Source organism: Danio aesculapii, chromosome 11, assembly GCF_903798145.1.
Source record: "Danio aesculapii chromosome 11, fDanAes4.1, whole genome shotgun sequence".
Taxonomy (NCBI): Eukaryota; Metazoa; Chordata; class Actinopteri; order Cypriniformes; family Danionidae; genus Danio; species Danio aesculapii.
Genome location: NC_079445.1, coordinates 44666331 through 44738419, shown reverse-complemented (window position 1 = coordinate 44738419; position 72089 = coordinate 44666331). Strand labels below are relative to the sequence as shown.

The window sequence follows — 72089 nt, the reverse complement described above, 5'->3', positions numbered from 1 at the left end:
GCTGTACTGCGTACGTGCGTTGTGTGCATCCGTTCCCTAAGCAACAAGAACAAATGCCCGGCATCGCCTATCTGTATTCCTCAAAGTTGTTTAGAATTATGGTGTGACACAAGGCGTACCAATGTGTGCCTTTGATGCACTCCTTGATGCTTCTTTAGGCACCGAAATTCATATGCTGATTTGATCCGGTACATACCGGTTACAAAAGTAGCGGTGCTATAATGGCACCAGGTTTCGGTACCCAACCCTAGTTCCAACACAGGCTCATTGTGGATACGTACCCCGTCTACATATCTGGAGAGTGCGAATTATGTAGCCAGAGGTACGTTTGGCTGCATTTTGTCTTTAAAACGAACGTTCGGGGTGGCATAAAAGATTCTGTCTCTTTTAACACTACCAGCTGGCCGCTTACCTCCATGTGGACGGCTTTTCCACTGTTACCAGTTTGTCCAGTGGCTCTCCATGTCGGCGGATTTGAAACGAAGAGAATAGTTGACCGTAATGACTTCAGTGACTTCAAATGATTTTAATTGTTCTAGTCCAGTGAAGAACGGTTCCAGAAAGCAGGTAAAACAAAAAAAGGCAAAAAATAAAATGAACAAGTAAATAACAGGATGAGAATGTGGTCAAATCTGAAAACTCTGGTAAAATCTGGTAAAAATAAGATGGCAGTGAGGGCTTTTCTTTTTCTGGATTGCTTTTGAAAACACTTTCGGTTGGGTTTAGGGAATTAGGTGGGTGGGTGGATCGGTTGGTCATTTAATCAGTTAGTCGACAGCGGCCTCTGGTGGATTTACACGAGATCAGCAGATGCGAATGGCACTCGTGAGAGAAATTTGAGATGTTAAAAAGCATACACAGCGGCCTCTGGTGGTTTCACAAAAACTGTAAAAAATAGAATGTACCTCCTGGGATGTATTTGCTGCTCTCCAGAAATGTAGATAGGGGTACGTATCAATTATGAGGCGGAGTTGGTTTGTTCAGACAATCTGGAAAAAAATATTGCTAATAATCTTGACCTTGAAATGATGTTAAAAAATTAAAAACTGCTTTTATTCTAGCCAAAATAAAACAAATAAGACTTTCTCCAGAAGAAAAAAATATTATCAGGCATACTGTGAACATTTCCTGAATCTGTTCAACATCATTTGTGAAATATTTGAAAAAGAAAATAAAAGTTCACAGAGGAGGGCAAAAACATTTAACTGTGTACATATAGTACAGATTACTTTGAAGCTTTTTATTAAGATTGAAAGTCTAGGTAGAGGGCCAGGTTAAAATGGGGGAAAAAAGTATTTAAAATTTCACCTTTAATTAAAAGAGAAATTAAACGTCTATAATCTAACCTAAAGGTAACATTTTAATTGTGTATAAATAAAAAGTACTTATATATTTAAAAAATGTTTTGTTAATTAATTAGAAAATGACATTTTCATGGGGCTGCACGGTGGTGCAGTGGGTAGCACAATCGCCTCACAGCAAGAAGGTCGCTGGTTCGCGCCTTTTGCTTTAACTAAGCGTTATAAAACATTATTATGTTGTATATGTACATATGTAAATGTATTTATGTATATATAATATTAGGAAATATAATTAATATATTCATAATTAATAATATAATATTACTAATAATAATAATTATTATTTATTAATAGCAGTTAAATCAATAATAAAAAAGTAGTTTTAATGTCTTTTCCCCTAATTCACAATTAACTGAAAGAAAAGTGACTGAAACCATCAGCCTATGTGAAGATTTGACAATATATGTGCATTTTTATGTAGTTTTATCCAAATTTTTACTTTGTTTTCAAAATGGACAAATATAAGCTTGTAGAAATAGAAATCATTCTACATTTTGTACACTACAGTTCTTGTATACAGTAAGCAGAAACAATTCAAAATGTCATGTGCGACTTCTCACTTATAATCCAGACATAAATCTATTGTTTAGTTTGAAAGATTAACAGTTTATAATCCATGCAAAATGGACTAAACCTCCAACAAGATCCCTTTTATCCAAGGTCTTGAGAATATCACAGAACTGACTGCATGTTTCATTCCTCACAGATAAAGTGAATCGGCGTTTATTTCTACAAAACAGACTGATTTAGAGTTTCACAGTAAAGCATGAGACTCATTGCAGAACTGCGGGTACTTTTCAAGCATTTTCTGTTCATTTTCCTTAAACTGGAATTATATACAACAAATGTATAATTCCCAGTAAACTCAAACCATTATTAATGATGTAAATTAATGCAAAATGCCTAAATGTGATTGGGAGCATTTGATTCAGTTAATGATTGTTGATAACTTGTTACATTTTTAAACCAAAGCAGAGTTGATAGTATCAAATAGCAGAGTGGACAATAATAGAGTTGACGTTAACAGAGTTGACAGTAATAAGAGATAACAGAGTAACAGAGTTGACAGTAAAAGTGTTGACAGTAATAAGAGGTAACAGAATAACAGAGTTGACAATAAAAGTGTTGACAGTCACAGAGTTGACAATAACAGTTAACAGTAACAGAGTTGACATTAACAGAGTTGACAGTAACAGAGTTGACAGTAACAGAGTTGACATTAACAGAGTTGACAGTAATAAGAGATAACAGAGTAACAGAGTTGACAGTAATAAGAGATAACAGAGTAACAGAGTTGACAGTAATAAGAGATAACAGAGTAACAGAGTTGACAGTAACAGAGTTGACAGTAACAGAGTTGACAGAGTAATAGAGTTGACATTAACACAGTTGACAGTAACAGAATTGACAGTAACAGAGTTGACAGTATCATAGTTGACAGTATCATACTTGACAGTAACAGAGTTGACATTAACAAAGTTGACAAAGTAACAGAGTTGACAGTAACAGAGTTGACAGAGTAACAGAGTTGACATTAACAAAGTTGACAGAGTAACAGAGTTGACAGTAACAGAGTTGACAGAGTAACAGAGTTGACAGTCACGGAGTTGACAGTAACAGAGTTGACAGTAACAGAGTTGACATTAACACAGTTGACAGTAACAGAGTTGACAGTAACATAGTTGACAGAGTAATAGAGTTGACAGTCACAGAGTTGACAGTAACAGAGTTGACATTAACAGAGTTGACAGTAACAGAGTTGACAGTAACAGAGTTGACATTAACACAGTTGACAGTAACAGAGTTGACAGTAACAGAGTTGACAGTAACAGAGTTGAAAGTAACAGAGTTGACAGAGTAACAGAGTTGACATTAACAAAGTTGACAGAGTAACAGAGTTGACAGTAACAGAGTTGACAGAGTAACAGAGTTGACAGTCACGGAGTTGACAGTAACAGAGTTGACAGTAACAGAGTTGACATTAACACAGTTGACAGTAACAGAGTTGACAGTAACATAGTTGACAGAGTAATAGAGTTGACAGTCACAGAGTTGACAGTAACAGAGTTGACAGTAACAGACTTGACAGTAACAGAGTTGACAATAACAGAGTTGACATTAACACAGTTGACAGTAACATAGTTGACAGTAACATAGTTGACAGAGTAATAGAGTTGACAGTCACAGAGTTGACAGTAACAGAGTTGACATTAACACAGTTGACAGTAACAGAGTTGACAGAGTAATAGAGTTGACAGTAACAGAGTTGACAGTAACAGAGTTGACATTAACACAGTTGACAGTAACAGAGTTGACAGAGTAATAGAGTTGACAGAGTAACAGAGTTGACAGTAACAGAGTTGACAGTCACAGAGTTGACAGTCACAGAGTTGACCGTAACAGAGTTGACAGTAACAGAGTTGACATTAACAGAGTTGACAGTAATAAGAGATAACAGAGTAACAGAGTTGACAGTAACAGAGTTGACAGAGTAACAGAGTTGACAGAGTAACAGAGTTGACAGTAACAGAGTTGACATTAACACAGTTGACAGTAACAGAGTTGACAGTAACAGAGTTGACAGAGTAACAGAGTAACAGAGTTGACAGAGTAACAGAGTTGACAGTAACAGAGTTGACATTAACACAGTTGACAGTAACAGAGTTGACAGTAACAGAGTTGACAGAGTAACAGAGTTGACAGTAACAGAGTTGACATTAACACAGTTGACAGTAACACAGTTGACAGTAACAGAGTTGACAGTAACAGAGTTGACAGTAACAGAGTTGACAGAGTAATGGAGTTGACAGTCACAGAGTTGACATTAACACAGTTGACAGGAACAGAATTGACAGTAACAGAGTTGACAGTAACAGAGTTGACAGTAACATAGTTGACAGTAACAGGGTTAACATTAACAAAGTTGACAGTAACAGAGTTGACAGAGTAACAGAGTTGACAGTCACAGAGTTGACAGTAACAGAGTTGACAATAACAGAGTTGACATTAACACAGTTGACAGTAACAGAGTTGACAGTAACAGAGTTGACATTAACACAGTTGACAGTAACAGAGTTGACAGTAACAGAGTTGACATTAACACAGTTGACAGTAACATAGTTGACAGTAACATAGTTGACAGAGTAATAGAGTTGACAGTCACAGAGTTGACAGTAACAGAGTTGACATTAACACAGTTGACAGTAACAGAGTTGACAGTAACAGAGTTGACATTAACACAGTTGACAGTAACAGAGTTGACAGAGTAATAGAGTTGACAGAGTAACAGAGTTGACAGTAACAGAGTTGACAGTCACAGAGTTGACAGTCACAGAGTTGACAGTCACAGAGTTGACCGTAACAGAGTTGACAGTAACAGAGTTGACATTAACAGAGTTGACAGTAATAAGAGATAACAGAGTAACAGAGTTGACAGTAACAGAGTTGACAGAGTAACAGAGTTGACAGAGTAACAGAGTTGACAGTAACAGAGTTGACATTAACACAGTTGACAGTAACAGAGTTGACAGTAACAGAGTTGACAGAGTAACAGAGTAACAGAGTTGACAGAGTAACAGAGTTGACAGTAACAGAGTTGACATTAACACAGTTGACAGTAACAGAGTTGACAGTAACAGAGTTGACAGAGTAACAGAGTTGACAGTAACAGAGTTGACATTAACACAGTTGACAGTAACACAGTTGACAGTAACAGAGTTGACAGTAACAGAGTTGACAGTAACAGAGTTGACAGAGTAATGGAGTTGACAGTCACAGAGTTGACATTAACACAGTTGACAGGAACAGAATTGACAGTAACAGAGTTGACAGTAACAGAGTTGACAGTAACATAGTTGACAGTAACAGGGTTAACATTAACAAAGTTGACAGTAACAGAGTTGACAGAGTAACAGAGTTGACAGTCACAGAGTTGACAGTAACAGAGTTGACAATAACAGAGTTGACATTAACACAGTTGACAGTAACAGAGTTGACAGTAACAGAGTTGACATTAACACAGTTGACAGTAACAGAGTTGACAGTAACAGAGTTGACAGAGTAATAGAGTTGACAGAGTAACAGAGTTGACAGTAACAGAGTTGACAGTCACAGAGTTGACAGTCACAGAGTTGACCGTAACAGAGTTGACAGTAACAGAGTTGACATTAACAGAGTTGACAGTAATAAGAGATAACAGAGTAACAGAGTTGACAGTAACAGAGTTGACAGAGTAACAGAGTTGACAGAGTAACAGAGTTGACAGTAACAGAGTTGACATTAACACAGTTGACAGTAACAGAGTTGACAGTAACAGAGTTGACAGAGTAACAGAGTAACAGAGTTGACAGAGTAACAGAGTTGACAGTAACAGAGTTGACATTAACACAGTTGACAGTAACAGAGTTGACAGTAACAGAGTTGACAGAGTAACAGAGTTGACAGTAACAGAGTTGACATTAACACAGTTGACAGTAACACAGTTGACAGTAACAGAGTTGACAGTAACAGAGTTGACAGTAACAGAGTTGACAGAGTAATGGAGTTGACAGTCACAGAGTTGACATTAACACAGTTGACAGGAACAGAATTGACAGTAACAGAGTTGACAGTAACAGAGTTGACAGTAACATAGTTGACAGTAACAGGGTTAACATTAACAAAGTTGACAGTAACAGAGTTGACAGAGTAACAGAGTTGACAGTCACAGAGTTGACAGTAACAGAGTTGACAATAACAGAGTTGACATTAACACAGTTGACAGTAACAGAGTTGACAGTAACAGAGTTGACATTAACACAGTTGACAGTAACAGAGTTGACAGTAACAGAGTTGACATTAACACAGTTGACAGTAACATAGTTGACAGTAACATAGTTGACAGAGTAATAGAGTTGACAGTCACAGAGTTGACAGTAACAGAGTTGACATTAACACAGTTGACAGTAACAGAGTTGACAGTAACAGAGTTGACATTAACACAGTTGACAGTAACAGAGTTGACAGAGTAATAGAGTTGACAGAGTAACAGAGTTGACAGTAACAGAGTTGACAGTCACAGAGTTGACAGTCACAGAGTTGACAGTCACAGAGTTGACCGTAACAGAGTTGACAGTAACAGAGTTGACATTAACAGAGTTGACAGTAATAAGAGATAACAGAGTAACAGAGTTGACAGTAACAGAGTTGACAGAGTAACAGAGTTGACAGAGTAACAGAGTTGACAGTAACAGAGTTGACATTAACACAGTTGACAGTAACAGAGTTGACAGTAACAGAGTTGACAGAGTAACAGAGTAACAGAGTTGACAGAGTAACAGAGTTGACAGTAACAGAGTTGACATTAACACAGTTGACAGTAACAGAGTTGACAGTAACAGAGTTGACAGAGTAACAGAGTTGACAGTAACAGAGTTGACATTAACACAGTTGACAGTAACACAGTTGACAGTAACAGAGTTGACAGTAACAGAGTTGACAGTAACAGAGTTGACAGAGTAATGGAGTTGACAGTCACAGAGTTGACATTAACACAGTTGACAGGAACAGAATTGACAGTAACAGAGTTGACAGTAACAGAGTTGACAGTAACATAGTTGACAGTAACAGGGTTAACATTAACAAAGTTGACAGTAACAGAGTTGACAGAGTAACAGAGTTGACAGTCACAGAGTTGACAGTAACAGAGTTGACAATAACAGAGTTGACATTAACACAGTTGACAGTAACAGAGTTGACAGTAACAGAGTTGACATTAACACAGTTGACAGTAACAGAGTTGACAGTAACAGAGTTGACAGAGTAATAGAGTTGACAGAGTAACAGAGTTGACAGTAACAGAGTTGACAGTCACAGAGTTGACAGTCACAGAGTTGACCGTAACAGAGTTGACAGTAACAGAGTTGACATTAACAGAGTTGACAGTAATAAGAGATAACAGAGTAACAGAGTTGACAGAGTAACAGAGTTGACAGAGTAACAGAGTTGACAGTAACAGAGTTGACATTAACACAGTTGACAGTAACAGAGTTGACAGTAACAGAGTTGACAGTAACAGAGTTGACAGAGTAACAGAGTTGACAGTAACAGAGTTGACATTAACACAGTTGACAGTAACAGAGTTGACAGTAACAGAGTTGACAGTAACAGAGTTGACAGAGTAACAGTTGACAGAGTAACAGAGTTGACAGAGTAACAGAGTTGACAGTCACAGAGTTGACATTAACACAGTTGACAGGAACAGAATTGACAGTAACAGAGTTGACAGAGTAACAGAGTTGACAGTAACATAGTTGACAGTAACAGAGTTAACATTAACAAAGTTGACAGTAACAGAGTTGACAGAGTAACAGAGTTGACAGTCACGGAGTTGACAGTAACAGAGTTGACAGTAACAGAGTTGACAGAGTAATAGAGTTGACAGTCACGGAGTTGACAGTAACAGAGTTGACAGTAACAGAGTTGACAGAGTAATAGAGTTGACATTAACAGAGTTGACAGTAACAGATTGACATTAACACAGTTGACAGTAACAGAGTTGACAGTAACAGAGTTGACAGTCACAGAGTTGACAGAGTAATAGAGTTGACAGAGTAACAGAGTTGACAGTAACAGAGTTGACATTAACACAGTTGACAGTAACAGAGTTGACAGTAACAGAGTTGACAGAGTAACAGAGTTGACAGAGTAACAGAGTTGACAGTAACAGAGTTGACAGTAACAGAGTTGACAATAACAGAGTTGACTGTAACAGAGTTGACAGAGTAATAGAGTTGACAGTAACAGAGTTGACAGTAACAGAGTTGACAGTAACAGAGTTGACATTAACAGAGTTGACAGTAACAGAGTTGACATTAACACAGTTGACAGTAACAGAGTTGACAGTAACAGAGTTGACAGTAACAGAGTTGACTGTAACAGAGTTGACTGTAACAGAGTTGACAGTAACAGAGTTGACATTAACACAGTTGACAGTAACAGAGTTGACAGTAACAGAGTTGACAGTAACAGAGTTGACAGAGTAACAGAGTTGACAGTAACAGAGTTGACAGTAACAGAGTTGACAGAGTAACAGAGTTGACAGTAACAGAGTTGACTGTAACAGAGTTGACCGTAACAGAGTTGACCGTAACAAAGTTGACAGTAACAGAGTTGACAGAGTAACAGAGTTGACAGTAACAGAGTTGACTGTAACAGAGTTGACAATAACAGAGTTGACCGTAACAGAGTTGACAGAGTAACAGAGTTGACAGAGTAACAGAGTTGACAATAACAGAGTTGACCGTAACAGAGTTGACAGTAACAGAGTTGACAGTAACAGAGTTGACCGTAACAGAGTTGACAGAGTAACAGAGTTGACAGAGTAACAGAGTTGACAGAGTAACAGAGTTGACAATAACAGAGTAGAGATTTACTATTCACTTTTATATCTTGATTGAGGAATATTTGGATATTTGTAGTGGAAGAATTTGCATTGGACTGTTTGTTTATCTCATATTTTCTTCAGTAATGCTCTGATAGACACTGTTGTATTTACTCTTGTTTACGCGGCGGTCCCGTCTGCAGTGTTCAGGGGCCTCAGGTTATTTTCAGGACCTGAAGACTCATGTGAATCATGCTGACTTTATCAGCCTCTCGAGTCGTGCTTTTGTCCAGACGGCGGTCAGTGACGGAGCGGCTAACACTGCAGTCATGAAGTTCCTGAAGCCTGACACACACTTCTGTCCACACTGATGCTCTCTGAGAGTCACACATGCTGTTTTTCAGGCCGCAAAACATACTTTCATTCTGCTTTCGAGAGAGAGATCTTTCAATTCCAGTACTCGTTCAATACTCATTGTTTACTCTCCTTCAAGTGGTTCTAAACCTTTTTGAGCTATGTTGAACACTAAAAGAAGATATTTTGAAGAATGTTGAAAGCCTGTAACCATTGACTTTCATAGAAGAACAAAAAAATACTATGGAAGTCAGTGGTACAGATTTCTAGCATTTTTCAAAGTATCTTCTGAAAGTAAAACAGAATTCGAACAATTAAATGGTGAGTAAATTATGACAGTGCGGTTCCCTGCGGTCGTGCGGTGACACGGTGGTGACTTAGTGGTTAGCACTGTCACCTCACAGAAATTTAATTCAATTCAATTCACCTTTATTTGTATCGCGCTTTTACAATGTAGATTGTGTCAAAGCAGCTTCACATAAAAGGTCATAGTAAATTGGAACAGTGTAGTTCAAAGAAGGTCACTGGTTCGAGTCCCGGCTGGGCCAGTTGGCATTATTATGTGGAGTTTGCATGGTGTGGGTTTCCTACGGGTGCTCCGGTTTCCCCCACAGTCCAAAAACATGCACTATAGGGGAATTGATGAACTAAATTAACCATAGTATATGAGTGTGTGTGTGTGTGCGTGCGTGCGTGCGTGCGTGCGTGCGTGTGTGTGAGTGAGTGAATGAGTGTGTATAGATGTTTCCCAGTACTGGGATGCAGCTGGAAGGGCATTCACTGTGTAAAACATATGCTGGAATAGTTGGCGGTTCATTCCGCTGTGGCGAACCCTGATGAATAAAGGGACTATGAATGTATTTAGAATTGTTGTTTTTGGGTGAACAATCCCTTAAAATCAAGTACTATTAAATGGACTACATAATTAGGGCATAAAAATGTCAAATTTAGTGTGCATAATCAGAATATAGACAGAAACTAATGAATTAATTTCTAATTAATGAGTTTAGTTTTAGTTTCGCTTATTTAAAATTTGACGGACAGGGTATTGCAGCACAGTTCCCTGAAATGCATCAAACACACACTCGAAACAATATTAGACTAATAATAATACTAGTACATAACACAATTTTAGAGCACAAGGAATAAAGGACAGTTCATGATGTTTAGTTTACTCCTGGGTATCGCAAATGTCATATGTCGCCAAAGCAGGTAGGATGACATTGGACCCTTAGGCAGAAAACAATACAGTGGTGATTAATTGTCATTGAGTATTTTATACAACTCAATTCATCTTTATTTCTCTAGCGCTTTTACAATGTAGATTGTGTCAAAGAAACTGAACATAGAAGATTATAGTAAATGTAAACTGTGTCAGTCCAGTTTTCAGAGTTGAAGTTCTGTTTAGTTCAGTTCAGTGTGGTGTAATTTTCACTGCTGAAAGTCCAAACACTGAAAGAGCAAAGCTTTTGAATCTTTTCTAACTCCTCAGGGAGACCTTTAGGTCTGGACTGGCATACTCAAGAACTGGTGGTATAAAAATCAAGTATGCTTGCATTAGAACATCACAAGGAAGACCTGTACATAATCAGAGTACAGATGGAATAAAAATGTAAAATTTGATTATCCGAATTTTAACAATCTACACTCACTGGCCACTTTATTAGGTAAACTTTACTAGTACCAGGTTGGACTCCCTTTTGCCTTCAGAACTGCCTTAATCCTTTATGGCATAGATTCAACAAGCTACTGGAAATATTCCTCAGAGATTTTGCTCCATATTGACATGAGAGCATCACACAGTTGCGGCAGATTTGTCGGCTGCACATCCATGATGCCAATCTCCCGTTACACCACATCCCAAAGGTGCTCTATTGGATTGAGCTCTGGTGACTGTGGAGGCCGTTTGAGTACAGTGAACTCATTGTCATGTTCATAAAACCAGTTTGAGATGATTCACGCTTTATGACATGCTGCGTTATCCTGCTGGAGGTAGCCATCAGAAGATGGAGATACTGTGGTCATAAAGGGATGGACATGGTCAGCAACAATACTCAGGTAGGCTGTGGTGTTGACACCATGCTCAATTGGTTCTAATGAGCCCAAAGTGTGCCAGGAAAATCTCCCCCACACCATTACCGCACCTCCACCAGCCTGAACCGCTGATACAAGGCAGGATGGATCCATGCTTTCATGGTGTTGAGGCCAAATTCTGAGCCGAGCATCCGAATGTGTCAGCAGAAATGGAGACTCATCAGACCAGGCAACGTTTCTCCAATCTTCTATTGTCCAGTTTTGGTGAGCCTGTGTGAATTGTAGCCTCAGTTTCCTGTTCTTAGCTGACAGGAGCGGCACCCGGTGTGGTCTTCTGCTGCTGTAGCCCATCCGCCTCAAGGTTGGACGTGTTGTGTGTTCAGAGATGCTCTTCTGCAGACCTCGGTTGTAACGAGTGCTTATTTGAGTTACTGTTGCCTTTCTATCAGCTGGAACCAGTCTGGCCATTCTCCTCTGACCTCTGGCATCAATAAGGCATTTGCGCCCACAGAACTGCCGCTCACTGGATATTTCCTCTTTGTCGGACCATTCTCTGTAAACCCTAGAGATGGTTGTGCGTGAAAATCCCAGTAGATCAGCAGTTTCTGAAATACTCAGAGCAGCCCGTCTGGCACCAACAACCATGCCATGTTCAAAGTCACTTAAATGCCCTTCCTTCCCCATTCTGATGCTCACTTTGACCTCCAGCAGTTCGTCTTGACCATGTCTACATGCCTAAATGCATTAAGTTGCTGCCATGTGTTTGGCTGATTAGACATTTGCGTTAACGAGCAGTTGGACAGGTGTACCTAATAAAGTGACCGGTAAGTGTATTTAAACGTTCACATGAAGTGCTTTGAAATGTGCATTTTTTTATTCGATGTGTGACATAATCTCAACTGAAACATGAAGAGAGGGCGGTTCATAGTGTAGCTCCTCCCTTTTAAAAAAGGAGCCAGTAGCGTGTTGTTTTTCCCACAGCTCTGCCAGTGAGAGTGCTTGAGCTAATGAAAAGCCAATGAGAAGAAGGGGGTGGAGCATGTCAGATTCTGATTGGCCAGAAAATATGATGAGAAACTAAAGTATGAGTTGACGTCAAAAAACATTTAGGTGGACGTGACAAACTGCTAACTTTAGTTGTTTATTTCAGGTTCATATCTTCTAAACATGAATTGTATCACTGTTTTGGAGCACACTAGCTTATAGACATCCTTTAAATTAATAATACTGATACTAGCATCTATAACAAATCATTTTAATTTCACGAAATGCGCTTAATTGCACAATTCTTCAGAGAAAGGAGCAAGGTTTTGATGTATTTCTGTGTCTGTGTTTTAGAGGACCAAACATGAAGAGCTGACATATGGATCGGCGGTGGGGCCCCGCCAGCGGTTATGACAATGAGGGGCCCTGCTTTTGCCCTCTATAGGAAATCCACCTGTTCGGTTTGATAGTATCCCAACACTAAAGTGACAAGACTTGAATAGATCTCGAATCGCTCTTCTATGGGATTAAGCGGAATAATATGCCAAGTCCATCTTTTGTGCTCCTTCATAAAACCGCTGTCATTTCCAAAGAAATCCATCTTTATTCTCTCCCTGGGGATAAAGCCACAAGCTCCGGGCCCGCTGATCACGCACCTGATATTGGCACACAATGAACAGAGACGCACAAAGAGCTGCTCTTTGTTGTGCAATATTTGTTAATCGTGGGTTGAGATGTTCGTCTCGTCTTGACCCCGAAAGACAATATCTTGTTTTTGTGTTTTTAAATAACATGTCAGAATGTGAGCGCAAAGGTTGTGGTTATAGCCATGCATGCACTGTAAAAAATATCCGTTAATGAACAGTTTCCCTATTTAGTCATTTAGTCTTTTCGATGTTGAAAATTTTATTGACATTTTAGTAGTTTAAAATAATATATAAATAAAAATAAGTCTGTAATATAGCAGAAAATATACTGGCGGTTTATTACAAGGTTTTTGTAGCATAATATAGAACACCAACCCAGACATGAACCAAAGATTCTCATAGAAATCAGTCAAGTTTGGAGAAGGAAAAATCATGGTTTGGGGTTACATTCAGTATGGGGGTGTGTGAGAGATCTGCAACATCAACAGCCTGAGGTATCAAGACACTTCAGCAGGATAGCGCTCCTTCTCATACTTCAGCCTCCACATCAAAGTTCCTGAAAGCAAAGAAGTTCAAGGTGCTCCAGGATTGGCCAGCCCAGTCACCAGAGATGAACATTATTGAGCACGTCTGCGGTAAGATGAATCCAATCTGCAGAGGCGTTGAAGATGACCGCAAAGACTCTTGATGAACTCTGGGAGTCCTGCAGGAACGCTTTCTTCACCATTCCAGATGACTTTATTAATCAGTGATTTGAGTCATTGCAGAGATGTATGGATGCAGTCCTCCAAGCTCATGATGGAGTCAGACACAATATTCATTCTGTTTCCACTGCAGCATGACCACATATTCTATACTGGACATTATTGAAGGTTCAGTGATGAGACTTTAGTCTAAGCAGAGTCAGACCTTACTGTCCTAATCAAATCACTCAAAATCAAGACATGATCATATTTTATTGTGCTCAAATAAGCCTCATCTAGAGGCCTTCGCCTTTCATATAAGCCACTTCTGATACCAAATGATCAACTAGAAGTTATTATTTGTTGTTCCTAAAACTTGGACAGGCGACAAGACTTCTGTCAGGTAGTGGATATCACATTACACTATTAAAAATGTTCATAAAAGTCACTTTTTTGAACTTTTCAAGATTAAAAATTGTTGAGAGAAAGTTCAAGGTCCCATAATGCAATTCAAAAGCGGAGATAAAAACATGAATCACAAAATATGGAAAACTGCTAATTTACTGATATTGTTTTACAGTGTAGCTCATTTTGAGTTTTTAGTTATTTGTCTATGAAGCTGCTTTGACACAATCTACATTGTATAAGCGCTATACAAATAAAAATGAATTGAATTGAATTGAATTTGTCCTTAAAAAACACCCTCAGGGTTAAACCTACGCGATCTCATGGCAATTCGTAACTTTTGATTTAGTGGCTAATTCGTATGATTTAATTCGTACAATTTAGTACGATTTGCTCATCACCCAATGACAGTTAGGGTTTGGGGTGGGGTTATGTGCCACGCCTCCTTTTTAAAATCGTACAATTTAATAAGACTGAACTCGTACGAATTCGTACGAATTAGCCACTAAACTGACAAAACGTTAAATACTTACGTTTCCTCATGAGATCAGGCTGGTTACACAATTGAGCTTTCATTTTTGAAAACATTCAGCCGATCTCCAGGTCTAGCAGGAGCAATAGATCATTAAATTAGATCATTAAATTACACCATTAGCATCTTGCTCAAAACTTCAAAAAAATAGTTACATCCACTCATTCATTCATTTTCCTTCAGCTTAGTCGCTTATTTATCAGAGGTCGCCACAGCGGAATGAACCGCCAACTTATCCAGCATATGTTTTACGCAGCAGATGCCCTTCCAGCTGCAACCCATCACTGGGAAACCCCCACACTCACTACATCCAGTTTAGTTATGTCCAATAGTGCATGTGTTTGGACTATGAGGGAAACCGGAGCACTCGGAGGAAACCCACGCCAACACAGGGAGAACATGCAAACTCCACACAGTCCAGCAACTGACCCAGCCGGGACTGTCAAGTCTATGGAGACTTCGGTCGCTGTTCATTTGTGCTTCATCTAAAACTCCACTTTTATAATCCTGTTCAGCAGCTCAAACACTCTAATGGCTAATGGACAGATGGCTGCTTCTCACTCAGGGCTGCTGTTTATGCTAATGAGATGGAGAGATGGGCACTAGTGTTTCTGCAGACTGTTTATCAAGCCTGATTATAACAAATACAATTTATTCATGTTTAGCATTAGAAGATGGCAGGGCCGGCCCAAGTCTTCAGGGGGCCCTAAGCAGGATTTTATTTGGGGCCCCCTTGGTGCAAACAATATGACAAATCATCGTCAATCCTTGATTATTCGCAGCTATGGCGGAGTTAAAAGTTTAAGCACATATTCCTGTATGAAGAGCACTGACTGCGGGAACGCGCGAGCGATATAGCGAAGTGAAAGCGCATCTGTGAGGAAGAAACTAGTGGAAAATTCGGGGGAGCTGGGTGTCTGAAACACACAAATACCTTGACCCAGCTAGGACAAAAGAAGGTGCCTGTATGCCTGAGATTTTCACCGTTGCAATGTGACAGTTACAACTGACAGTGGTTTACATGACGCTGGTTTATGTCTGATGATCCGCCATTACGGCAAGCGCCACCTGGTGGCCGCAGGGTGTACTGTAGCTAAAACGGTTATCTGCTGCAGTCAGGTGTGAAAAACGTAATTAATTCAGATCTCTTGTAAATTTAGATAAATGTCTTGGCGCCAGAGTATGTATCGCAGCCGGAAATAACACGATAAATGGCCATATATTTGTCCCACCCCTAATCCACAGCAAACTAAAACAAAAACGAAAGTCACTCAGTCATCTCATCTATTCTTGGGGGCCCCCTGGTGGCCACGGGGCTCTAAGCAGCCGCTTAATTCGCTTATGCCTTGGGCCGGCTCTGGAAGATGGAGATATTCACACACGGCTAACACACCTTGAAAAGTGATTTCTGCATAATCGACCCACTTCAATAGCCGCGTTTCCACTATCGCGCCTAAAGCAAGCGAGCCAGGGCGAGCCAAGGCCAGTCGCGTTTCCACTATCACTTCCGGGGCGTAATCGAGCCAAAGCAGGGCTTCCTTGGGGCCAGCGTCCGGCTTTTTTCGGCCCGCCGAATACCTTGGGCCAAGGAGGGCCAACTGGGGCTTCGGGGCGGGGTTACGTACAAAGGCGGAGTTTTCCTGTCAGGTAAAGAGGAGACAAGATGCTTTCTTCCCTTACATTTGTTTTGCTATCGCGCTTGATCAACTCAGAAGAAGAAAAAATGGATAGCAGACAGTACTGGCATGTGATTTATTTATTTGAGGCATTTAGACATTTTGCTTAAAAGCACACATGCATATGATGTTTTCCCTCACAAAAAGTGTTGATACTTTTGTGCTTCAGAGACTTGACCAACTTTATGACTTCCTCTAAAGGTGTTTTTATAAACAAAATTAAACAAAACACGACATGAAAAATCATATGGTAAAGTCACCAACTAACTAACGTTTTATCAAACTGCACCACAAAGTAAACACTTCTCTAAGTGTTCACTAACGTTACCTTTTTAACTAAAACGTAGGGATGGCTGACGTGAAACTGACGTTTCGACACAGTGTCGAGATCCCGAAACGCAAGTGTTTCGAGACACTGTACTGAAGCATGATCCGAAACACCCAGGTCACGTGACTAAAGTGTTTCGAAACACCTGGTCACGTGACTAAAGCGATTCAAAGCATCGATCAGTTCAGAAGCGTTTCGAGATTTGGAGAATCTGCATTTGACTGATAGGGTCAAGCTTATGTTTTTGTCACGTATGGCCTAGTGGACTGTGCGTGTGCATGTTGACACAGGCTTCATATTACTTTTGGGTTCGAATCCCGACTTGTACAAATACTCCAAAATCGTGATTTTATGTATTTTAATCATGTTACTGTTTATGGTGTTGTCTAGATATGATACAGCTGCTGATATGCCATCAATTTAGCATAATTTTTGTAACTGTAAAACAATAATATTTTACAGTACTGTGATGGTTGGGTTTAGAGTTGTGGTAGACGTTAATAAAATACAATAAAGGGGAAATTTTATGAATAACATAAATAATTCTTGTTAACTTCTGTCCACAACTGTATCTGATCTAGTAACAGCCCTGTTTTATGACCGAAACAAGCTATATTTATTCACAAAGTGTTCATTCGGATGTCAGACCAATGTTGAAACAGAACGATGCACGAACAAAGCATCTCAAACTGATATTAAAGCATTTCAAAATAACTGTATCAGCCTGGATTCGAACCAACAATCTCCACATGGAAGTCAGGAACCCTAACCATTCCACTATTTCACTTGAGGATTCGGTCTTACAAAGTGGGATTTAATACCTCAATTTGCTCAACTGTTCTTTGCTGAAACTGTTCCAGTGCAATACATAAAAAATGACCACTAGGCGTCACTGTAGAGTGGGGTTTCGAAACGTGTCGAAGCTTCGACACATTTGCTTCAACTGTTTCAGTGTTTCACGAAGCCTCGCTTTGCCCACCACTACTAAAACGCTGATCCTAAAACAATACATGTGACGTCAGCCATGTGGCGCACACATGCCCTACGAAGGGGCTACTTTTAAGTGTTCCCTTTTAAAACATTTAGCGCGAAATCCAACACGTAACATCCGGCTCATCAGGTACATATTTATCGGTCACGCTTTCCGGTAAGAGGACAGAACAAGTGTGCCATACAGAGAGGTGCCGACAGCCAAAATCTGTGTTCGAAGTAAATGCCACCGAACTCGAATGTCCTTATCCAGGGATCGCTGTCTGGCCTTACACCAACAGACCACAAACAGTAAAAAAGCAATCGCTTCGGTGTTCTCCATCTTCCAGCTCTCGTAGTGATGCCAGGTTGTGTTTGTGGTTATAATTTGAGTTTTTTGTTCCCGCTGAAGTGGGCGGGTTGTGTGACGGGTTGTGTGACGTTTGATTCGGGGGACGTTCTGGGGGCGGTGTTTGCGTGACGCGCTGCGAGCAACTAGCCCGACAGTGGAAACGCGACATGATTTCGGCCTCATTTCTCAACCTCCCGGGCTATTGGCCCGGCCTGGCCCGATTAAAGCCCTGGCTCGCACTGGCCCGATAGTGGAAATGCGGCTAATGATTACGCCTCATGTTGATTTAGAGTGGTTCAGTTAACTCAATATTTAAGTTAAATTTGTTTTCCTCAGAGTTTAATTCAACGCTCAAAAACATAAAGTTTGTGCCGCAGACTTTTTCCCCAAGAGTTTCCCTCCTGACATCATGAAAAAGATGGAGGTGATTTCTGCTCTGTGGGAAAACATGTGTTTGTGTGTCGGAACGGCTTCAGCCGTGTACATGTCAATGATAAACGACGCCCGCGAGTGTGTGATTGTGTGTGTGTGTGTGTGTTAAAAGAGGACCGTCAGAATGACGAGAAATGATTTACTTCTGAGTTTATTCTGCTCAGGCTGTTTGGATTGTCAAAGCGTAACCTTAGATGGATCGCTCACCCAAAATTAAAATGATGTCAGCCTTTACTCATGCACATGTCATTTAAAGCATGCAATTACACGACAGTCTGATTTTAATCCTGTCAAGGCTGAAAAAGACAAAAGTGACACTGTAAGTAGTGCAGACAGCTTGCTATTTTGAACGTAAAGGCACTATAAAATCTAAATAGACAGCTTTTAATTGTTTGTTGTGTAAATGAGTTATCGGTGTGCTTTATTTGCTTTAAATCAAAATAACCTCCCTTTCTCTTTAACGACATCTCATCTCTGATTGGTGTTTATGAAAATGAGGGCGGGATCAGCCTGTCACTCATATGAGACCAACCAATAGCTTCATGGCAACCATAGCTTAGTCTTCATGAACAAAATCAGTTATGGGTTTCAGTAACAGTATGAATGTTTTTTGAGTTTAAACTCAAAATTCTGTCATTTTAGTGCTTTTTAAACATGTCTGTGTAGTTAAAGTTGAGTTTTTTGCTATTTTAACACCCAAATTAAATGAAAACTCTCTGAAATTAAAATAAATGCATGTTTTTTTCCGTTTGTTTGATTTTAAATCACTTATATATTTATTTTAGTTTAGCATAATAACTCTATTTTACTGCAAAACAGTATTATTTACTTAAAAGTCTAGCTATTAATTCAATTTAATTCTTTAATTTTTCATATTTTTATTTGTCTTTTTAGTTTTGTTAAAGTTTAGTTTGAGCTATTTTAACACTCGGGTTAAATTAAAACAAGGCGACTAGCTGAAATCAAATAAAAGCATGTATTTTCTGTATTATTCATATCATATAATATCTATTTTCCTTTTAGTTTAATATTTGGATGAGAAATATTGTTAATTAAAACAAAAAATATTTCAGTAATTGAAATAAATCTGTAATATAAAAATGTAATTAAAGCTTAAAAATCTTATTACAATTGTACAATTGGCAACTAAATCAAAACTAAATTTGTTGAAATACCTAAACATTAAAAATTAATCAAGTATGCATAAATAAATATTTTAAATTAATAATAAATAAATTAATTAATTAATTTATTCATTTTCCTTCGGCTTATAGTCTCTATTCAGAGGTTGCTATTTCACAGTGGAATGAACCGCCAACTATTCCAGCATATGTTTTATGCAGTGAATGCCTTTCCAGCCATAATAATGTATTAATATATATTTCAGAGGTTGCTATTTCACAGCGGAATGAACCGCCAACTATTCCAGCATATGTTTTATGCAGTGAATGCCCTTCCAGCCATAATAATGTATTAATATATATTTTATATTCAAATAAATTTATATTAAAATTACAAAAATTTTATTTATATACATATATAAATTAATAATTTGTAAAAATGTATAAGAAATGAATGTAAATTAATTAAATTAAATAATAATAATTTTTTTAATAATACTAATTAAGAGCGAAAGAGCCTGTCTAAATAATTTTTCCTCATGCAGATGTTCTTTTTAATACTAATTATTAATTTAGCAAATTAGTAGGTGCTTGAAACTTTAAAAATTTATAAAATATGTATAAAAATTATTTAAAATTAATGATAAATTCACTCATTTGTTCATTCATTCATTTATTTTCCTTCGGCTTAGTACCTATTTCAGAGATTGCTATTTCACAGCGGAATGAACCGGCAACTATTCCATCATATGTTTTATGCAGCGGATGCCCTTCCAGCGGTATTAATATATTAATTTATAGTATATATTTTTTACATTTATAATAAAAAATGTAAATAAATAAATTGAATTAAATAATAATCATTTTAAAAATAATACTAATTAAGAGCAAAAGAGCATGTCTAAATAATGTTTCCTCATGCAGATGTTTCTTTTAATGCTAAATATTAATTTAGCACATTAATAAGTGCTTTTTGGAGTTTAGACATTTTCTATGTGTATATTTGCATTTTAATATGTTTAAAAAACCTCTAATCTATCAACCCATTGTACAGAATAAAATCTAGTTCTAGTAGTTTGGAGCAACAGAATCAGCATTAACTATAGTCCTGTAAAGCTGAGCTGTATGGCATCAGGCCTTTATTTAGAGTTATTTTCTCCCGGGTAAAAATATCTGCGATCAACATATTTTGATTACTGAAGTGGAACATTCCAGAAATTCCCTTCCGCAAACTCATGAGGATGAAAAATTCTGGAGCGTTTCACAGAGCGTCCGCAGACACGAGAGACGTTTATTAGCGGCAGGAGATTTACTGCCACAATTAATGCTTTCTGCTGTCGTTCATTACTCGAGGATGATTTGCACATCTTTAAGAGCCATATTTGGTCATGTGGAGGAGTTTTGTTTTGCTCTGGCCTGATCTTTTCAAATCTGTGTCTCTTTTTGTGTTTAAGCAGAGAGTTTAGTCTGTCCGCTGGAAAATAAACTGAAGCTGCGGGACTGTGAAGTTCAGCTCAGACCTGTAGGAAAATAAACGCCTCTTTAGACCACATTAGAGTGCAGATATTGTATAATGTCAAACCTGTATTTTACAATACATGCAACTGAAGTCAAAGTGACTTGTCCAATTTCCCACATGATGTTTAAAATTTTCACAGTATTTCCTGTAATATTTTTTCTTCTGTAGAAAGTCTCATTTGATTTATTTCGGCTAGAATAAAAGCAGTTTTTAAAGCCATTTTAAGATCAATAATATTCGCCCCCTTAAGCAATATTAGTTTTGGATTGTCTCCAGAACAAACCACTGTAATACAATGACTTGCTTAAATACCCTAACTTTACCCTAATTACCCTAGTTAAGCCTTTACTTTAAGCTGAATACTAGTGTCTTGAAGAATATCTAGTCTAATATTACACTGAAAAAAATTATTCAAAGATGATTCCTTGGATTTACTCAATATTTTTACGTTAAGTGGTTGTAAACAATTTATTTGGGCTGAATTTAAACAAACAAATTAAGTTGAACATTGCTCAATTTAATTAGTTTGATTAAATTCAACACAAATAAATAGTTTGCAACAGTTTTGCATGCAACACTTTTTTCAGTGTATGTGCTGTCATCATAAAGATAAAAGAAATCAGTTATCAGAAATGAGTTATTAAAACTATTATGATTAGAAATGTGTTGGAAAAATCTCTCTGTTAAACAGAAATTGCGGAAAAAAGATATACAGTACACAGGGGGCCAATAATTCTGATTCATTTGTAAATTCTATTGTCAAACCTCAGACCTGTAGGAAAATAAATGTGTATAATGTTGAACTTCCACATCATTCATTCATTCATTTATTTTCCTCCAACTTATCCCCTATTTAGTGTAAAACATATGCTGGATAAGTTGGTGGTTCATTACGCTGTGGCAACCCCTGATTAATAAAGGGACTAAGCCGAAGGAAAATGAATGAGAGTGGGGTCACCACAGAAGAATGAACCATCAACTAATCCAGCATATGTTTTATTTCAGCATATGCCCTTCCAGCTGCAACCCAGTACTGAAGAACTCCCATAGACTCTCACATTCACACACACACTCATACACTACAGCTAATTTAGTTCATCAATTCCCCTATAGCGCATGTGTCTGGACTGTGGGAGAAACCGGAGCACCCTGAGGAAACCCACACCAACACGGGGAGAACATGCAAACTCCACACAGTCCACCAACTGACCCAGCAGGGATTCAAACCAGCGAGCTTCTTGCTGTGAGGCCATACACTGAAAAAAGTGTTGCAAAACTGTTGTAAACTATTTATTTGTGATGAAATTAAACAAACAAATTAAATTTAATAATGTTCAACTTAATTTGTTTGTTTAAATTCAGCTCAAATAAATTGTTTACAACCACTTAACGTAAAAAAATTTAGTAAATCCAATGAATCATCCATTAAATAATTTTTTCAGTGTATTGCTAACCACTGAGCCACCGTGTAGCCATATATTATATTGTATTTTTAAAAATACAAACACAAAACACAGGCGAATGCAGCGCATACATGTGATTGCAGATACAAATCAGTCAGTCGATATTAATGCAGAATAAGAAATTTATTTCATAACAGTTACAAAGAACAAAATATTTCAGAGCATTTTTATCTTACATAAGCTGTACAGAGATGGCATGTATTTGAGTCTAAATGATTCCGCAATAGACGCTAGAAGTATTAAATAGAAAACTGGAAAACAAACAATGAAAGTCGATGGAAAAATATGAAATAGTCCTTTTATCTACTGTACAAAAGCAAACAGAAGCTGGAATCCACTCTACTGTACCCTGATGCGTCGTTTAGGCCTCTTGCGCGTTTAAAAAAATATTTTACAACAAATAAAATCAAAATAAAAAGTCAGATGGCCTCGCCACCTCTAAAGTCTTGGCCTCTTTGGTTCCACAATTCGGTATAATACATTTGAACAGAATTCAGCTGCTTCTATAAAAATAACTTCTCTTCTTCTTCTTCTTTATTTAATTCAATGGCAGGTTTATCTTCTTTACTAATAATGCAACTTCAGTGCAAACACTGTAACGACCGTCCGCTCTGAGAAGGAAGCGAAAGTTTACATTTCAAGTATTGAAAACAGTTCATAACTAGTAGCTACACTGTAAAAAATATCTGTTAATGAGCAGCTTTCGCATTTTGTGATTCACTTTCTTGTTTATTTACGCTTGTGAATTGCATTATGGGATGTTGATCTGTGCTCTGTCGACTTCTGATGTTGAAAAGTCAATAAAATATTGACATTTTAATGCCGATTTTAGCCCCGATTTTGACTCGCCAACAAGTTTTGAGAAATCGCCGACAAATGCCTGAGATCACAGGCAAATCAGTACTCATTCACATGAGTAACAATCACACAGTGTGAACGATCAAAGACACCATCTGAGAGAATCACCAGTGAGTCGCAGACGCCCGTCAGGTATTTAGCATGCTGAACATCTGGAGCTGGATTCAAAATCATGCCGAGTGAAATGTGTTCTGATTGAAAATAACATCGGCGATTATATACAGCCAATCAGAGAGCAGCATCCACTAGTGTGGGTATCTGCAGACCAGAGAGAGGTTGAGGGAGAAGTCAAAGGGTTTCTTTTCGGTCTATTTGAACCCAAGAAATGAAGGAAAAACTAGTGAAGTTTCATAAACTAATTTGGAGAGGAGCACGTGATGTGATTGAGCACGACTAGCCGCTCATCTGTAATCAGTAATAATCCAATCAGAGTGATCCTAGTTTACTATAAATGGATCATTTTCTTCCTACTGCTCTATCTTCGTTTGGAAGAATCCCCCCTTCCACCCCATCTCCTCCTTTTCTAAAGGGGGAGCTCTCGAGACCTACCTGATCTCGGATCTCCTGATATGCTTATCGACCGGGCAGGAGCCCTGGGCTGAAATATATCGGAGCTCAGGGTTCTCTCCCGGGACAGCATGCCAAACCTGCTTTAAACGCCAAGCATATCTAAGTCGGAACTCTTGAAGTGTAAATTTGTCAGGAGCACCCGTGTCTGTTTGACGTGTCATCTGAGCAATACTACAACCGGCTCGAAAAAGAAAAAGGTGGAGGAGAATCTATTCTCTTCAAAAGCCGGGTGAGCCAAATAAGTAGATTTTGTATGTAGTTAATTATGTAGTTAATAACAAGAGATGTGCAGTGCTCAGCATATTTGAGTACACCACACTTTGAAAATGAATGTTTCTCACTTTCTCAGTGAATATAGGCAGTGTATTTTGGTGCATTTAAACAAAACAGATTCATTAAACAGATATATTTATTAAAATTATATTTTAGTCACTGAACATATTTAGAAATTGAAAGATAATACAATTAAATTCAAGCCAAATATTGCAAAAAATATTACAACGTACAAAATGTCAACACAAATGTTCAATTTTTTGGCTTCTTTTGATTTTTTCTCTTTTTAAAATTTGTATTTGATATTTTTCTATAACATATACATTTGGCTGTGCTAGTTTTTGGACCGTAATCATAAGTTGTTTCGTCAGATAAGCTCCAGATTTGGCTTCAGTACTGACTAATCTAATGTATATGCACTAATATAGTATTGTATAGCTTCCTATTAGAAATGTGAATTTAAAAAGAGAGATTAATGAGGGGTGTACTTATATATGCTGAGCACTGTAATACGTGACCTTGCGTTGTTTCCATGTCATTCCCCCATGCATTTGGATGTGAGACGTAGTTAGTGGACCAAGACAGAGTTGTCAGCGATTCTATTGTAAAGTCAATCAGTGTGAAACCTCCTGTCGCCGGTATATCTTGCATTGTAAACACAGCAGCGACAGAATGCAACCCCAGATAGTCATGCAGTGTGAAAACATCTGTAACGCCACTACTACAATCCTGCAGTCTGAACTCGTTTGAATTAACATGAGAAAGAGAAATAAGTGTGTAAATGAACAGAAAATGTGCTGCAGTTTATTACAAGATTTCTGTAGCGTAATATATAACACCAACCCAGACAATATAGCACTTTTATAATATAACACGTCAAAAGTCGATCTTTTCAAGTTGTTGGAAGATAGATCAAGCTCCCATAATGCAATTCAAATGCAGAAATAAAAGGAGAAAATAACAAAGTACAAAAAACCCCTGCTAATTTCCGTATATTTTTGACACTATAGTGTGGGTCATCCGGTGTAGGTCACTACTATACATTGCATAGCTTGTGCGGCACTTATTTCAGAAGAATCGTGAACGAGGTGCGCCACTCGAAGGCATTTAAAGTCTGCAAGTGCTTTATATTGTGCATTTAGGATATTTTTTTCTTTTTTCTTTTCTTTTTTTTGCAAGTGCTATGCTGCACCATGACGTAAGCGAACATTATGGCAACTCATGAGATCGCTGGTTCGCTCGTGTGTTTTTCAAGGGCACTGGTAGCTGCACACGTGTCTTCGGCTTGTTGCATGAATAATCAGGCTCTCGAGACAGAAAAAAGACACATATGCATGATTGATGAAGGGCTGTCGAGAAAGCCGAACGTTTTGTTCTCTGCAGATGAAGTTGAAGATGCTCTCGGATGGATTGGTTGTCACTCAGTGCACTGCAAAAAAACGATTCGGACTTTGTGCTTTTGTGTCGTTTTGCATTGCAAATACACTGCAATATAATGCTTTTCTTATTTAGAGTTTCTGTCTTGTTTCTAGTCCAAATATCTCCAAATTCTTAAATCAAGAAGCATTTTCTAAACAAGCAAAAAATATTGTGTTGTTTTCAGAATTTATGAGTCAAATTAAAGTGAGTTCTTCCTTAAAACAAGCTAAATAATCTGCCAATGAGGCAAGCAAAATAATATTGGGTCAAAAAGGGAAATCTAGATTATTTTGCTTACCCTGTTGGCAGATTATTTAGCTTGTTTTAAGGGAGAAGTTCACTTTAATTTGGCATATTATTTCATAAAACAACACAATATTTTTTGCTTTTCTATAAAATGCTTCTTGATTTAATAATTTTGAGATATTTGGACTAGAAACAAGACAAAAACTTTACAGTGTATTGAGGATTTTTAGATTACTTGAGAAGCAAAATTATTTAGGAGAAAACTGCATGGAAACGGATCGAGTTTGTACAAAAAATCTGACAAAAAATCATCCTTATGTGTCAAATAAACAATGTTTTCCCCTTAAATTATGTTTTAAAAACATTTGACCTCATTGATGGATTTTGGTCTTGTTTTAATCAAACTAATTAAAATGAGGACTTTTTAAAGGGACAGTACACCCCAAAACGAAACATATGTATTCTAGCATTTACTCCAAACTGATCTGAGTTTTTTTTAATCCGTTGAACAGAAAAGAAGATATTTGGAAAAATGCTGGAGATTACACTGCGCACTGCAGTAAAAAATAAAGAAATGCTTTTCTTAATTAGATTTTTTGGCTTGTTTCTAGTCGAAAAATCAAACCTTTTTTAAAATAAAAAAGCATTTTGTTGACATATATTCATTCATGTTCTTTTCAGCTTAGTCCCTTTATTAATCTGGGGTCGTCACAGCAGAATGAACCACCAACTTATCCAGCAGTTTTACACAGCGGATGCCTTTCCAGCTGCAACCCATCATTGGGAAACATCCATACACACTCATTCACACACATACACTACGGAAAATTTAGCTTACCCAATTCACCTGTACCACATGTCTTTGGACTTGTGGGGGAAACCCACTGCGACCCACCATGATGCCATATATATATATTTCTTTTTTTTGTTTTCAGAAATAATACATTTATAAATCATTAAAGTTTTCCCTAAAACAGACTAAATAATCTGCCAATGGGTTAAGTAAATTTATCTTATCTCAAACTAAAAACAATATTATTTTATTTACCCCACTGGCAGATTTTTTTGTTTTAAAAAAAAAATAATTCCTTCATTCATTCATTCATTTTCCTTCAGCTTAGTCCCTTTATTAATCAGGGGTTGCCACAGCGGAATGAACCGACAACTATTCCAGCATATGTTTTACACTGCGGATGCCCTTCCAGCTGCAACCCAGTGTTGGGAAACACCCATACACACTCATTCTCACACACACACACTCATACACTAATTGTATTCCCCTATAGCACATGTGTTTGGACTGTGGGGGAAACCGGAGCACCCCAAGTAAATCCACGCCAACACAGGGAAAACATGCAAACTCCACATAGAAATGCCAACTGGCGCAGCCGAGACTCGAGCCAGTGACCTTCTTGCTGTGAGGACACAGTGTTAACCACTGAGCCACCGTGTCACCAAGTCACTTAATTATTTCTTATTAGTTTTGAAAACAAAACGTTTGAGTTTTTTACTCGTCTAGATTGATTTAAGAATTGTTAGTCTATAAACAAGACAAAAAGTAAGAAGAGCAGTGTATTTATTTTTCCTACTATGCAAGTCAATGGTTACCAGTTTCCAACATTCTTCAAAATATCTCCTTTTGTGATTAACAGAATAAAGAAACCACTTGAAGGTGAGTAAACAGCGAGTATGTTTACATTTCTGAGTGAACTATTCCTTTAATGTCTGTCATTTTGCATCAAGTAAATGTTGCAATGGAAAAACGACCAAAGACACTGAGGCAGACCCTCATTTTTTGCAGTGTTTCGGGAAGTGCTGACGTTGTTTTTTTTTAGAAGATGGTCAGTGCTTTTTGATTCAGTTCTGGATGTGAATGTCGATTGCGTTCAGTTTGTTCTATTATTCCAAGAGAAGATCCAAACTAAAAGTGGATAAAAGACATTCCCGTCATGTAACATGAAAGATGACGGTGTTGTACAAACCTGGGAAACAGAACTAAGAACCCTTAATGATAACTAAAGAACATAAATATATGTACAAAGATGTGTGGAGAAGTTGAGGTGTGTGGGTGTGTGTGTGTGAATGGATGAAGATGCGGTCACTGGCAAAATACAGTCATTTCATAACTAATTTTCTGACCTATTCCAGTACAGATCTTTTAACAGTGTAAAATTAAGATGCATAATTTTTAATTAGACCAAAATTAAGTGAGGTAATGTTTAACGGTAAAGCATCAGGAAAATAAACCTAATTTTAAAGCAAAAGATTTTTTTTCTTATTTTTAGTGTTAATACACTGTTTTAATACACTTTTTCCACATTTAAATGTAACTTTAGCTTTTTAACTAACTTAAATGGCTTTTTTTAAATAGATAAAAATGCAAAGTTCACTACAAAAAACTTATTAATATGTTCAAAATAAAAACAATTAAAATGGAGAGTTTTTATTCTTAACTGTCTGGTATATTTATATATATATATATATAAAAACATTTCATCCTCAGGAAACAAGGCATGTCTGCTTCTCAAGTATTTAGATATTCATTCATTCATTTTCCTTTCGGCTTAGTCCCTTTATTAATCCGGGGTCGCCACAGCGCAATGAACCGCCAACTTATCCAGCAAGTTTTTACGCAGTAGATGCCCTTCCAGCCGCAACCCATCTCTGGGAAAGTATTTAGATATTTCGATAAATAAATATATATATACTAATCAAGAAAATGCAAGAAAAAAATCTAAATGAAGTGAATTTGTAAAGATATTTTGAATAAAATATCTCCCAATGGGGTCAGATGTTTATTTTCTGACCTCACTGATTGTTTCTTCTTGCTTTAAGCGCTTAACGCTGATATAATCCTGATGCTTTTTTTTTTTTTTGCAGAAAATAAAAACTTGTCATTGTCATCTTAAATTCTGAAATCTTCACAATAATACTAAACAGGAAAATCATTTCTGCATCCTGAAAAAATGCTCAAAATTACTTAAAATATTTTCTAGAGGGCTTCAACAACATTAATTCATTTAAAATTGACATATTTCTGAACCCATCAGCATGAGTTTGTTCTTGTTAAGAAAAATCTGTAATGGAAATGCGGTCATTTTTGTAGTCTGACCACAGAGAGATTCTTAAATGCTATGGACAGCCCAATCTCACAGGGAAACGAGACTATTTTACGTATTGTCAGAAAAGTAGCTAATTCATACAATTTCATTTACATGAATACGTACGATTTTTTAAAAGCAGGCATGGCCCTAAACCCCACCTCTAACCTCTCATTAGGGGATGAGCAAATCATACTAATATACACAAATACGATCATACAAATGAAGATGAATTAGCCACTAAATAAAAAAGTTACGAATCACCAATGAGACTGCACTGATATTAAGTGACCGCATCTTATAAGTCATAAATATTACTACACTGTAAAACTTTACTTTACACTGTTACTTTACTTTAAAAAAGTGAGTAAACCCATTGCCTTAAAAGCAACAAGTTGATTTTACTTGCTAATACCATTAGATTGGCACCATCTCCGTTCATTTCTAAATCGAAGTTAAAAACGTTCCTGTTTGGCAGAGCTTTTAACACATGAACTGGGTTTGTTTTCATATTTGACTGGCTTTCAAGCAGGTAAAAGTTTTACTCTTTGTATTGTGATTTTGTCTATGACTTACTCTTGTGGTTTTTAGTTTTTGTCAAGCGCATTGGGTTGTTTTTAATTGTGCTATATATATATAAACTGTCACTGAATATGTTTACATGGACATCAGTAATCAAATTATTTGCCTTAATACGACGATAATATGATTAAGGTGTTTACATGAGTTGCTTTTCGATGCTGTATAACATGTTATAGCATATAGATTAATTAACGTCATTGTGTCACCACATTAACCACATTTCCTCCTGAGTTTCACTTTCATTGAGCAACATTTTAATCATGCCTCCGTGACAAACTCTGAGGTGTTGGAAGCAAGTATGAAGTAAGAGCTGGTGTTTGAATCAAATTTGATACATACCGCCGAATGGAAAGAAGTGTGATGCGGGTGTCTGTGGTCCTTTACTGACGCAGTAGGTGCAGAGAATAGTGTCAAACAGCCGTGTGTCCTACAGTCTGATTGTGGTGTTTACATGTCTATACTGCACACCACTAGAATGCGCATACTCCACACGTCTTAATTCATTTCTGTTTAGTCCCATTATGACTGTAGTCGGATTAAGGTCAACCAAAATCTGTTTCTCCTAATCAGAGTATTGTCTTAATCGTATTAAAATAGGATAATTGGTGTCCATGTAAACGTACTGTTTGTCTGAGTAAACCCATTGACAGTATAACGATGCACTTAGTTTGTTCACTTATTAACTGTAAGCCAGCAAGTTTACTGTCTTTTAAGTAAAGTCAACTAATTGCTTTTTACAGTGTATCCTCAAAAAGTTGGGGCGAGAGTTAAGGTGATTAAAAAAAGCTGAATTTTTACACCTACACTGTAAAAAGCAATTAGTTACTTAATTAAATAAAGTGAGTAAACCCATTCCCTTAAAGCCAACTAGTTGATTTGACACATTTGTTGATTTTACAACCCATTGACTTAACTTTTAAGTATGCACATAGTTTGTTTACTTAATTATAACACTAACGAGTTTACTCTCTTATTCATAAGTTAAGTAATAGCTTTTTACAGTGCATTATGATATTATTTTAGTAGCTTTCGGAATATTCCATGTTTCCTCAAGCGCATCCGCACTCCTCCACGATCATATTCGGCACGTCGCGCTTCACAATATTATATTCATCATCGAAATACAGCATAGACATGGTGCTGAGTTTAGTAGGGATGCAGCAGGAGTTCATGGATCCCGGACTCATTCCTCGCATCCGGTATTGATTTACAACAGCTGTGTGAAAAGATGAAGCCGATCCGGGAACTCCAGCCATATACGCCGGACAATTCCCTTCGCAATAATTCCCGAAATACCCCGACGGCGCGATGATCCAGTCGTTCCAGCCAATGAGGCGAAAATCGATGTAAAACTGCTGTCGGCAGCACAAGCTGTTGGATCCGTCGCACTCCAGGCCTCGTTTGCGAATTCGATGTTTGTTGTCCGCCACCCGCGCTTGAACCACAAGGAAAGGTCGATGGGATTCGTCGGCGCTGTTCACTAATATTGGAGCGACTCCCATCTTGTCGCAACCTTCACATCGAACGTCCAGATTTTGTCGTCGGTCTCCTTTTGAGAAAACCATCTGTACGGCGTCTGTCAGTGGGAACGTATGCCAGCCGCTGCGTTTAAGATCCACACGTTTCTCCACCAAATTCCACTTGCTGCTGACGCCGGGCTCCTGCGAGTACACTTTGACGGTGACTTTCCTCCGGGAGCCCTTCTCTAAAGCGCTGGGCAGGAGTTTGAAGTAGAGCCACAGGTTGGCCTGGGACACATGCAGGTTTTGGTTTCCCTCATTGGAGATGATGAAGAATAAACTGGTCTTGGAGGTCAGAGAATCATCTGTGATTGAGAGAAGAGATAAATGATTAGGCGTCGAATTCAGAAAAAACCCTAAACTCATTACAAAACCTCTAAATAACCAGATTATTATTATTAACCAGAAAATAGTCAAAGCACAACGTGAACACAACCAGAAAATAACCTGTACATGTAAGAATATAATCCAAACATAACCAGAACATAATCAGAACATAATCTAAACATAACCACACATTAACCAGAAGATAGTCAGAACATAACCCGAACATAGTCAAAACACAACATGAACATAACCAGAACATAACTAGAACATAACCTGAACATAACCAGAGCAAAACTAGAACATAATCTCAACATAACCACTAATTATTCAGAAAATAGTCTGAACATAATCAAAACATAACCAGAACATAACCTGAACATAACTCGAACATAATCTGAACATAACCAGAACATAACCTGAACATAAATCGAACATAATCTGAACATAACCAGAACATAACCTAAACATAACTAGAACATAATCTGAACATAACCAAAAATTAACCAGAAAATAGTCAGAACATAATCAGAACATAACTAGAATATAACCTGAACATGCCTTGAACATAATCTGAACATAATCACAAATTAACCAGAAAATAGTCAAAACATAATCAGAACATAACCCGAACATAACCTGAACATAACTAGAACATAGTCTGAACATAACCAGAACATAACCTAAACATAACTAGAACATAATCTGAACATAACCAAAAATTAACCAGAAAATAGTCAGAACATAACTAGAATATAACCTGAACATACCTTGAACATAATCTGAACATAAACACAAATTAACCAAAAATAGTCAGAACATAACCAGAACATAACCTGAACATAACCTGAACATTATAGAACATAATCAGAGCATGACCCCAACATAACTAGATCATAACCACACATTAACCAGAAAATAGTCAGAATATAATCAGAACATAACCTGAACATAACCTTAACATAAACACAAATTAACCAAAAATAGTCAGAACATAACCAGAACACAACCTGAACATAACCTGATCATTATTGAACATAATCCAAACATAACCTGAACATAATCAGAGCATAATTAGAACATAACCAGAATATAGCCTGAACATAACTAGAACATAATCTGAACATAACCACAAATTCACTAGAAAATAGTCAGAACATGACCCTAACATGACCAGAGCATAACTAGAACATAATCTGAACATGACCACAAATGAACCAAAAAATAGTCAGAACATAACAAAACCAGAACACAACCCGAACATAACCAGAAAATAAACTTCACATGATCAAACATAACCTAAACATGTTAGAACATAACCAGAACATAACCTGCCCTGGAGCAGGTTAGCCATTTAGCATAAGATACAATGACCACAAGGAACAACTGAAGCTGATCCACCTTCCTGGTACCCAAAAACTTATCTCTAAAGTGAAACTTAAGTCAGCGTCTGATGGAAAGCTGAACCTGCTGAACTCCTAGAGCCTATAGGAGAAAGACTGCACACATTAACATTCAGAGAGGGCAGTGGATCTCTAACGCCTCCTGAATGGACACACAATCTGGACCTCTTACACTTCAAGACTATAAACTCTGTTTGCCCTCATCAGATTCTTAATACGCTTCCTTTGAGTATTAATAAAAAATGTAGACATTAACTGAAATTATCACACAATTATCCTAAAAATGCCAAATATAGACATGTATTTTCTCCTAGTACTGTAAATACTGTAGGTCATTTTATGCTAAATATAATTTCTTCTGATTTTACAGTAAAATATTATTTTAACTGACTTAAACAACTGATTTGTGACAAAAACAAATAATGCCAGGAGAAATTTGTGGTTATAATATCATCATTATTATTATTTTCACATTACAGTATTGATAATGGGAGAAATGAGCTTTGTTTTCATGCAAAATTCACTACAAAAATAAACACTATAGCTAATTTAACCTTACATTTAGCAGAATTACTACTAATATATGCATAATACTAATACAACAAAATATAATATAATAGTACTACATAAAAAATGACTAATGTTATTATATATTCACATTACAGTAATGGGAATTGGGGAAAAATAACAATAGTGTCATAAGAATAATGCAAAGGGCTGTCTATATATGTGCTCTAAATGTTTCTCAAAATATCATTTGTATATGATTTTGAAGTAAAATATGACCTGGAATGGTAAAATATGGCACATTCTTTAAGGGTTATAAGAAAAACACTACTGTGATGCATAAAAACTATTACAATTCTAAAAATGATTGCCACAGCAACAGAAAAAGCATAAATTACTATAGATTTTTGTGCAAAATATAATTTCCTGACATTGATTTTAGTGTAAAATGACATTTGTTTTATTATACCTCAATTTTGCATCATAAAAATACAATTATTAAAGATATGTGTGCATAATACATGTTAGTGTAAAATTATATTTTTATTATACATCAATGTTGCATGACACAAAATACTTGTGCATCATTAAATAATAAATTATTATAGATGTTTGTACAAAATATTTGTATAATTTTAGTGTGAAACTTTATATTTTTAATTATACCTCAATTTTGCATGACCTAGTACTAGTAAATGCTAGTACATCATGCAAAATATGAATTATTATGAATATTTGTGTGAGTTATAACTTCTTAACCCTGATTTTAATGTAAAGTTACATTTATTAATTATTCCTCAATTTAACATGAAGATAAATACGAGTGCATCATGAAAATGTTTATATTATTATAGATATTTGTACAAAATATTATTTCTTAACCATGATTTCAGTGTAAAACTGTTTATTTTTAATTATACCTCAATTTTGCCTGACCCAAAATGCTAGTACATCATGCAAAATATGAATTATTATGAATATTTGTGTGAGTTATAACTTCTTAACCCTGATTTTAATGTAGTTACATTTATTAATTATTCCTCAATTTAACATGAAGATAAATATAACTGCATCATGAAAATGTTTATATTATTATAGATATTTGTACAAAATATTATTTCTTAACCATGATTTCAGTGTAAAACTGTTTATTTTTAATTATACCTCAATTTTGCCTGACCCAAAATGCTAGTACATCATGCAAAATATGAATTATTATGAATATTTGTGTGAGTTATAACTTCTTAACCCTGATTTTAATGTAGTTACATTTATTAATTATTCCTCAATTTAACATGAAGATAAATATAACTGCATCATGAAAATGTTTATATTATTATAGATATTTGTACAAAATATTATTTCTTAACCATGATGTCAGTGTAAAACTGTTTATTTTTAATTACACCTCAATTTTGCATGAAGATAAATACTAGTGCATCATAAAAATACAATTATAGTAGATATGACACAGAATACTAGTGCATCATAAAAAAATGAAAGTATTATAGATATTTGTAAAAAATATTATTTAACCATGATTTTAGTGTAAAATTATATTTTATTATACCCAAATTTAGCATGACACAAAATACTAGTGCATTATAAAAAAATACAATTATTATTAGAGATATTTGTACATAAACTTATTTCTTAACCCTGAATTTAGTGTAATTATGCCTCAATTTTGCATGAAGATAAATACTAGTGCATCATAAAAAATGTTTTACAAATATTAGATATTTGAGCATGTTAATGTAGTGTAAAATTACATTTATTAATTATAGTTCAATTTTGCATCCTGATAAATACTAGTGAATAATAAAAAATACAATTATTAAAGTAGATATGTGTGCAAAGTATTATTTCTTAAGCATGAGTTTAGTGTAAAATGACATTTTTATTATACCTCATGACACAGAACACTAGTGCATATTTAAAAATTAAAGTATTATAGATATTTGTACATAATATTATTTCTTAACCATGATTTTAGTGTTACATTAATCATTCATTTTCCTTCAGCTTAGTCTCTTTATTCATCAGGGGTCGCCACAGCGGAATGAACCGCCAACTATTCTATCATATGTTTTACACAGCTGCAACCCAGTACTGGGAAACACCAATACAGACTCATTAACACACACTCATATACTACGGCCAATTTAGTTCATCAATTCCCCTATAGCGCATGTGTTTGGACTGTGGGGGAAACCGGAGCACCCGGAGGAAACACGAGAAGAACATGCAACCTCCACACAAAACTGCCAACTGACCCAGCAGGGACTCGAACCAGCGACCTTCTTGCTGTGAGGTGACAGTGCTGCAACCACTGAGCCACTGTGTTGCCATTAAATTTTTTAAAATTATACTTTAATTTTGCATGGCAAAAAATACTAGTGCATCACAATTATTTTTTAAATAATTATAGATATTTGATTTTAGTGTAAAATATTTCAAATTTATTATAGATATTTATGCAAAATATAATTTCTTAAGGGTGGCATGGTGGCTCAGTGGGTAGCACTGAGGCCTCACAGCAAAAAGGTCACTGGTTTGAGTCTCAGCTGGGTCAGTTGGCGTTTCAGTGTGGAGTTAGCATGTTCTCCCTGCGTTCACGTGGGTTTCCTCCGGGTGCTCCGGTTTCCCCAACAAGTCCAAAGACATGCGCTATAGGTGAATTGGGCAAGCTAAATTGTCCATAGTGTATGTTTGTGGAATGATTGTATATGGATGTTTCCCAGTGATGGATTGCAGCTGGAAGGGCATCCACTGTTTAAAACATGTGCTGGATAAGTTGGCGGTTCATTCCGCTGTGGCGACCCCATATTAAATAAGGGACTCAGCCGAAAGGAAAATAAATAAATGAATACATTTTTAATTATACTTCAATTTTGCCTGACGATAAATACTAAGTAAGCTTATAAAGTACAATTATTATAGTAGATATGTGTGCAAAATATAATTTCTTAATCATGTATTTAGTGTAAAGCTACATTTTCTTTATTATATTTACATTATTCCTGATGATTAATACTAGTGCATCATAATAAAGTATTATAGATATTTATACATATTATTTCTTAACCACGATGTTAGTGTAAAATTATATTTTATTATACCCAAATTTTGCATGCCGCAGAATACTAGTGCATCATAAAAACAGATGGATATTAATGCAAAATATGATTTGTTAAGCTGATTTTAGTCTAAAATAGTTTGGTATTATACATTAACTTTGCATGTTAAAAATACTAGTGCATGCCAAAATAATAAAATATTAAATAAATAAATAAATAAATAGTAATAATAATGATGATGATGATGATGATAAGGGAAGTTTCATAAACTAGTTTCGAGAGGAACACGTGATATGATCAACTTCAGCTGATCCTCATCACTAATCATTAGCTAGCCTATCGGAGCACTCCAAAACTACTATATATATTCTAGCTGAACTTCATTCCCTATTTCTGTTTTCGGACCCCCCCCCCCCTCATCCTCTTTGATCGGGCAACACGGTGGCTCAGTGATTAGCACTGTTGCCTCGCAGCAAGAGGGCCACAGGTTCAAGGCCCATTCGAACCAGTTGGCACTCCCTGCGTGGAGTTTGCATGTTCTCCCTGTGTTTGCGTCGGTTTTCTCCGGGTCCTCCGGTTTCCTCCCACAGTTCAAAAACATGTACATAAGTGAATCAGAATACAGTCACAAGCACCCAGCGTATACATGCCTAACCAACCAGTATCACCCATTAGCCAGAAGCGGGGGGGACATTCGAGAAACACCTGATCTCGTGTCCCTCCTAATGCTCATTAACCAGGCGGGAATCTATCTCCGAGCTCAGGGTTCTCTCCCGGGACAGCATGCCAAACCTGCTATTATAGTTGAGCATTATCTAAGTGTGAACTCTTGAATAATAAGTTTCCCAGTGATGGGTTGCAGCTGAAAGGGCATCCGCTGCATAAAACATAAGCTGGATAAGTTGGCGGTTCATTCCGCTGTGATGACCCCAGATTAATAAAGGGACTAAGCTGAAAAGAAAATGAATGAATGAATGATAATAATAAATTATGGGTCACACTTTATAATAAGCTTTCATTAATTATTGTTAGTTTACTCACATGAACTAATAATAAACACAATACATACAGCATTTATGATTCAGAGTTCAACATTTACTAATCTAACATCAGTTAATGCACTCTGAGTAAACATTAACAATAAGCAACGGTATTTTCTTTACCTAACATAATCAAACATGAATAAATACAGTAATAAATGTAATGCTCATTGTTTTTATCATGTTAGTATGTGCATTAACTAGTGCAACCTTAATGTAAAGGGTTACCAAAATATGCATTACACTGTAGAAAGCAATCAGTAACTTTAAAGAGTGAGTAAACACATTGCCTTAAATGCAACAAGTTGATTTTACTTATTTAAATCTCTGTACACCCATGGACTTAACTTTTATAATTATGCGCATATTTAATTTACTTCATTATAGGGTAAGGATTTGACTCTAGTGTGTGGAAATGCACACTATTAAACCACTGTTATGATGTATAGATAGCTGATACTGTATGTGTGTAAAGTGTGTGTTGTTGTGTCAGGGTGAAGCGTGACGCTGATGTGACAGTGGAGATCTGGGGTCTGATCCAGCACAGTCAGGGGGTCTGGATGGAGATGACAGGACTCAGAGAGCGTATGAGAAAACAACACAACACAACACGACTCGACACAACAACACCACAGAGACTTCCCAGAGAACTGCTGATCTACAGACAGAGACACAATGAGCTGTGTGACGTCAGAGGAAACACACAGACAGCAGACAGTGAGAAACACACACACACTTCCTCTCAGTCACTGAAGCAGCACATTCACACACACTACAGCCAAACACTACACAACTGAACCACTTCAACACAATCACACCAGACTACAGCCAAACACTACACAACTGAACCAGTTCAACACAATCACACCACACTACAGCCAAACACTACACAACTGAACCAGTTCAACACAATCACACCACACTACAGCCAAACACTACACAACTGAACCAGTTCAACACAATCACACCACACTACAGCCAAACACTACACAACTGAACCAGTTCAACACAATCACAGCACACTACAGCCAAACACTACACAACTGAACCAGTTCAACACAATCACACCACACTACAGCCAAACACTACACAACTGAACCAGTTCAACACAATCACACCACACTACAGCCAAACACTACACAACTGAACCAGTTCAACACAATCACACCAGGCTACAGCCAAACACTACACAACTGTACTGCTTCAACACAATCACACCACACTACAGCCAAACACTACACAACTGAACCAGTTCAACACAATCACACCAGACTACAGTCAAACACTACACAACTGAACCAGTTCAACACAATCACACCACGCTACAGCCAAACACTACACAACTGAACCAGTTCAACACAATCACACCACATTACAGCCAAACACTACACAACTGAACTGCTCCAACACAATCACACCACACTACAACCAAACACTACACAACTGTACTGCTTCAACACAATCACACCAGACTACAGCCAAACACTACACAACTGAACCGCTTCAACACAATCACACCACACTACAGCCAAACACTACACAACTGAACCAGTTCAACACAATCACACCACGCTACAGCCAAACATTACACAACTGAACCAGTTCAACACAATCACACCACACTACAGCCAAACACTACACAACTGAACCAGTTCAACACAATCACACCACACTACAGCCAAACACTACACAACTGAACCAGTTCAACACAATCACACCACGCTACAGCCAAACATTACACAACTGAACCAGTTCAACACAATCACACCACACTACAGCCAAACACTACACAACTGAACCAGTTCAACACGATCACACCACACTACAGCCAAACACTACACAACTGAACCGCTTCAACACAATCACACCACACTACAGCCAAACACTACACAACTGAACCAGTTCAACACGATCACACCACACTACAGCCAAACACTACACAACTGAACCAGTTCAACACAATCACACCACGCTACAGCCAAACACTACACAACTGAACCAGTTCAACACAATCACACCACACTACAGCCAAACACTACACAACTGAACCAGTTCAACACAATCACACCACGCTACAGCCAAACACTACACAACTGAACCAGTTCAACACAATCACACCAGACTACAGCCAAACACTACACAACTGAACCAGTTCAACACAATCACACCACACTACAGCCAAACACTACACAACTGAACCGCTTCAACACAATCACACAAGACTACAGCCAAACACTACACAACTGAACCAGTTCAACACAATCACACCACACTACAGCCAAACACTACACAACTGAACCAGTTCAACACAATCACACCAGACTACAGCCAAACACTACACAACTGAACCAGTTCAACACAATCACACCACGCTACAGCCAAACACTACACAACTGAACTGCTCCAACACAATCACACCACACTACAGCCAAACACTACACAACTGAACCAGTTCAACACAATCACACCAGACTACAGCCAAACACTACACATCTGAACCAGTTCAACACAATCACACCAGACTACAGCCAAACACTACACAACTGAACCAGTTCAACACAATCACACCACACTACAGCCAAACACTACACAACTGAACCAGTTCAACACAATCACACCACACTACAGCCAAACACTACACAACTGAACCAGTTCAACACAATCACACCAGACTACAGCCAAACACTACACAACTGTACTGCTTCAACACAATCACACCACACTACAGCCAAACACTACACAACTGAACCAGTTCAACACAATCACAGCAGACTACAGCCAAACACTACACAACTGAACCAGTTCAACACAATCACACCACACTACAGCCAAACACTACACAACTGAACCAGTTCAACACAATCACACCACACTACAGCCAAACACTACACAACTGAACCAGTTCAACACAATCACACCAGACTACAGCCAAACACTACACAACTGAACCAGTTCAACACAATCACACCAGACTACAGCCAAACACTACACAACTGAACCAGTTCAACACAATCACACCAGGCTACAGCCAAACACTACACAACTGTACTGCTTCAACACAATCACACCAGACTACAGCCAAACACTACACAACTGAACCAGTTCAACACAATCACACCACACTACAGCCAAACACTACACAACTGAACCAGTTCAACACAATCACACCAGACTACAGCCAAACACTACACAACTGAACCAGTTCAACACAATCACACCAGACTACAGCCAAACACTACACAACTGAACCAGTTCAACACAATCACACCAGGCTACAGCCAAACACTACACAACTGTACTGCTTCAACACAATCACACCACACTACAGCCAAACACTACACAACTGAACCAGTTCAACACAATCACAGCAGACTACAGCCAAACACTACACAACTGAACCAGTTCAACACAATCACACCACACTACAGCCAAACACTACACAACTGAACCAGTTCAACACAATCACACCACACTACAGCCAAACACTACACAACTGAACCAGTTCAACACAATCACACCAGACTACAGCCAAACACTACACAACTGAACCAGTTCAACACAATCACACCAGACTACAGCCAAACACTACACAACTGAACCAGTTCAACACAATCACACCACATTACAGCCAAACACTACACAACTGAACTGCTCCAACACAATCACACCACACTACAGCCAAACACTACACAACTGAACCAGTTCAACACAATCACAGCAGACTACAGCCAAACACTACACAACTGAACCAGTTCAACACAATCACACCACACTACAGCCAAACACTACACAACTGAACCAGTTCAACACAATCACACCACACTACAGCCAAACACTACACAACTGAACCAGTTCAACACAATCACACCACACTACAGCCAAACACTACACAACTGAACCAGTTCAACACAATCACACCACACTACAGCCAAAGACTACACAACTGAACCAGTTCAACACAATCACACCACACTACAGCCAAACACTACACAACTGAACCAGTTCAACACAATCACACCAGACTACAGCCAAACACTACACAACTGAACCAGTTCAACACAATCACACCAGACTACAGCCAAACACTATACAACTGAACCAGTTCAACACAATCACACCAGACTACAGCCAAACACTACACAACTGAACCAGTTCAACACAATCACACCACACTACAGCCAAACACTACACAACTGAACCAGTTCAACACAATCACACCACACTACAGCCAAACACTACACAACTGAACCAGTTCAACACAATCACACCACACTACAGCCAAACACTACACAACTGAACCGCTTCAACACAATCACACCACACTACAGCCAAACACTACACAACTGAACCAGTTCAACACAATCACACCACACTACAGCCAAACACTACACAACTGAACCAGTTCAACACAATCACACCACACTACAGCCAAACACTACACAACTGAACGAGTTCAACACAATCACACAACACTACAGCCAAACACTACACAACTGAACCAGTTCAACACAATCACACCACACTACAGCCAAACACTACACAACTGAACCAGTTCAACACAATCACACCAGACTACAGCCAAACACTACACAACTGAACCAGTTCAACACAATCACACCAGACTACAGCCAAACACTACACAACTGAACCAGTTCAACACAATCACACCAGACTACAGCCAAACACTACACAACTGAACCAGTTCAACACAATCACACCACACTACAGCCAAACACTACACAACTGAACCAGTTCAACACAATCACACCACACTACAGCCAAACACTACACAACTGAACCAGTTCAACACAATCACACCACACTACAGCCAAACACTACACAACTGAACCAGTTCAACACAATCACACCAGACTACAGCCAAACACTACACAACTGAATCAGTTCAACACAGTCACACCAGACTACAGCCAAACACTACACAACTGAACCGCTTCAACACAATCACACCACACTACAGCCAAACACTACACAACTGAACCAGTTCAACACAATCACACCAGACTACAGCCAAACACTACACAACTGAACCAGTTCAACACAATCACACCAGACTACAGCCAAACACTACACAACTGAACCAGTTCAACACAATCACACCACACTACAGCCAAACACTACACAATTGAACCAGTTCAACACAATCACACCACACTACAGCCAAACACTACACAATTGAACCAGTTCAACACAATCACACCACACTACAGCCAAACACTACACAACTGAACCAGTTCAACACAATCACACCACACTACAGCCAAACACTACACAACTGAACCAGTTCAACACAATCACACCAGACTACAGCCAAACACTACACAACTGAACCAGTTCAACACAATCACACCACACTACAGCCAAACACTACACAACTGAACCAGTTCAACACAATCACACCAGACTACAGCCAAAGACTACACAACTGAACCAGTTCAACACAATCACACCACACTACAGCCAAACACTACACAACTGAACCAGTTCAACACAATCACACCACACTACAGCCAAACACTACACAACTGAACTGCTTCAACACAATCACACCAGACTACAGCCAAACACTACACAACTGAACCAGTTCAACACAATCACACCAGACTACAGCCAAACACTACACAACTGAACCAGTTCAACACAATCACACCAGACTACAGCCAAACACTACACAACTGAACCAGTTCAACACAATCACACCACACTACAGCCAAACACTACACAACTGAACCACTTCAACACAATCACACCACACTACAGCCAAACACTACACAACTGAACCAGTTCAACACAATCACACCACACTACAGCCAAACACTACACAACTGAACCAGTTCAACACAATCACACCACACTACAGCCAAACACTACACAACTGAACCGCTTCAACACAATCACACCAGACTACAGCCAAACACTACACAACTGAACCAGTTCAACACAATCACACCAGACTACAGCCAAACACTACACAACTGAACCAGTTCAACACAATCACACCAGACTACAGCCAAACACTACACAACTGAACCAGTTCAACACAATCACACCACACTACAGCCAAACACTACACAACTGAACCAGTTCAACACAATCACACCACACTACAGCCAAACACTACACAACTGAACCAGTTCAACACAATCACACCACACTACAGCCAAACACTACACAACTGAACCGCTTCAACACAATCACACCACACTACAGCCAAACACTACACAACTGAACCAGTTCAACACAATCACACCACACTACAGCCAAACACTACACAACTGTACTGCTTCAACACAATCACACCACACTACAGCCAAACACTACACAACTGAACCAGTTCAACACAATCACACCAGACTACAGCCAAACACTACACAACTGAACCAGTTCAACACAATCACACCACACTACAGCCAAACACTACACAACTGAACCAGTTCAACACAATCACACCACACTACAGCCAAACACTACACAACTGAACCAGTTCAACACAATCACACCAGACTACAGCCAAACACTACACAACTGAACCAGTTCAACACAATCACACCACACTACAGCCAAACACTACACAACTGAACCAGTTCAACACAATCACACCACACTACAGCCAAACACTACACAACTGAACCAGTTCAACACAATCACACCAGACTACAGCCAAACACTACACAACTGAACCAGTTCAACACAATCACACCACACTACAGCCAAACACTACACAACTGAACCAGTTCAACACAATCACACCAGACTACAGCCAAACACTACACAACTGAACCAGTTCAACACAATCACACCACACTACAGCCAAACACTACACAACTGAACCAGTTCAACACAATCACACCACACTACAGCCAAACACTACACAACTGAACCAGTTCAACACAATCACACCACACTACAGCCAAACACTACACAACTGAACCAGTTCAACACAATCACACCAGACTACAGCCAAACACTACACAACTGAACCAGTTCAACACAATCACACCACACTACAGCCAAACACTACACAACTGAACCAGTTCAACACAATCACACCACACTACAGCCAAACACTACACAACTGAACCAGTTCAACACAATCACACCACACTACAGCCAAACACTACACAACTGAACCAGTTCAACACAATCACACCAGACTACAGCCAAACACTACACAACTGAACCAGTTCAACACAATCACACCACGCTACAGCCAAAACTATAATGAGAAACTAGTGATGGCCTGATGGAGAACAGGGATGTCCTGTGAGAAAGTAGTTAGACTGGGGATATGTTGTGATGTCTTGAGAGAGTTGTGTAGTGTACCTTTTGATCTCCGCTGTGTATATATACACACAGTGGAGATTTATATATATACAGTATACACACTTTATGTTATTTGTATTATAACTCCTGTGACGTCTGTCTGTTTTCTGTCTCTTGGACTTTCCCACTGTACAGGCTTCAACATAAAACAAGAAATATGATCTCTCTGCTCCTCTATAATGCTCTGGGAGGATTAATAAATCTGAGACTTCAGGAATTTGGATGACAAGTGTCCGCAATGCAGACATAAAATAGAAATGTTTCAAAATAAATCTAAAAACATTTGTTTATATTATGAGATCTGTGTGTGTGTGTGTGTGTGTGTGTGTGTGTGTGTGTGCGTGCGTGCGTGTGTGTGTGTGTGTGTGTGTCTATAACTGTGTGACAAATGAAATGAGGTTTTAGAAGCCACAGCTGTGCCAGAGAGAGAGAGAGAGAGAGAGAGTCACATGGGTGGCTTGCATGCCTCTGATTGGATAATCAGGTCTGCGTTCAGTACACTACCTGATAAAAGTCTTGTCACCTATCCAAGGTTTAGGAACAACAAATAATAACTTGACTTCTAGTTGATCATTTGGTATCAGAAGTGTCTTATATGAAAGGCAAAGGCCTCTAGGTGACGCTTATTTGAGCACAATAAAATCTGATCATGCCTTGATTATTAAATTATTTGATTAGGACAGTAAGGTCTGACTCTGCTTAGACTAAAGTCTCATCACTGAACCTTCAATAATGTCCAGTATAGAATATGTGCTCATGCTGCAGTGGAAACAGAATGAATATTGTGTCTGACTCCATCATGAGCTTGGAGGACTGCATCCATACATCTCTGCAATGACTCAAATCACTGATTAATAAAGTCATCTGGAATGGTGAAGAAAGCCTTCTTGCAGGACTCCCAGAGTTCATCAAGAGTCTTTGTGTTCATCTTCAACGCCTCCTCCTTCATCTTACCCCAGATATCCCTCAATAATGTTGATGTCTGGTGACTGGGCTGGCCAATCCTGGAGCACCTTGACCTTCTTTGCTTTCAAGAGCTTTGATGTGGAGGCTGAAGTATGAGAAGGAGCGCTATCCTGCTGAAGAATTGTCCCTCTCCTGTGGTTTGTAATGTAATGGGCAGCACAAATGTCTTGATACCTCAGGCTGTTGATGTTGCAGATCTCTCGCACGCCCCCATACTGAATGTAACCCCAAACCATGATGTCTCCTTCACCAAACTTGACTGATTTCTATGAGAATCTTGGCTTTGTGCAGGTTCCAGTAGGTCTTCTGCAGTATTAGTGATGATTGAGATGCAGTTCAACAGATGATTCATCAGAAAAATCCACCTTCTGCCACTTTCCCAAATGATCAAGATGAGAATGATTTGTAAGGAGGTGTACAATTCAATTCAATTCAATTCAATTCAATTCACCTGTATTTGTATAGTGCTTATACAATGTAGATTGTGTCAAAGCAGCTTCACATAGAAGATCATAGTAAATTGGAACAGTGTAGTTCAGTTTGTAGTGTTTAAGTTCAGTTCAGTTTAGCTCAGTTCAGTGTGGTTTAATAATCACCACTGAGTGTCCAAATATTGAAGAGCAAATCCAACGATGGGGAAAAAAAACTTCACTAATGGTGAAAGTGAAGAAAAAAAAACTTTGAGAGAAACCAGGCTCAGTTGGGCACGACCATTTTAATTTCTCCGCTGGCCAAACATCTTGTGCAGAGCTGCAGTCTCAGCGCCGAAGGCTGCAATGCTTTATGAAATATCTAATTGGCAACAATAACAAACAATATTACACTGGACTGTATGATGAATCACAGATCATATCATCGCAAAAGGTACTCTATTTCTTCCCTGCATCACAATCCAGTGTTCAATTTTTGGGTGAACCATCCCTGTAATACAGCCTCAAATTGAATTTAATGAAGATTAGATAGATGGATGGATAGATAGACAGATAGATGGATCGATAGATTGTTAGAATGGGAGATATAATGATAGAGCATTTGAATAATAGATAGAAAGAATGACAGACAGACAGACAGACAGACAGACAGACAGACAGACAGACAGACAGACAGATAGATAGATAGATAGATAGATAGATAGATAGATAGATAGATAGATAGATAGATAGATAGATAGATAGATAGATAGATAGATAGATAGATAGATATACAGACAGACAGACAGACAGACAGACAGACAGACAGACAGACAGACAGACAGACAGACAGACAGACAGACAGACAGACAGATAGATAGATAGATAGATAGATAGATAGATAGATAGATAGATAGATAGATAGATAGATAGATAGATAGATAGATAGATAGATAGATAGATAGATAGATAGATAGATATACAGACAGACAGACAGACAGACAGACAGACAGACAGACAGACAGACAGACAGACAGACAGACAGACAGACAGACAGACAGATAGATAGATAGATAGATAGATAGATAGATAGATAGATAGATAGATAGATAGACAGACAGACAGACAGACAGACAGACAGACAGATAGACATATAGACAGATAGATGGATGGATGGATGGATGGATGGATGGATGGATGGATGGATGGATAGATGGATGGTGGGTTGGCTGGCTGGCTGGCTGGCTGGTGGATGGATGGATGAATGGATAGATGGATTAGATTAGATTGAGATGCATTTTGTGGTGAAATAAACCATCATGCACTGGAGACTGACTATATATTGCACAATAATCAGGTTATGTGTGATGAAACTCTGTATGTTGTGTATTGCTTTGTGTGAGTTACAGGTGATGTGGTGGTAAGTCTGTCATTAGGACACAAGCGTCAGGAAATGAGGAAAGACCAGTCTGCTGCTGTTAAGCTGTGTGTCAATGGGAGAAAACAATCCCGGGCGGGACGTCCAGCGACTCAATACAGGCGACCCAGCAGGAGCTGAGCTGAGAAACACACCGCCCAGGTAATCTCTGTGTGTGTCAGTCGGTCCACACACACACACACACACACACAGACAGCTTTGTGTGCTGCTGCTGCTGGTGGTTGTCAGGGTGTTGCAAGGTGTGAATATTTTGACCTTACTGCCATGCTGATGCTTCAGTTGTGAAAAATGATACATTTTAACCCAATTTTTGAGTTTGTCCATGTTTGACCCAAAATTGTGTTTTCAATTCAATTTAAATGAAACTTTTTTAACCCAACTCTTGGGTTTGACCATATTTATCCTTGCACTGGGTTTTTCACTTCAATTTAAATGACATTTTAACCCAATTTTTTGAGTTTGTCCATGTTTGACCCAAAATTGTGTTTTCAATTAATTTAAATGAAACTTTTTAGCCCAACTGTTGGGTTTGACCATATTTGACCTAACATTGGGTTTTCACTTCAGTTTAAACTACAATTTTTGACCTAACTGTTGGGTTTGTCCATATTTCACTGATCATTGGGTTTTCAATGAAACTTAAATGACACCTTTTAACCCAACTGTTGAGAAATCCACAGATTTCCACTGCTTTTCTAGCCCATCGAGTCTCTTTATTTACTTCTGTAAATGTGTGTAAAGAGATTTCTGTCAGTTTTTATATTCACTTCAGTAGTGTTATTGACTAATATGCAAATGTCTATATGATTATTAAAATACAGTTTGTACAGTCTTCTGTCTTTCAGTGAATATATTATCTGAGGGTGCACTCACACTATGCTATCTGAACCATGCCAGGCACGTTTCCCGGTTCGTTTGACAAGTGTGAGTGCTCCAAATCTATGCGCAGTTCAGTTGGCCAGACCTGGCCCGGTTGGAGGAGGTGTGCCAGACCACGGTTCTGTTGGGCTCAGCCTGAAGTCGCGACGTCACTTTAAGGGACTGTTATGATATGGATTTATTAATCATGCACGACAGCTTGCCCTTTCAGCAAACCGACTGTGTGTGTCACTGCATCTCAAACCACAAAATAGATATAGCTAAAGCAATCTCCACTGTGCTGAGCAAGAGCGCTTCTCTTCTATTAAACTGAACAGTAGCATCATCGATGATGTAAGCGTGCTCAGGTTTGCCAGGTAAAGATGCAGTGTGAGTGCAGGCCGAGGGGGAAAAGGGAATAACCAGGCTTCGGCACGGTTCAAGGCAACTGTACCTAGTGAGAGTACACCCTGAGAGACTTGCTTTGTTGACCAAACACGTGGATCTAATTGGATTTGTATTGTAAAACAGAAATAATAATGGACAGTTCTTATTATTATTTCATGTTTTAAGTGTTTAGTTACTACTTTCCCAAAATCATTCCACTTAAATTCACACAAAGCTTGTTCACAGATTCTGTGTGGCCCTGTTTGTAACCCATCATTTTTTAAAGTGTACACTGACTTCAGGTGTAAACCTCATGTTTTCTTTAGAGCAAAGGCATCAGAAGAGTGAATAGTGTTGAGGCAGCAGCAGCAGCAGCAGCTCTTGTTTGTTTGCCCGTCGCTCGTGCTGCTCATTTTCAGTCCACATGATTGGACTGAAGTGATCCTGGATCTCGTCTCATTAGAGCAGCAGCTCACAGGGTCAAAGGTCGCCTCAATAAATGCAGCACAAATCAAGCTGGCCGCCTTATAGACTTCAGTGCTCTGATTCACGAAAACATCCACTGATTCTCCTGATCCAGAACAGCTTTTTTTAATCCATGGTTGGGTCAAATATGGATAGCCCCATTCTTTGGTTTACAAAGTGTCATTTAAGTTGAATTGAACACAATGTTGGGTCAGATACGGACAAACCCATTCTTTGGGTTAGAAAACTTTGTGTAATTGTATTGAAAACCCAATGTTGGGTTAAATATGGACAAACCTCAACTGTTGGGTTGAAGTGTGTCATTTAAATTGTACTCAATACCCAGTATTGGGGGAAAATATAGACAAATCGATTCTTTGTGTTGAAACATGTCATTTAAATTTATTTGAAAACACAATGTTGGGTTAAATATGGACAAACCTCAACTGTTGGGTTAAAACGTGTCATTTAAATTAAACTGAATACCCTTTATGTATTAAAAATAAGGACAAATCGATTATTTGTGTTGAAACATGTCATTTAAATTGATTTGAAAACCCAATGTTGGGTTAAATATGGACAAACCACAACTGTTGGGTTAAATCGTGTCATTTAAATTAAACTGAATACCCAGTATTGGGGGAAAATACAGACAAATCGATTCTTTGTGTTGAAATATGTCATTTAAATTGAATTGAAAACCCAATGTTGGGTTAAATATGGACAAACCTCAACTGTTGGGTTAAAACGTGTCATTTAAATTGAACTGAATACCCAGTATTGGGGAAAAATATAGACAAATCGATTATTTGTGTTGAAACCTGTGATTTAAATTGAATTGAAAACCCAATGTTGGGTCAAATATGGACAAACCTCAACTGTTGGGTTAAAACGTGTCATTTAAATTGAACTGAATACCCATTATTTGTTAAAAATATGGACAAATCGATTCTTTGTGTTGAAACATGTTGTTTAAATTGAATTGAAAACACAATCTTGGGTCTAATATGGACAAACCCAAGTAGTGTCATTTAAATTTAATTGAATGCACAATGTTGGGTCAAATATGGACAAACCCATTTTTTGGATTACAAATGTTGTTTAAATTGAATTGAAAACCCAATGTTGGGTTAAATTTGGACAAAACTAAACTGTTGGATTTAAACGTGTCATTTAAATTGAACTGAACACCCAGTATTGTATATCGACAAACTCATTATTTGGGGTAAAAAGCGTCATTTAAATTGAATTGAAAACACAATGTTGAGTTGAATATGGACACCCAATCTTTGGGTTAAAAAGTGTCATTTAAGTTGAAATAAGAGCAAAATATTGGGTCAAATATGAAAAAAAAATACTTTGGGTCAAAACGTGTCATTTAAATTGATTTGAAAACACAATTTTGGGTCAAATATAGACCAAACTCAAGCATTGGGTTAGAACGTGTCATTTAAAGTGAATTAAAAACCCAATGTTGGGTCAAATATGGACCTGTTGGGTTAAAAAGTAATTTTAATTTGACTAAAAAACTTATCTCAACATTCTCATTTGACCCAACATTGTGTTAAAACAGCACAGCATTTTTAGAGTGTTCCAAAACCCAACTACTACCTTAATAAATATAGGAATTTATTGAGTCAAATGTCATAGTTAATGCTTCATCAATAGAGAGAATTGTCCATATTTGACTCAACATTGGGTTGTTGTTTAGAGTGTAGCCATCATCCCTCGTCCTACATTTGTTTTCCTCTTAAATATCCTGTTACATTCAAAAATCCGTCACATTATGCAGGTAAAACAGCATGCAAAGAGCGTTTCATGTTGACTTGTGGACCTGAATTGAGCGACTTTTCAGCGTAAGCTTTGATTTGCGTAACAAATGGAGCTGCGTGCTGCAAATCTGTTTGTTTTTCCTACTATGGAAGTCAAAGTTTAGCCATTTCCAACATTCTACAAAATATCTTCTTTTGTGTTCAACAAAATAAAGAAACTCATAATAACCACTTGAGGCAGAGTAAATTTTGGGGTGAACTATCCATTTTACATGATCTTTACACTGAAGAATATATGAACTGATCACTTAGAATCTTAGGAGAAGCCAAATATTTATTGCATGGCATCTCCTGTAGGAATGTTCATATGTAAAATGATTATATTCAATTAGATATTGATCTAAATCCCAGTATTGAACACCTTTTTGCATTATTGCTCTAGAAACAAACATATAGTTTCAATTGCATTTCAATGTCTTGCTGACTACATGTGGTCACAATGCAAGTCTCCGATTGGGTAACGAGTTTAGCAGAAAAACAAATAAGAAGAACAAAATAAACAATGAAATGGTGAAACTTATATTAAGACATTAAACCATTATTATAATGAGATAAATGTATATGTGTGTGTGCATTATTGACAGGTTATATATATACTTATATATATAAATAACCTGTCAGACCTGGCATTTATTAAAATATTATTCATTCATTCATTTTCCTTCGGCTTAGTCCCTTTATTAATCAGGGGTCGCCACTGCGGAATGAACCACCAACTTTTTCAGCATATGTTTTATGCAGCATATGCCCTTCCAGCTGCAACCCAGTTCTGGGAAACACACATTCACGCTCACACTCATACACTATGGCCAATTTAGTTCATCAATTCCCCTATAGTGCATGTGTTTAGACTGTGGGGAAAACTGGGGCACCCGGAGGAAACCCACGCCAACACGGGGAGAACATGCAAACTCCACACAGGAACGCCAACTGGCCCAGCCGGGACTTAAACCAGCAACCTTCTAGCTGTGAGGCCACAGTGCTAACCACTAAGCTACCTTGTCACCAATTTATTAAAATATCCAAAGAACAAAACTTTCAGTTTAAATATGCTTCACTTTTAATATATAACCTATAAAATTACTGTGTGTTTTTACCCAGTGTTGGGTCAAATATGAACAAATCACCCAGTTGGGTTGAAAAATATCATTTAAACTGAATATCATACGATTAACCCAGTGCTGAGTTTGTCCTCATTTGACCCAATATTCATTAATTCATTCATTTTCTTTTCGGCTTAGTCCCTTTATTAATTCGTGGTCGCCACAGCGGAATGAACCGGCGACTTATCCAGCACGTTTTACGCAGCGGATGCCCTTCCAGCCGCAACCCATCTCTGGGAAATGTGTACATTTGTATTGATTGATTGATATTGTATTGAGTTAAAACAACCCAGCATTTTTTTTAAGTTTATGAATGACAATGGTTACCAGTTTCTTAACATTCTTCAAAATATCTTCTTTTGTATTCAACAGAAAATAGAAACTCATAAAAGTTTTTGACGAGTGAAGTTTTTCACTTTTGGGCACTCAAAAAAATTGCTGGGTTGTTGTAACCCAGCTGTGGGTCAAATATGGACAAAACGAACTGTAGGGTCATTTAGATTTAATTAAAAAAATTTAACCCATTGTTGTGTTTGTCCATATTAAACCAACCCAGCATTTTATTAACTTTTATTTCAAATATGCTTAAGGTATAATAAAGCCTCTATTAAGTGCTGGGTTGTTTTATCACAATGTTGAGTCAAATGTGAAAACACTCATCCATCAGGTAAAAAAAACATGTTATAAATTTCATTTAAAACTGCAACCCAATTTTGTGTTTGTCTAAATTTGACCCAGCATTAGCTTAAAACAATCCAGCATTTCATTAACTTTTACTTTAAACATGCTTCAGCTTTAATACGTAGCCTCTCATAAATGCTGGGTTGTTTTAACCCAATGTTGGGTCAATTGGTTGAAAAATATAATTTAAATTAAAAACCAAACAATTTTCCCAGCGCTGAGTTTTTCATTAATATATATGACCGAGGATTGAGTTAAAACAACCCAGATTTTTCTATTTGAGTGTATGGATATCAGTGGTTTCGTTTTTAACATTCTCCAAAATATCTTCTTTTGTATTCAACAGAAAATAGAAACTCAGGTTTGAGACGAGTGAAGGGTGAGTGAATTATTACACAATTTTCACGTTTGGGCACTCTAAAACAATTGCTGGATTGTTGTAACCCAGCTTTGGGTCAGATAAATGTTGGGTTCAAAAATTAATTGAATATCATTTCAATTTATTTTTAAAATCCAACCCAATGTTGTGTTTGTCTATATTTGACCCAACATTCGGTTAAAACAACCCAGCATTTGATTAACTTTCAGTTTAAATATGCTTTAGTTTTAATATAGCCTCTGATAAATGCTGGGTTATTTTAACCCAATGTTGAGTCAAATATGAACAAATTCAAACAGTAGATTAAATATTAAAGATTAAATATTTGACCCAACATTAGGTTAAAACAACCCAGCATGTATTAGAGTGTGGTTTTAAGTGGTCTTAAGATAAACTATGTTACTTTTGGAATATGGAAAAAAAATGCTGGGTTGCATAACCCAATGTTGGGTCAAATATGGACAAGGCCAACCATTAGGTAAAGAGTGTAATATAAATGTAATTTTAAAATGCAACTTATAAATGCTGGGTTGTTTAAACCCAATGTTGAGTCAATTAGGAACAAATCAAAGACATTAAACATCTGACCCAACATTAGCCTAAAACAACCCAGCATGTATTAGAGTGTGGTTTTAAGATAAAATATATAACTTTTGCAATATGGAAAAGAGTTAGGTTGCATAACCCAATGTTGGGTCAAATATGGACAAGCCCAACCATTAGGTTACGAGTGTAATATAAATGTAATTTAAAAATGCAACCCAGTGTTCTGTTTGTTCATATTTGACCCAACATTCGGTTAAAACAACCCAGCATTTGATTAACTTTTAGTTTAAATATGCCTCAGTTTTAATAGTAGTCTCTAATCAATTATGTTGTTTTAACCCAATGTTGAGTCAAATATGAACAAACTCACCCATTAGGTAAAAAGTGTAATATAAATGTAATTTAAAAACCAACCCAATGTTGTGTTTGACTCAACATTTGGTTAAAACAACCCAACATTTTATTAGGATGTAGTTTAAAAAGTCTTCAGTTTTACTAGCCTCTAATAAATGCTGGGTTGTTTAAACCCAATGTTGAGTCAATTAGGAACAAATCAAAGGCATTAAATATCTGACCCAACGTTAGGTTAAAACAACCCAGCATGTATTAGAGTGTGGTTTTAAGATAAAATATATAACTTTTGCAATATGGAAAAGTGTTAGGTTGCATAACCCAATGTTGGGTCAAATATGGACAAGCCCAACCATTAGGTAAAGAGTGAAATATAAATGTAATTTAAAAATGCAACCCAGTGTTCTGTTTGTTCATATTTGACCCAACATTCGGTTAAAACAACCCAGCATTTGATTAACTTTTAGTTTAAATATGCCTCAGTTTTAATAGTAATCTCTAATAAATGATGTTGTTTTAACCCAATGTTGAGTCAAATATGAACAAACTCACCCATTAGGTAAAAATTGTAATATAAATGTAATTTAAAAACCAACCCAATGTTGTGTTTGACTCAACATTTGGTTAAAACAACCCAACATTTTATTAGGATGTAGTTTAAAAAGTCTTCAGTTTTATTAGCCTCTAATAAATGCTGGGTTGTTTAAACCCAATGTTGAGTCAATTAGGAACAAATCAAAGACATTAAATATCTGACCCAATGTTAGGTAAAACAACCCAGCATGTATTAGAGTGTGGTTTTAAGATAAAATATATAACTTTTGCAATATGGAAAAGTGTTAGGTTGCATAACCCAATGTTGGGTCAAATATGGACAAGCCCAACCATTAGGTAAAGAGTGTAATATAAATGTAATTTAAAAATGCAACCCAGTGTTCTGTTTGTTCATATTTGACCCAACATTCGGTTAAAACAACCCAGCATTTGATTAACTTTTAGTTTAAATATGCCTCAGTTTTAATAGTAGTCTCTAATAAATGATGTTGTTTTAACCCAATGTTGAGTCAAATATGAACAAACTCACCCATTAGGTAAAAAGTGTAATATAAATGTAATTTAAAAACCAACCCAATGTTGTGTTTGACTCAACATTTGGTTAAAACAACCCAACATTTTATTAGGATGTAGTTTAAAAAGTCTTCAGTTTTATTAGCCTCTAATAAATGCTGGGTTGTTTAAACCCAATGTTGAGTCAATTAGGAACAAATCAAAGACATTAAATATCTGACCCAACATTAGCCTAAAACAACCCAGCATGTATTAGAGTGTGGTTTTAAGATAAAATATATAACTTTTGCAATATGGAAAAGTGTTAGGTTGCATAACCCAATGTTGGGTCAAATATGGACAAGCCCAACCATTAGGTAAAGAGTGTAATATAAATGTAATTTAAAAATGCAACCCAGTGTTCTGTTTGTTCATATTTGACCCAACATTCGGTTAAAACAACCCAGCATTTGATTAACTTTTAGTTTAAATATGCCTCAGTTTTAATAGTAATCTCTAATAAATGATGTTGTTTTAACCCAATGTTGAGTCAAATATGAACAAACTCACCCATTAGGTAAAAAGTGTAATATAAATGTAATTTAAAAACCAACCCAATGTTGTGTTTGACTCAACATTTGGTTAAAAACAACCCAACATTTTATTAGGATGTAGTTTAAAAAGTCTTCAGTTTTACTAGCCTCTAATAAATGCTGGGTTGTTTAAACCCAATGTTGAGTCAATTAGGAACAAATCAAAGACATTAAATATCTGACCCAACATTAGCCTAAAACAACCCAGCATGTATTAGAGTGTGGTTTTAAGATAAAATATATAACTTTTGCAATATGGAAAAGTGTTAGGTTGCATAACCCAATGTTGGGTCAAATTTCATTATTATTTATTCTGATTAAGTGGTCTCTGTCATAAACATCATGTGACATGTGCTTCTTTCCGTATGGGTTGAACTTTTTCCATGATAAAAATAACTTCATATAATTTCAGGCTCTTTAGGCTGTGATTTGATTATTCAGAAATAAAGTTGCTGACATTTGGCTACAGGCTTCAGATCAGCGTTTGGGGTCTTTAAACCATCTGAACATTGGTCTCGGATGATCTTAAAGACATCAGAGTTCAAGAATCGCATCCACCATCTATTAAAGTCTATTAAAGTCAATCAGCCTCAGTGTGAGCTGTAAAATCAGCTGGAAGCAAATCAATATGCAGTGCAGATCTCGAAGCTGTTAACCAGTGTTTGTCTTTCCCTTTTACTGTCTCTCAGTGCTCATATATACAACACTGAGCTCCAGAAACACTCACACAGGGATAAATGTCATTAAAGCAGGGCCTTATGATCCCGTTGTGCCTTGATTTGCAGAGACAAAAGATGCTTGTCTTCATAATATTTCTTCAGCATTTCAGCTGACGTCAAATCTCCAGTAATTCAATATCAGTTAATGCGATAAAGGTAATGACAATCAAATCAAATAATGACAGATTTGGTGGAGCGGACTCAGGATCAGCTGCAACTTGGCTCAGGTCTGCTAAAAATCCCTCTAGAAAAACGCTGGGTTGTTTTAACTCATCGTTTGCTTAAATATGGACAAACCCAATTGTGTGTCATTTGAATTCAATTGAAAACATTGGTAACACTTTAGTTTAAGTGCAATTCTCACTATATTACTAGTGGCTTAACAAGAACAAGCTTTGAGGGAGTATGGGAGTATCATGGTCTAAACATAGACTCGGGAAACACTCTACCTGATTTAAACATGTCCTTTTTTGTTTGTTTTTTGTTCTCGTTTATTTATTTATTTATGTATTTATTTATGTATTTATTTATTTATTTATTTATTTATTTATTTACTTATTTATGTATTTATTTATTTATTTATTTATTTATGTATTTATTTATTTATTTATTTATTTATGTATTTATTTATTTATTTATTTATTTATTTATTTATTTATTTACTTATTTATTTATTTATGTATTTATTTATGTATTTATTTATTTATTTATTTATTTATGTATTTATTTATTTATTTATTTATTTATTTATTTATTTATTTATTTATTTATTTATGTATTTATTTATTTATTTATTTATGTATTTATTTATTTATTTATTTATTTATGTATTTATTTATTTATTTATGTATTTATTTATTTATGTATGTATGTATGTATGTATGTATGTATGTATGTATGTATGTATGTATTTATGTATTTATTTATTTATTTATTTATTTATTTATTTATTTATTTATTTATTTATTTATGTATTTATTTATTTATGTATTTATTAATTAATTTATTTATTTATTTATTTACTTATTTATGTATTTATTTATTTATTTATTTATTTATTTATGTATGTATGTATGTATGTATGTATGTATGTATGTATTTATGTATTTATTTATTTATTTATTTATTTATGTATTTATGTATTTATGTATTTATTTATTTATTTATTTATGTATGTATTTATTTATTTATTTATTTATTTATGTATGTATTTATTTATTTATTTATTTATGTATTTATTTATTTATTTATTTATGTATGTATGTATGTATGTATGTATGTATGTATGTATTTATGTATTTATTTATTTATTTATGTATTTATGTATTTATGTATTTATGTATTTATTTATTTATTTATTTATGTATGTATTTATTTATTTATTTATTTATGTATGTATTTATTTATTTATTTATTTATTTATTTATTTATGTATTTATTTATTTATTTATTTATTTATTTATTTATTTATTTATGTATGTATGTATGTATGTATGTATGTATGTATGTATGTATTTATGTATTTATTTATTTATTTATTTATTTATTTATGTATTTATGTATTTATGTATTTATTTATTTATTTATTTATGTATGTATTTATGTATTTATTTATTTATGTATTTATTTTATTTTTTATTTTATTGTTTTTAATTATCATTTTTTTAAGGGAATGGGTTGATGGGAGGGAGATTAGGGTGTGAAAAAGTTTGCTGTATCTTCATGATTATTATTCTGTAACTGTATAATCTGAAAATTGAAAAAAGTAATAAATATATTGTACAAAAAAATAATAATAAAGGTAAGAATGAAACCAAAAAATAAAAAACTAGTGGCTTATTATTACCAAAGATATTGGCTGTTTATAAAGTACATGTTCTGCATGAATTAGTTTATTTATTCATTCATTTTCCTTCAGCTTAGTCCCTTTAATCATCAGGGGTTGCACAGCGGAATGAACCACCAGCTATTCCGGCATATGTTTTATGCAGCGGATGCCCTTCCAGCTGCAACCAAGTACTGGTAAACATTCACACACACTCACATTCACACACACTCATACACTACGGCCAATTTAGTCAATCAATTCCCCTATAGCGCATGTGTTTGGACTGTGAGGGAAACCGGAGCACCTGGAGGAAACCCACACCAACACGAGGAGAACATGCAAACTCCCCACAGAAATGCCAACTGACCCAGCTGGGACTCGATTCAGCGACCTTCTTGCTGTGAGGCATAGTGTCGCCTGATCTAATTCTACATATGTAATCATACCCAATGCACTCTAATAAATGGTGGATCATTTTAACCCAATGTTGGGTCAAATATGGACAAACCCAATCATTGGGTTGAAAAATGTCATTTAAATAAAAAAATTTTAATTAACGCAATGTTGGGTTTGTCCATATTTGACCCAACGTTGGGTTAAAACAACCCAACATTTTTTAGAATGTATGGAAATAAATGCTTACTGTTTCTAACATTCTTCAAAATATCTTCTTTTATGTTCAGCAGAAAAAATAAACTTTTTGTGATAAGTGAAGGGTTTCAATTTTCAGCTTTGGGCTCTCCAATAAATGTTGTGTTGTTTTAACCCAGTGTTGGGTCAAATATGAACAAACAGCCCAGTTGGGTTATAAAACATTAAATTAAAACATTACATTTCATTTTCAAAAAAAAAAAAAAAAAAAAAACAGCGATTGGTTTGTCTCTATTTGACTCAGCGCTGAGTTAAAACAACCCATCATTTTTTAGAACGTATGGAAATAAATGCTTACTGTTTCTAACATTCTTCAAAATATCTTCTTTTATGTTCAACAGAAAAAAGAAACTTTTTGTGATAAGTGAAGGGTGAGTAAATTATTACACAATTTTCAGCTTTGGGCTCTCCAATAAATGTTGTGTTGTTTTAACCCAGTGTTGGGTCAAATATGAACAAACAGCCCAGTTGGTTTATAAAACATAAAATTAAAACACTACATTTCATTTTCAAAAAAAAAACCCAGCGATTGGTTTGTCTCTATTTGACCCAGCGCTGAGTTAAAACAACCCAACTTTTTTTTTAGTGTATGGATGTTGATGGTTACCAGTTTCTAACATTCTTCAAAATATCTTGTTTCTTATTTAACAGAAAATAGAAACTCATAAAGGATTGAGACGAGTGAAGAGTGAGTTAATAATACAGTTTTTACTTTTGGGCACTCAAGATGTTGGGTTGTTTTAAGTCAGGATTGGGTCTAATATAAACAAACACAACTGTTGGGTTCATAAATGTCTTTTGAATCCATATTTAACCCAACTCTGGGTTACAACAGCTCATCATAGTTTAGAGTGGATGAAGGATTCGTTTAATCATCTGAGGAACATTTTGTGGAATAAAAGATTGGATGTTAAAGGGACAGTTCGCCCAAAACGGACAATTCTGTCATCATTTACTCACCCTTATTTAAACCCAAATTGGGTAAAATATGGACAAACTTAAAACATTAGTTAAAATTTCGTCCTATAAATTTGAAAAGAAAATTAACCCAGCAGTGGTGTTTAGTCCATATAACACTCAACATTGGGTTGAAATAACCCAAAATGTTTTTAGAGTGTAGTGTTTGTGTTATGGAAGTCAATGGTTACAGGTTGTTAGCATTCTTCAAAATATCTTCACTCTAAAAAAAATGCCAGGTTATTTCAACCCAATTGCTGGGTTAATTTTTTTAAATTAAATTATCATTCATTCATTTTCCTTCAGCTTAGTCCGTTTATTTATCAGGTGTCAGAATGAACTGCCAACTATTCCAGCACATGTTTTACACAGGTCCAGCTGCAACCCAGTACTGGGAAACACCCATACACACTCATACACACTCACAATTTAGCTCATCAATTCCCCTATAGCATATGTGTTTGGACTGTGGGGGAAACCGGAGCACCCGGAGGAAACCCACGCCAGAGAACATGCAAACTCCACACAGAAACACCAAATGGCCCAGCCAGGACTCGAACCACAGACCTTTTTGCTGTGAGGCGTCAGTGCTAACCACTGAGCCACAGTGACATCCTGAATTAAATTAATAGGACCAAATTTAACCTAATGTTTGGGTTACTATATTTGACCCAATTTGTGTTTAAATAACCCAGCATTTCTTAGAGTGTTCTTAGATGTTTAACAGATGATAGAAAGCTTTGGAACCATTTGAGGGGGGGGGGGGGTAAATAGTAAGTGCATTTTCAATTTTGGGTGAACTATCCCTTTAAATGTACTTCAGGAATATCCAAGAATCTTTTATCATATCGATCATTCCCACGTAGCGCGCTCTCACACACATACACACACACTCAGAAAATGACGTTTACTGTTTGTTTAATTAGTTTAAACAACTCAATTCTCCTGCTTTTGTAAGACAACCCAATCGTTTTACGTTCAATCCACTTAAATGTGTAAAAACTAATAAGCGCAATTCCTCCAGCTGAGAAAATTATTGATGGGATTTACTATTTTAATTAAGGTAAGTGGTTGCAAACAATTAATATGGGCTGAATGTAAACAAACAAATTAATAATTAATAATGTTCGAATTAATTTGTTTAAGTTCAGCTCACATGATATCGCATTGTTTGCAGCCACTTACCATAGTAAATCCCATCAATCATGTTTCAAGTGCTTGTTGTTCCAATACAAATTGATTGCGTGAAACCCTGCGTTCTTTTACAGTGCAAACACACACACACACACACACCTGTCTCTGCGAAGCTGATGATCTCCGACGTCTCCTCCTCCAGCTCGTGCATGTACGCCGCGTGCCCGTCCAGATTCGGGATCTCCACCCGCCCGTCCTCGCGCAGCTTTCCGGCGTGCAGCTTCTTGAGCGCGGTCACCATCGCCGCCTTCGGGATGGGGTGTGTGATGTTGGGTCTGTCCCGCATCTGCAAGCGGCTCAAAATGTGTCTCTTCACCGCCTCCAGGAAATCCCCGTCCGCCCGCGCCGGTCCATCCGTCTTGGGGAGCCCGCAGGACGCGCAGCTCGTGCTGGTGCTCGGGGTCTCGGTGTCCGGTGCCGGTGTGCCGCGGATGGAGGACAGGACGCAAACTAAACAAAGCACTTCAAACATCAAGCTTTTCATCTTCCAGGATGCGAGCTGGATGGATGGAAATGAAAGTTCGTATCCGCCTTTTTTATTTACGCTCTTTATTTTCTTCCTCTAATTGAAAAGTGTAAGATCCACTGCTAGAGGTCCGTGTAATTAAAACACAAAGCAATTAATCCTGGCTTACGGATATCCCAGTCACACAGTGATGCATTCAGTCAAATTCTGATCAATATCACAGACTGATTCTCCATCTGAGTGAATTAATAAAGTCTTAGTTTCAGCGGACGCACTTTTACGCACGAGCCTGGCGCGTCATGGCATGACTGGAAATCTCAGCATTACGCGTCAAATAAAAACCCCACAGACTAAACAAAGGATCTGTTATGATTCCTTCACTCTGCTAACTTCAAATCCTCCATGATGATGATGATGGAAGACAGTGTAAAGCAGTCAACCGCGGTATTTCCAAATAACCATTCGCCTTTTTTTGCTTGTTAGTTCTTCAATAAAAAACCCCGTCCTCCTTTGTTGGACATTTTGACTTCCAGTGAAGGTTTCCCAGACACTTCTTCATCATATCTCTCGGTGCTCGGGATGCTGTGCGGGAGCTTCGGCTTTTCTCTCTCTCTCTCTCTCTCTCCAGCGAACAGACATTGTGCCGCTTCAGAGCCGCAGGAAAGTTTATATACTGGACTGAAGGACCACGTGGGACGAGCAGCAACTCCAGAGGATTATAAAGGTAGAGGGAGATCTGATCTGAGGGAGGAAATGTGCCAGGACTAATGCGACATTTCAGTACGTTTTCTTTTTAATGAAATTCTCATTCAGATGTTGCACTATAACAGAGATCACGAGAGTCATGCGTTTGGATTAAACTTAAAGGTAGCCAATTAAAGTGCAATGCATGCATAATGGTAAACAAGACCGCATCTATTAATGATAACAATACAAAACGTGCATAATGAAAACAAAGGTGTGTTTTAAGTGATTATGCATCATTGTGTTGAACAAAAAACGTGTGTCTGGGAAGGATGAAGCATCCTCTTTGAATAAAAGCATTTATAGCCTGCAGGTTTCAGTCAGGGAAAGTAAATGAGCTACACTTTTTAACTGGTTTAGGTGAATGAACGTGTGAACTCGTAAACTTGTTCAGCAGGCGCCAGAGAAGCTCATCTGATCATCACTGACCTGCCAAACTCACAGAAACTGCTTCAAAAGCATGAGTCTGAACATCGCTAGAGTTTTAGGGTAAACAACGTGCAAATATAAAAAAAATGCAATAAAAAAGCATTTGGACTCAAATGAAAAGTGGGTTTAGATATATTTAAATAGAAACGAACAGCGCATCACTGATGGAGTTTAAAGTTGTAAAACAGCGCCACCACTCGCAAAAACAAGACATCACAGGTCATGCAGACACTCGTCTTTAAAATCACATTAAAATAGGCTTTATTCAGAATATAAAAAAAGAAAATTCCCAAAATACATTTATTAAAGGCCAAATAAATAGGCAATATATACCTACACTCTAAAAAACGTTGAGTTATTTATTTAACCCAATGGTTGAGTTAATATTTAGTCCTTTGTTGGGTTATTTTTAACCTTTATTTGGTTATAAATTAATAACTCAACCAGTTTGGTTAAATGTTTGGTGCTTTGTTTGGTTATTTTTAACCTTTATTTGGTTATAAATTAATAACTCAACCAGTTTGGTTAAATGTTTGGTGCTTTGTTGGGTTATTTTTAACCTTTATTAGGTTATTTAATAACTCAACCAGTTTGGTTAAATGTTTGGTGCTTTGTTTGGTTATTTTTAACCTTTATTTGGTTATAAATTAATAACTCAACTAGTTTGGTTAAATGTTTGGTGCTTTGTTGGGTTATTTTTAACCTTTATTAGGATATTTAATAACTCAACCAGTTTGGTTAAATGTTTTGTGCTTTGTTGGGTTATTTTTTAACCTTTATTAGGATATTTAATAACTCAACCAGTTTGGTTAAATGTTTGGTGCTTTGTTGGGTTATTTTTAACCTTTATTAGGTTATTTAATAACTCAACCAGTTTGGTTAAATGTTTGGTACTTTGTTGGGTTATTTTTAACCTTTATTAGGATATTTAATAACTCAACCAGTTTGGTTAAATGTTTGGTGCTTTGTTGGGTTATTTTTAACCTTTATTAGGATATTTAATAACTCAACCAGTTTGGTTAAATGTTTGGTGCTTTGTTGGGTTATTTTTAACCTTTATTAGGATATTTAATAACTCAACCAGTTTGGTTAAATGTTTTGTGCTTTGTTGGGTTATTTTTAACCTTTATTAGGTTATTTAATAACTCAACCAGTTCGGTTAAATGTTTGGTGCTTTGTTGGGTTATTTTTAACCTTTATTAGGATATTTAATAACTCAACCAGTTTGGTTAAATGTTTGGTGCTTTGTTTGGTTATTTTTAACCTTTATTTGGTTATAAATTAATAACTCAACCAGTTTGGTTAAATGTTTGGTGCTTTGTTGGGTTATTTTTAACCTTTATTAGGTTATTTAATAACTCAACCAGTTTGGTTAAATGTTTGGTGCTTTGTTGGGTTATTTTTAACCTTTATTAGGTTATTTAATAACTCAACCAGTTTGGTTAAATGTTTGGTGCTTTGTTGGGTTATTTTTAACCTTTGTTAGGTTATTTAATAACTCAACCAGTTTGGTTAAATGTTTGGTGCTTTGTTGGGTTATTTTTAACCTTTATTAGGTTATTTAATTACTCAACCAGTTTGGTTAAATGTTTTGTGCTTTGTTGGGTTATTTTTAACCTTTATTAGGTTATTTAATAACTCAACCAGTTTAGTTAAATGTTTGGTGCTTTGTTAGGTTATTTTTAACCTTTATTAGGTTATTTAATAACTCAACCAGTTCGGTTAAATGTTTGGTGCTTTGTTGGGTTATTTTAACCTTTATTAGGTTATTTAATAACTCAACCAGTTTGGTTAAAAACATAACAGCACTTCAACTTAATTTCGTTAATGAATATTCGTTTACTTTTCCTTCGGCTTATTCCCTTTATTCATCAGGGGTCGCCACAGCGGAATGAACTGATAAATTATCCAGCATATTTTACACAGCGAATGCCCTTCCGGCTGCAACCCAGTACTGGGAAACACTCATACACACTCATCAATTCCCCTATAGCGCATGTGTTTGGAATGTGGGGGAAACCGGAGCATCCGGAGGAAAACCACGCCAAGACGGGGAGAACATGCTAACTCCACACAGAAACACCAGCTGGCGCAGCCGGGACTCGAACCAGCGACCTTCTTGCTGTGAGGCGACAGTGCTTAAACAAATAAACAAAAACAGTGAATAAACAAATTACTCGTTGAACATACACAATGCAGCTACAACTTGTAAGCAACTGTGAATAAAAACAAATGCACATCAAGTTGAATAACTTACAATCTACATGAATAATAAAACAGCCGTAGAATTATCCATATATGGCGTGATGGCGTCATGTCCTCGTGATTTGAATATCCTGTGGGCGGGGCGGTGAGCCTGTACGGGACTAGTGGAGCAGATCCCGGGTGACAGAATTATGTTTTAACCGTTTACATGCGCGAATAAAGTCTCAAGCTCTTCACAGATCACACTTCAGGTAAGTGGTGTTTCACAGACGATGCGGGTATGCTCAGTTTGCGAGTGTTTTGGTCAGTTTAGGCAGGCGAGAACTCTTTTGAGGCATTTTCTCGGGTTGAGGCGCCACTGTGCCTTTGTGGGAAAACTTTTGTGATTGACAGTTTTGACATCCAATGAGAGTGCGAGTAGAGTAGCGTCCGCCTGTTATGTTGTCTGTTAAGCCAATAAGGAGTTCGAGAAGGCGGGCTCTCGCGGATAACAATGAGGAAGGGGTGGTGTCCGCGAGGTTGTAGAAGTAAAAAATCGCTTTAATCTGTTTAAAAACAAGTTGCTTAAAAGGTTTCATGTGTTTGTTGGTGGAAGTTGTTGTTTTCTGTTGCTAATTTATATTTATGATGTTTGTTCAAACAAGAACTTTGGCTGTAAAACTGCAGTGGTATGATTACTGTGGACCATAATAGTGAATGATTACCAAATTCAAATACAATACCATGGTAATATTGTGGTGCTTTAAGACAAGACCTTGTAGAGTTTAATACTATATATGTTTTATTTTCACAGTGTTTTTTTCAGTCTAATGTAATGAAAACCTCCAAAATACACTTTCAAGTGTTTGTTTATCTCAGTGGTTCCCAAAGTGAGGGTTGCAGGACAATGACAGATTGAGGTAAAGTTGGTTTTATGTTGGCATATTTGGACTTTCTCCTTAACTAACTTATTATGACTTCATAAAATAAATATTTGCTAATTTTAACTAGGGAAATCATATTCTCAAGGTACAACACTGTTCACAGTCAAATAAATAGTGCTAATGTTGTTTTCAAGTCATAATCAGATGAGATGTCAGACCCATTATTCAAAGTACCATGGTAAACAATATTGGGACTGTGTTTTCACTGAAAGAATGTGCGAATATAAAACTTACTTTACCTCTATCAATGACGGGGTCGCTTGGTGATTTCCAAAAGTCAAATACATTTTATTAAACTATTAGAATTAACATATTTGATCCATAACCCACAGAAGATAAAAATAGTACCCTGCTGAAAAGTCCAGCTTAAACCAGCCTTGGCTGGTTTTAGCTGGTTGACCAGCCTGGTTTTAGAGGGGTTTTGGCCATTTCCCGGCTGGTTTCCAGCCATTTCCAGCCTGGTCTTAGCTGGTCAGGCTGGAAAATAACCAGCTAAATCCAGCTAAAACCAGCTTGACCAGCCTGGCTAGGTGGTCAAGCTGGTTTTAGCTGGTCATTTTCCAGCCTGACCAGCTAAAACCAGGCTGGAAATGGCTGGAAACCAGCCTGGAAATGGCCAAAACCCCTCTAAAACCAGGCTGGTCGACCAGCTAAAACCAGCCAACCAGCCTAGGCTGGTTTAAGCTGTTTTTTTTCAGTAGGGTAGGTAATAGTTAAATAAAAAAACAAAAACATGTAAATTAAAAGCCATTCGTTTATTTTCTTTTTTGCTCAGTCCCTTTATTAATCTGGGGTCACCACATCGGAATGAACCGCCAACTTATCCAGCACATGTTTTACGCAGCGGATGCCCTTCCAGCTGCAACCCATCACTGGGAAACATCCATACACTCTCATTTACATACATACATACACTACAGACAACTTTAGCTTACCCAATTCACCTGTACCGCACCCGAAGGAAACCCACACGAACACTGGCAGAACATGCGGACTCCACACAGACATGCCAACAGACCCAGCCAAGGCTCAAACCAGCAACCTTCTGAAATCTACTAGAACTTCTATGTTAAGCTGCTTTGACACAATCTACATTGTAAAAGTGCTATGTAAATAAACATGAATTGAATTGAATCAATAAAAAGCCATCAGCCGCTTAACTTTTGTATTAGATTGTGATTGTGTATTAGACTAGATTGTTTGTTAAATTAACAACACAGATTGATTTTATAGCACCAGGTTAAACTTTCTGACGTCATTATGGCAATCAAACACATTAAAAATAAATACAGGCCACAACTGAACATTGAGAACGATCTATGATTGGCGTTCTCCAAAATTAAACCCAGAATAGACTGGTGCTGAAAACATTGTGTCCACCGGTGTCATCAGGTGAGGTTAATATTAAATTAAATTAGTCTGTATACATTATAGCCTATGATTGTTAGACTGTTGCACTTTTTTGTGTTGTCAATGTGCTCATGTTTATATAGGCCTATTGTTGTGTGTGCAACATTTGTATATTTGTAACCACCTCCTAGCCTGTAATATTCCTATTATTGTCCATATTTTTAAAGACTTTTTTTTTCTCAAAGCGAGTTTTTTTTCTCATAAATCTTCGTATAAAATCATAAATCTTTACTTCAAGCTGCTTTTCATTCATCAAACATCATATCTATATTCTGTTTATGATTATTTTGCTTGATCATATACGTTTCACTTTTCCAAATTGTATTTTCTGGATTTTCATAGTAGTTTTGTTGTGATAAATTTCAGAGTTTGTACAAACCATTGACTCTGATGTCCTAATATAATATGATGTAACATAAAACAACTATTTTTCTTCCATAATTCAGTGTTTTGTACGAGAAATGTGTGTAAATGAGCTCATATCTCATGACATAATGTCTTGTAAAAAGCAAAAAGGTATTATTATATAGATTAATATTTCATATAAACCTAAATATAATTAATATAAAACTATTAATGTAATCCATCAACTAAGAAAGTACGATGACAACTATATATATATATATCGCAAGAAAGTCGCTGGTTCGAGTTTCGGCTGGGTCAGTTGGCGTTTCAATGTGGAGTTTGCAATTCTCCTCGTGTTGGCGTGGGTTTCCTCCGGGTGCTCCGGTTTCCCCCACAGTCCAAACACATGTGGTATAGGTGAATTGGGTAGGCTAAATTGTCCATAGTGTATGTATGTGTGCGAATGAGTGTGTGCGGCTGGAAGGGCATCCGCTGCGTAAAACAAATGCTGGATAAGTTGGCGGTTCATTCCACTGTGGTGACCCCAGACTAATAAAGGGACTAAGCATGAATGAATATTTCACATGGTACTGCCTTGGTTCTTGGCCTGAAATTGCGAGATTATTGCACTTTCATGAATCAGTAATATGCACTGATTTGACTATATGTATATGTGTTTTTAAATGCACGTGTGTTTGCAGTCAAGTTTGTGTCCTCGTCTTCAACACTACAGCGATGGCGGTGAATAAGAGTAAAGCTCAGAGTTCTCTGGTCCTCCATAAAGTGATCATGGTCGGCAGTGGAGGTGTGGGAAAATCAGCTCTGACTCTGCAGTTCATGTATGATGAGGTAATAATCCCTTACATTTATAATATCGCGCTTCTGGACACTCAAGGCACTTTGAGATCAATACGACAGAGCTATTCATTTACTCACTCATTTACTCTAATAGAGATGGGGATTCATAGTTAGACAGCTTTACGTCACTCTAGACACTCCTGTTATTTAAATGGGTGCCTATTATAGAAAACATCACATTTATAAGGGGTTTAATTACAGTTGTGTGTCAGCAGTGTGTGAATATATCCAGCTTCTAATGGATAATCATTTTTCTATATCAATCTTCATAAAAACAGACCGCAGAAACACTTTGATTACATGTACAAAGGGAGAATATTTAATTTGACATAAAAATAGAAATAAAAATAAATGGCTATATTAAAAAATAACTTGAAAGTGGCAAAAACTTTGCTTTTTAACATATTTTATGATCATTTCTTACATTATTTTGTGCTTTTGTCACATAAGTTTTTATAAAAATGTTTTAATTAGTTAAAATTAGTTTTAGTTCATTTTTATGGTTAATTTTAATGTTTTATGCTTTAATTGTTGCTATTATTATCCATTTTAAATGAATATATCTATTTTATTTTTAGTAATTTTATTTTTTGCATTTGCCATTTTTATATTAATATTTATGTACTAATTTGTTTGTTGTTTTTAATTGTATATTTATTACTGAAATGTTTTTGCTATGAAAATAGCCTTTGTTGCTGACATATCATTAAATAAAAATACAACATCATCATTTTTATTAAGCTTTGAAATATTTCTATTCAGCATTATGTTAAAATTTTATTAGTTTTGCTATGTGCTTTTGGCATTTTAAAGCTTAATTTTAGCTCATTTTAATTGTATTGACTGTAATTTTAGTTGTAAAATAGTTTTATTTGCTAAAAATTCTTTGTCTGTTGTTCATTTCTGTGTTTTTTTTTTTTTGCTGCTCAGTTTGTGGAAGATTATGAGCCCACAAAAGCAGACAGCTACCGTAAGAAGGTTGTGCTGGATGGAGAAGAGGTGCAGATTGACATTCTGGACACGGCGGGACAGGAGGATTACGCTGCCATTCGAGACAATTACTTCCGCAGCGGAGAGGGTTTCCTCCTGGTGTTCTCCATCACAGAGCCTGAGTCCTTCAGCGCCAGCGCAGAGTTCAGGTGTGAGCATTCATCAGTGACATCAAACTAACCTCTGACAGCCAATCAGTGTTCAAAATCAGCATCCCGAATCAGCTTTAACATCAGATATATCAAAATCTGTCAAATCAATTAAAACCAGCTCAAAATAAGTCAAATCAGCATTCAAAATCAGCTCGAAATCAGAATTCAGAATCAGCTTTAACATCAGTTAAAATCAGCTCAAAGTCAGTTAAGGTAGCATTCAGAATGAGCTCAAATTCAGAATCGGCTCAAATCAGCATTCACAATCGGTTTTAATATCAGTTAAAATCATCTCTAAATCTGTCAAATCAGCATTCCAAAACAGCCCGGAATCAGCATACGGAATCAGCTTTAACATCAGCTCAAATTCAGTCAAATCAGCATTTAGAATCAGCTTTAGCATCAGTTGAAATAAGCACAAAATCAGTCAAAGAATTCAGAATCAGCTCAAAATTAGCATTCAGAATCAGCTTAACATCAGCTCACATTTAATGAAAGCAGAATTTAGAATAGCTTTAACATCAGTTAAAATCAAATCAAAATCAGTCATATCAGCATTCAGAATCAGCTCAAAATTAGCATTCCTTATCAGCTAGTGAAATAAGCATTAGTGAAATCAGAATTTCAAAATCAGTATTTAGAATCAGCTCAAAATCAGCATTTAAAATAGGCTTTAGCATCATTTTAAATCGGAACAAAATCCGTCAAAATCATCCCGAATCAGCTTTAACAGCTTTAACATCAGATGTATCAAAATCTGTCAAATCAATTAAAACCAGCTCAAAATAAATCAAATCAGCTCGAAATCAGAATTCAGAATCAGCTTCAACATCAGTTAAAATCAGCTTAAAGTCAGTTAAGGTAGCATTCAGAATGAGCTCGAATTCAAAATCGGCTCAAATCAGCATTCACAATCAGTTTTAACATCAGGTAAAATCATCTCTAAATCTGTCAAATCAGCATTCCAAAACAGCTCAGAATCATCATACAGAATCAGCTTTAACATCAGCTCAAATTAAGTCAAAATCAGCATTTAGAATCAGCTTTAGCATCAGTTAAAATAAGCACAAAATCAGTCAAAGAATTCAGAATCAGCTCAAAATTAGCATTCAGAATCAGCTTAACATCAGCTCACATTTAATGAAATCAGCATTTAGAATAGCTTTACATCAGTTAAAATCAAATCAAAATCTGTCAAATCAGCATTCAGAATCAGCTCAAAATTAGCATTCTTAATCAGCTAGTGAAATCAGAATTTCAAAATCAGTTTTTAGAATCAGCTCTTAATCAACTAGTGAAATCAGCATTAGTGAAATCAGAATTTCAAAATCAGTATTTAGAATCAGCTCAAAATCAGCATTTAAAATAGGCTTTAGCATCATTTAAAATCGGAACAAAATCAGTCAAATCAGCATTCAGAATCAGCTCAAAATCAGCATTCTTATTCAGCTAGTGAAATCAGCATAAGTGAAATCAGAATTTCAAAATCAGTATTTAGAATCAGCTCAAAATCAGCATTTAAAATAGGCTTTAGCATCATTTAAAATCAGAACAAAATCTGTCAAATCAGCATTCAGAATCAGCTCGAAATCAGCTTCATCAGCATTTAGTATCAGCTTTAACGTCAATTAAATATAAATAAAAATCAGTCAAATCAGCATTCAGAATCAGCTCAAAATCAGCATTCTTAATCAGCTAGTGAAATCAGAATTTCAAAATCAGTATTTAGAATCAGCTTTAGCATCAGTTGAAATAAGCACAAAATCAGTCAAAGAATTCAGAATCAGCTTAACATCAGCTCACATTTAATGAAATCTGCATTTAGAATAGCTTTAACATCAGTTAAAATCAAATCAAAATCAGTCAAATCAGCATTCAGAATCAGCTCAAAATAAGCATTCTAATCAGCTAGTGAAATCAGCATTAGTGGAATCAGAATTTCAAAATCAGTATTTATAATCAGCTCAAAATCAGCATTTAAAATAGGCTTTAGCATCATTTAAAATCAGAACAAAATCTGTCAAATCAGCATTCAGAATCAGCTCAAAATCAGCTTCATCAGCATTTAGTATCAGCTTTAACGTCAATTAAATATAAATAAAAATCTGTCAAATCAGCAATCAGAATCAGCTCAAAATCAGCATTCTGAGTGAGCTTTAACAAAAATCTGTCAAATCAGCATTCAGAATCAGCTCAAAATCAGCTTCATCAGCATTTAGTATCAGCTTTAACGTCAATTAAATATAAATAAAAATCTGTCAAATCAGCAATCAGAATCAGCTCAAAATCAGCATTCTGAGTGAGCTTTAACAAAAATCTGTCAAATCAGCATTCAGGAACGACTTTAACGGTCAGTTAAATCAGTTTATCAACCAGTTCAAATCAGTATAATCAGTTAAAATCAACTTTAAAAATAAGTTACCTCAGCATTCAGAATCAGCTCAACAGTAAATAATAGAAACTTATTAAAATATTAGAAATATTAGAAAATAATTAAAATATTTTAATATATTTTAAAATATATAACAAACAAAAAAATAAAATAAGCTTTACATATACGATGTTTAAGAAAAATTAAAATGAGCATTTGCATTTATTAATATACATAATTCAGATTACTATATTGTAATTACGTATAAAATTGCAAGTTTTTTCCTAAAAATAAATCATTTTAACAG

General features: G+C 36.6%; 2 protein-coding genes across 2 annotated transcripts in view; one reads left to right on the top strand and one right to left on the bottom strand.

Moving 5' to 3' along the window:
• Window positions 1-29882: 29882 nt before the first annotated feature.
• On the bottom strand, window positions 29883-61441 carry LOC130237134 (inhibin beta B chain). The gene is made up of 2 exons (XM_056467961.1): window positions 60989-61441; window positions 29883-31094 (listed from the first exon to the last, which is right to left on the bottom strand). The coding sequence occupies exons 1-2, from the start codon at window positions 61371-61373 to the stop codon at window positions 30319-30321; spliced, it is 1161 nt and encodes a 386-aa protein (XP_056323936.1). The 5' UTR covers window positions 61374-61441; the 3' UTR covers window positions 29883-30318.
• Window positions 61442-68115: 6674 nt separating this feature from the next.
• The window catches only part of ralbb (v-ral simian leukemia viral oncogene homolog Bb (ras related)), a 9636-nt gene continuing 5662 nt past the window's right edge, over window positions 68116-72089 (top strand). The window contains exons 1-2 of the mRNA XM_056467962.1: window positions 68116-68260; window positions 69200-69408. Coding sequence (XP_056323937.1) covers window positions 68147-68260; window positions 69200-69408 — 323 coding nt within the window. The 5' untranslated portion in view covers window positions 68116-68146. The remainder of the gene's footprint in view (window positions 68261-69199; window positions 69409-72089) is intronic.

Excerpts from the sequence above, each read along its gene's own strand:
- LOC130237134 (XM_056467961.1), bottom strand. The coding sequence starts at position 61,373 with ATGAAAAGCTTGATGTTTGAAGTGCTTTGTTTAGTTTGCGTCCTGTCC. Across the intron at positions 31,095-60,988 it reads CATCAGCTTCGCAGAGACAG|ATGATTCTCTGACCTCCAAG; the intron begins GTGTGTGTGTGT and ends TCTCAATCACAG.